This window comes from Passer domesticus, chromosome 2, assembly GCF_036417665.1.
Source record: "Passer domesticus isolate bPasDom1 chromosome 2, bPasDom1.hap1, whole genome shotgun sequence".
Lineage (NCBI taxonomy): Eukaryota > Metazoa > Chordata > Aves > Passeriformes > Passeridae > Passer > Passer domesticus.
The window spans coordinates 81,095,716-81,152,438 of record NC_087475.1 but is presented as its reverse complement, the minus strand read 5'-3'; the positions used below and the strand labels follow the sequence as shown (position 1 = coordinate 81,152,438).

At 38.6% G+C, this 56,723-nt stretch overlaps 1 long non-coding RNA gene across 3 annotated transcripts; it reads left to right on the top strand.

Annotated features, from left to right (window-relative positions):
* The first annotated feature begins 23,219 nt into the window (after nucleotides 1-23,219).
* On the top strand, nucleotides 23,220-46,320 carry LOC135294384 (uncharacterized). 3 transcript variants are annotated; one of them, XR_010356494.1, is made up of 7 exons: nucleotides 23,220-23,311; nucleotides 24,570-24,687; nucleotides 26,074-27,214; nucleotides 28,577-28,772; nucleotides 34,789-34,816; nucleotides 37,446-37,560; nucleotides 43,215-46,320. It is a non-coding gene; the product is annotated as an uncharacterized LOC135294384 (long non-coding RNA). The 3 variants fall into 3 exon arrangements; XR_010356492.1 differs by having other exon boundaries at nucleotides 26,074-27,853; XR_010356493.1 differs by lacking the exon at nucleotides 23,220-23,311 and adding an exon at nucleotides 23,417-23,554 and having other exon boundaries at nucleotides 26,074-27,853.
* The last annotated feature ends 10,403 nt before the right edge of the window (nucleotides 46,321-56,723 follow it).

The window sequence follows — 56,723 nt, the reverse complement described above, 5'->3', positions numbered from 1 at the left end:
TCTCATTGAAACTGTAAAAAAAATGCTAATCCTTCTATCCTCTTTTTCCTGCTGTTTGTTCTCTTTTGCTCTTTTCACTCTCATCCAACAGAAAATTTAGTCCCTGAATCAACAACATACTCCTGCAACCATGAAAATCTTCACTTGTAGCCCATATGAACCCTAAATTATCCTAATTAATTAATTAATTATTTTCTGCAACTATTACAGTGATGGCAATTTAGAATGACAAAAAACTTTGTTGAAGAATTTCTGGGCATAGAAAGCAATTCCAGAAGAAAAGAGAACATTCCTCTGGGAATGTTAAACTATACAAATTGTAAAAATGTTCAGGGTTAACACTGTAAACATTCCTCTCCCTCTTTACCTGATTTGCAGAGATTTAAACACTTAAATATATACAAAAACCTAAGAATTTCAAATCTGCTGAATATCTGTTTTCCCTATGTATATCCAGTGCTAATCCTCTGAAAAAGAGTCTTTTTATGGTAAGTCCTTTAAATCAGGAAGAAGAAATGGAATATATCTCCCCAAACATCTGGAGGCAGATATAGCTGACAATGTAAAGCAATCTAGTAACATGTTGATTAACACCATCAAAAAATTAAATTCCAAATTAACCACTTCCCTTCCCCCTGCCCCTTCTCATAAGAGAGGGACAAAGGTGAGGATTGTGGGTTGAGATAACAGTTTACTGAACGTAGAAAGCTATAGAAAAGGAAACATACTTTTTTTAATCTTAAAAATCAAAAGTATGCAAGAAGACAAGGTGCTTTACAGACAGAAGGCGTTCACCACTTCATCTCAGTTCCGCGAGGTTTCCGGAACAAAGACAAGATGGCAGCTGCAAGATGGTCCCTGCACCCAGGGCCACTGGACTTCCCACAAACAATGACAAGATGGCAGCTGTTCCCACAAACAGCTTTCACCCTCCCCAGGCCCAGGACACTGGAAAACAGTGATGGAAAAATCCCCTGAAGCTCGATCCTCTGTGTTGCACTTCATTGCTGCTTCAGATGCTGGACTCAATTCCCTGCAGCTGCTGCCATCACCGCCTCTTCTGGCTGCTCCACCCTGCTCTGCTCAGGTTCCTTCAACTCAGCTCATTTTGGCTCAGCTCTCTTGGTTCAGCTTGGCTCCTTTTGGCTCGCACTGGACTTGGCAGGGCTCAGGCTTACCTCCACCACTTGGTTCCACGCGGCACTTCCCACACTGGTGCTGCTTTTCAGCAGCACATCTTGGAACCACGGCTCAGAGGAGTGGGCAGGGGACAGGCAGAAGTGACAGAGTATGCAGTCCACAAGGCTTATCCCAACAACCTTCCCAGCCATGGAGAGGGAGGCAAAATGATGTGTGTGCTCCAGGGTGTGCTCACCTTTTCTTCCCCCTGGGATCATGCTGCCAGCAAATGTGTGAGTGGTATAGAGCAGCATCCTGGGCACACTCACATGGCTCTCACTGCTGCTTCATCTCTGCAAACAGGGCACACATGAAGGGTACTCAGCTATCAAACACTTCTGCATGGGGCTGGCAGAAATGACACAGGAGCTAGGAGAGACCTGTGCCCCACTAGACTGACAGTGCAAGGCAAAGAATACATTTGTTCCTCTCAAATGGCAGTAGGGCTGTGGGTGAGTTCGGCCCCAGTTGTCAGATATGAAAACAACACTGATTGTCAATGCTCTTCTGTGTTGTAGTCCACTCCAGAGGACAATTCATCTTGTTCTGTAACAGAGCCAAAAGAGGTGAAAAAAAAGGTGTAAGGAATTTCTTTAGAAAATTGGACCACTAGACTGCATAATTACTGTTCAGCCAACTAATATGCTGACATTAATGCCAATCAGGACTTGATTCAGTTTCCCTAAGAAAAGTGGTTTTTACTGTTTGAATAACACCAAGGAATCTTGCATTGGTCTCAACTTTTTTCTTCAGAAGCACATGATCCTCCTCAGGCCTCATCTTCCATTCACATGCAGCAGTCTGGTATATCTCAGATTCTCACAAATGGCACTGGTGCCTGAGTTTAAGCAATCAAAGCTGGTCATGTTTAGTAGTGTAATGGAAAAACAATGCTCATCATCAGTGTATACAGAATTATTCACCCAAGCACCTGAACTCAGCATGATAAATGGAGACAGAATATATTGCAGAACTTTGAAAGGGTCTCAACCCTGGGACTCCCAGGTGTAATCAGCTCTCACAGATCAGAAAATAATGTATGACATATTGAGTACTATCCAAGGAGTCAGAAATATAAACAGACCCAGAATTCAGAAGTCATGACTTCCAAACTTGTTAAAATATGCGTCATTATTTGACATGGACCAGGTGCACTACCAGTTAAAGATGTATGTGGAGAAGTTTTCTATTGATTTCAGCTATTGGCCTGACTCAAAATGAGCTGTTCCTTCAAATACAAATACTTGTGCTGTACCCTCAAAAGTCCATGAGGCAGCCTGGGAAATATTCAATGTTTGTGATGATTGCTCTGCCTTTTTATTGTTTTCCTCTTGTTTTGGAGATCAATATTAGAGATTTGCTCTTATGAGAGTGAAGAGCCTGTTCTTAGTGATTGAATTATGCCATGATAATCTATCCCCTCGAGCTATTATAAAAACTGACTTAATTTTGTTGTCCTAATGACATTTGAATATGATGCAGCTGTCTGAATCATATTGCTATAAGTACCTTTTGATAGCCAGAAAAAAATAATTCTAATCATTCTTCTATTATTCCAAATACTGTGATGAAAAAGCACCTCTGAAAAAACATACAAAAAATCAAATAAAAAAAATTACACAAAAACTCCAAACCAAAAAAATGGACTAAAATGCACAGAAAATTGAGGCTTCTGAAAACTTTTTTTCTTAAAACAAATTGAATTGCAATATCCTTTCAGCACCAATTTTTTCTTTCTTGAAAAATGTTTTCAATGCAGTGGAAAGGGCTTGTCCAAAAATTCTCTTCTCCTAGTCAAATCCAAATCCAGGTCATTAGAGAGGAAAATCACCAAGAGTGTCTAAGTCATGATGGGAACATGTATTCCCAAATAGATTCCCAAATAATAGAACAAGCCTGGGTACTAAGAGAAACAACTTAAAGAGACTTGTATCCAACTGCTTCTGACTGAAAAATAAGCCAAATTATAAACAGGTTGTACCCACCGTGTACATGCTGAGCTGAGACAAGTTTTCTGGAGATACTTGTACTTGTCCCTGAGGACAGTATCAAGGACATCCTCATGACTAGAATGAAAGTTGAACACACAAAAAACCCAAGCATCCAATCAGATTGCTGTCACAGCTCACACCCCTGAAATGGTTTGTGTCTGTGTTTTTAGCCTTTTCAAAATAAATTGCACATTACAACATACTCCAAGAGGCTGGCTGGCTGTCAGCACGCCACAGAAAGCCCATGTGGACAGGATGAGAGTGGCAGGTGTAATGTACCATCTGCACGACCATCTGGAGATCACCCTTCCTCAGAGTGCAGGAGTAGCACCAGGGCCTCATTCCTGTACCACTGACGTGAAAGGAAATTTTATAGACTCATAGGATCCCAGACCAGTTTGGGTTGGAAGGCACCTTAAAAATCATCTAGTTCCACCCCACCTTCTGTGAGCAGCAACACCTTCCACTAGGTTGTTCAAAGCCCCACCCAACCTGGCCTTGAACACTTCCAGGGGCAGGGCATACTCAGCTTCCCTGGACAACCTGTTCAAATGCCTCACCAGCCTCTGAGTAAAGAATACCTTCCTAATGGCTGATAGAAACATGTTCTATTTCAGTTTAAAGACATTCCTCCTTGTCCTGTCACTACATGCTGTGGGAATGAGGCCTACAGCTATGAGACATGATGTGAGATAGGTGGTAGAGAGATTTCCATTAAATGTGGTGTGCTGCAAGGCTGATAGGTTATGTGTTTTTGTTCCATCCTCATGCAAGACCTACAATCTTCATAATAATCTCTCCCTCTGTAACTTTCAATATCTCTAATTTACATATAAAGTGACTGCAGCAACAGGTTATTTGACTACAGTCCTGCCTCCACTTCTCCCAAAGGTATAAACTGGCATTTGAATTCTTCCATGGTAGAGGATGAGAATACAACCTTTCAGAAAAGTTGACAGGATTGCTTCTCTCTCTTCCCCAAGGAAGGGATGTCTCCTTGGTAAGATTTATGCCCCCAACTCCATCAGAGTGTACCTGAAAATACTCGTGCACAGCACTATACACTCACATTTTCTAGGTCTAGTGTATTTATCACTGGGAATCTCACAAAAATCTGTAGCCTGTTTCTTCAATGAGCACAGTATTTGTCAATCTGTGATCACAAAAGTTCTTAATGAACTCTCTCTTACCTATAGTGGCAAATCTAAATCACACTATTCATAAATCTGGGATCCTGAATGTGACCAGAATTATTGTGTAACCACAATATTGATACATCTGATATCTTACTGAATGTGACCAGACTAATAGTGCCAAACTGGTTATAATCAGGAATTAAACTGAGCTGCACCCTTTTCTCTGTAAGGACAAGCTAGAAAGCAACGGGGTTTACTTTCTGCCAAATTTCTATACTTTTAGTGCAACCTATGCCCTGGTAAAATGCCCCCTTCTAGCTTCCTTGCAACACCCATTAGGCCCTGGAAGGCTGCTAAAAGCTCTCCCCAGGGCCTTTTCTTCTCCAGACTGAGCAGCACAAGCTCTCCCAGCCTTCTCCATAGAACAGGAGCTCCAGCCCTCTGATCACCTTGGTTGCCTTTTTCTAGACTCACACTAATAAGTCCACATAGTTCTTACCTCAGGGGCTGCAGAGCTGAGCATAGCACTTCAGGTGGAGTTCCACCAGAGTGGAGTGGGGGGAGGAGAATCCCTTTCCTTGCCCTGCTGGCCATTCCCCTTTTGATGCAGCCCAGGACACACTTGGTTTTTGGGCTGCAATCACACTTTGCTGAGCCATGTTGAGCTTCTTGTCAACCAACAACTCCAAGTCATCCTCAGGCTGCTCTCAAGCCATTCTCTGCCCACCTGTATTTTTGCTTGGGATTTCTCTGACCCACGTGCAGGACCTTAAACTTGGCCTTGTTGAACTGCATGAGTTTTGTACAGGCCCACCTCTCAAACCTGTCCAGGTCCACCTGGATGACATCCCTTCCCTCCAACATCTCAGCCTGAAAACATGGCTTAATGTCATTGAAAATCTGTCTGAGGGTGCACTTGACCCTGCTGTCTTAGTTGCCAACATGTTAAAAAGCTCCAGTCCCAATACTGACCCCCTAAAGAAAGCCAGTTGTCACTGGTCTCTGCATGGATATTGAGCCTTTCACCACAATTCTGGAGTGTGACCATCCTGCCAATTCATTCTCCATTGCGTTGCCCATCAATCTATGCCATCCTTCTTCAGTTTAGAGAGAAGGATGTCATGAAGGACCGTGCCAAAACTTCAAACACTCTATCAGACTCTCTGTCCATTCCTGCCCCATGAAGATATAATTAATGGAAGCAGAATCAGGCTCCTGATGTAGGCTAGAAAGGAAGATGCTTAGAACTTGGCTAATTTTGTAGTTTTTCCTGCTAGAGGCTATGATGTAGCAGCAAAGAAATAAAAGCTAGCTGACAAAAGTGTTTACCAAGCCTATTAATAAATATGTATCAAAATCAGGCAAGGTGTCTGGAAAGTATACCTGCAATGTAAAGATATATACACAGTAGTCCCTTATTTCCAGAAATCCTTTTTCTGTGAAGGCAGTTTCCAGAATATAATTTTTCATTGGAGTCAAAATAGCCCCAGACTTCTTTGTTTCTATTCTGGTCTATATTTGATGGGCCATAACGAATATGGGATCACAGGAGACAGTGATATTAAAAAGAAGGAGACATTAAAAGAAAATAACTCTGATGCTCAGACAAGAATAGCAGTATTTTAGGAACATGGTTTTATTTCCTGTCTATAATATAGTCCAATTTAGGATTCCTTTCTTCTGTATTCAGATCCTTTTTAAATTTCTCTGTAATACCAATAGAGGAAGAAAATATATTTTAAAAAATCTTGCTTACAAAACCAATAAAACAATAAAAAATCCAAAGGTTCTGATTCCATTTGTTTTTCTATGTCACATGCCTTTTCAATGAAGTCACCTTATGGCAGTAATGCTGCCTTTAATCCACAAATGTGCACAGTGTTCCTGGTTATGCCAGTAGAATCTAGGTGACTTTAAGCATTCAGCAGACAAATCAATAAGTATTTTAATATAACCATGAAAGCAAACTGGATCTAGAGTAACACATTTCCCTAAATACCTTTGCCTTGAAGAAAATTCCCAGAATCTGTCTTTAATCAAGATCCGAAAAACCACCAAAATATATTCCTTTCCTTTATTCTGTGGCTAATGTGGCATCTCACTGGGAATTCCAGAGACTCATTAAAAATTAAAGTGATAGACATGTATAAACCTAAAAATTTGGTTTCAAGTTAAAGCAAACACTTCTACTTCCTCTTTGTTTTCCAAGAGTAGCATTTTCATATTACTGTTCATCCCACCTCTCAGGAGTTGCCTGTCACAGGATGACTTCAGCAGAGGTTCCCTCATTGCACCCACAAGTGATTTCAAAGGAGTAGTAGATAATCAGTTAAGGGCAGGTGCCTTATTTCTAAATAAGCCAAGCTGAGTGACATAATTCTCTAGTTATTAGTAAATTTTTTTTCTAGGGACCTCAGTAATTACTTTCAAGGTTCCTCTTTTTAAAATATATACAGTGAAGTAATTCTTCACCTATCAAATATGTATATGTCAGACAGTAAACACATAATTGATGCAATTTTTCCTCTCCAGGTTGATAGTCAAAACCATCCTCTATTTTCTGAACCACTTAGTTGCAGCAAATAGCTTTCCAGATCTCTTTATACTCACCACAGCTCATCCAGAATTACTTTTGCACATGGGACCAGTCTCACAATTTTAAAGAACATTGAGTATTCTTTTAATAACCTAGAGTATTCTTTTCTCCATTAGTTAGCTGCTCCATTGTTTCACAAAATATTTTAAAACCTGAAACTATGGAAGTTAATTCCCCATGTAAAGACACTTTATTGATCATAAAGACCTTGGCAAATGACAGCTACAAAATCCTTCTTACCTGTGCTAATCTGTATTGCCAAATCTGAATGTTGGCTGCTTTATTCCACATTTTGTTACATAGGCAAAAAAAAGGGGTTTTTTTCTCATTATAACTGCAACTTCATTAAGGAGTTTTATGCCTTGGCCAAAGATCGCTCTTCATCACATTGCTATTTCTAATAGCTATATAAAGAAAGTAAGAGTTCTTTCTTTGTATAGCTATTAGAAGCTATTAGATTCTACTGAAGGTTGCAACACAGGCACATATATGTGTGGCAGAGGCAAAGGATAAAGGACAAATATTTTACTAAAAGACCTAATGTTAAGATGGTGAGCATCCTTAGCTCCCATTAATAATGATATTTATTAATCACTTTATTAATCTGGCCAATTTATACCATGCATCAGTTTCAGCAAAGTGTATTTGCTTAACTTAAGCATTTGGTTAGGTCCCACTGAAAACAGTAGGAGTTAAAAAAGTACTTAAATAATTATTGTAGGAAGACTGGATCGCTCATGGACTTTAATGCTTTATTGTATCAGAACTTTTGACCCCCGCAGAACTCCCAATTTCATTGATCACATATCTGGATCCAACATTAAAACTGTCTGGAAAAATATCCACACAGGGTAACACATCATATTAGTACTTCATCCAGAGGGTAGGTTACACTAATTTTGTTTCAAAGGGTGCCCCTTAGACTGTTTTCAAAAGTTTTATCACAATAGCTTGTGATAGTGACTCCAGGAAATTTAAACCTATAAATTTCCTGTCTGGTTAGATGAAAACCATCCCATATACACACACACACACATACACAACCACACTAATTGGTTTATCCTTATGCAAATGTTGCAATTTGGGATTATGGCTCTGGAAAATTAAGAGCTTAATCAGTGTATCAGAAGGCTAAAGACATCTCTCACCAGTTTTCTCAAAAATGCATTTTGAGGATATTATAATTTTATTACCAGACTGATAAATATACTTTATCCTCTGAGCTCATATGAAACTTTAAGAGGGGGGAAGAGCAGGAGCAGGAGAATGAATATAATTTTTTAAGACACAGGAGGAATCAGGCATTCTGCCATGGCTCCCCTTGAAATAAATTGTATTTGTTCTTTTTCCCACTTTTGGCATTTCCAGGTGCCTGTCTGTTTTTAACATCTTCTTCAGCCTCAATAAATTTTTTGAAACAAGGCTCTGTCATACATTCAGTGAGTCACAGCTGAAAAATAAAAGTAATCCCTCAGTGGGATAAATACACTCGAACTGGAGAACAGGGAAAAAATGTATTGTTTGTTAAAATTGATGGTGATACACTTTAACAGTTTTTTTCCAACCTTGTTTTGTTTTGAAACTGTCAGAGAATGTTCACTGAATGCTTTATAACCAAAACGACTCTTTCCTAAGGCTATACAAACAGTACTTTAAAAAAGAGATACTTTCCTAACACTGATTAAAAGAATTTGTGAACTCAGGGGAATCATTAGTTGAGATCAAGCTCTTAGACCACATTTACACCTTAGAAAGTATAAATTATTTGTTGTGCTGATTGCCTGGGCCACCTCCTGACCAGGACAGACACACAAGGTCAGAGAGAAATGGTGTTATCTGCTTATGGAGATGAATTCAGGGGCCTGGCATGAACACCTATTGTACACACAATTTTGTTTTTCCATTCATGTTAATTCCTTGCAGACCCTCAGAATATCTGAATCAATCTCTCTTCATATGAACTCACATTATTGTATTTTTGTTTGCATTTATTGGACTTTGAGAAGACAGAATGTGAACCGCACAGATAGCCATGACCACTTCATCTCTGAAAACCTGGAGGAGAACTATTTGAACTGAAGTCAATGACATAACAGACTTGAGAATTTGTCTGAGAAGAATGTTGAGGAACTCCTTCATACATGTCAGGTGAGGCTGGACCTTGGCACACAACACAGTCCCTCTGCAAACCCAGGGTGGCATGATTATGTGCTCAGTACTCTGATTAGTTTCAATGGAAAATCTGTTTAAGCAGATGTTTGGCAGCATTATGTGATGGCTTAACCCCAGCTGGCAACAGAGCCCAACAAATCTGCTCACTCACCCCTGCCCATCCCAGTGGAATAGGGGAGAGAACTGAAAGGCTAAAATGAGAAAATTCATTGGATTCAGATAAAAACTATTTAATGGATAAAGCAAAAGTCTCACACACACACACACACACACACACACACACACACACACACAAGCAAAGCAGAATAAAGAATTCTTTCCAGTAGGCAGGCAGGTGTTGAAATGTCTCTAGGACAACAGGGCTTCAGTGACCTGGGAAAAGAAACACTAGCACTCTGAATGTCCCCCCTTCATTCTTCTTCACCCCACTTTATTTACTGAGCATGATGCCGTATGAAAAATGGCATGAAAAATCCCTTGGACCAGTTGGAGTCAGCTGTCCCAGTTGTGTTCCTTCCCAGCTCCTTGTGCACCCCCACTCTCCTTTCTGGGGTGGTGTAAGGAGCAGAAAAGGCCCTGGCTCTGTGCAAGTCCTGCTAAGCAGCATGTAAAGCATCCCTGTGTTATCAATATTGTTTCCAACAAAATTACAAAACACAGACCTGCACCAGCAACTAGAAAGGACGTTGACACTGCCCCAGCCAAAACCCCAGCACAGGTCAACTCTTAATACTGGATTTAATCAGTAGTACTTTATTGTCAAACCAGAGATGGTTTGATGATTTGTATTGCAGAGCTGAGCCTGTGGAAATATGACCCAAGTCTCTCCTTTTTCTCCTACACTTCTACTCTCTCTCGCCATTGCTTGCACATGGTTTTTTCAGCATGCAATCCATAGGCAACAGTAAGCTGCTCTTTTTCATACACACTCTTCTCTTTTATTCACTGTAAATACCAGGTCTTATTTGTTTCATCCCTCAGCGCTCTCCACATATTTAGCTGCTCCAGTACTTTCTAGAGCTGCTCCCCCTGTTGCAACATTGCACCAGTTTACTTTCCATTCTTTTCTTTTCCTAATATAGGAAAAGAGATTTTAAAATACAGCTATTTTAGAAAACAGTAATTTCTCTAGGTTCTCAATATACCACAACAGACCTTTAAGGGATCACTGTCAAAAACACAGGAAATAACACAGTCAGTAACATATACTAGGTGAAAGGACAGAATCTCCCATTGTACACCCTTTGTAGCATTGCCAAGGTAGTTTTGCTGTCTTTAATTTAATAGCAAATTCAATGAATTTGAAAGAAAAAATATTACTATGTCTTTATAGTAATTTATTATAAAAAGGGTAAATTTTCATAACAGTGCTCCCAACAAGGATTGAATACAACAAAATTCAACAAGATAATTAATTTTAAAACTCATATGCTAACAATATTTTGTATCTTTCATTAAAATATCGTAACTTGTTAAGAAACTCCCAGTCACTCCAGATGTCATATTGTCTCTCTCTTCAATTGTGTAGTTATTACTGCACAATAAATCCATTCCAGCTGGAGGTCGTAGTGTAGCTATCTCTCCTTAATGAGGCCAGTTCTGAAAATTCAGCTTCAATGGGTCAGATACATTTATTTACTTTTTGCAGATGCTAAAGTGGTTTTGGCAGAAACCTTTTGCTCAAGTACAGCCAAATTTACATTCCTGGTATTTCTGACCTAAATTCGAGCCAAGCCTGAGAAGATATTTGAATTCTAATCTTGGAAGCAATTCTAAAGATGAGATTCCACAGTGGGTATACACATTTGACTTCAGATGTCTAGATCATTTTATTCTACATGTAAGCTCCAACTACCATCAATATAGACACCTCCACTTGACCAGATAGATCAGTCACTTTCTAGACTCAATTGATTGTATTGACAAGAGATGCAAAACAACTGCTTAAACATATGTTTGTAGTACTATTTAACCCTCCACAGAGACTTACCAACATCTGTACAATGCTGGCAGTTATGACACAAGATCTATGGGGGCCATCTGTCATTGTGGAGTAAAACACAGGGGCCGACTGATACCCTTAGATATTCTGTACCTAGGTACAGACGAGTGAAGATTCCACTAACCATACCCACTGGAGAGTTTAGACAACATCCAAACATATGGAGCATTTAGGTTTAGGTTTCTTAATCTCATGCTGGAAGGCAACTTTCTTGTCTCCAGCTCAGAATGAGATGTCCAGAACTGGTGTTTTGTATTGCTCCGATTGCTACTTGTCATGATACAGAGGTAGGAGTGCTGAGGTTGAGGTCACATTGCCTCAAGGTTTGCATTAGGCATTCAAGCTCACTGTTGCAAAATATTGGAAATACATCCTGATTTCTCCAGATCTTTTTATTCTGGCCTCAGTATTGAATTGCTCAGTGCTGTTATGGTCATAGAAGAGCATAAGAAAAACCCTAGATGGTTTTAGATTTCTCTCCAGCATAGGCAAAAATTAACTTGCAGACTTAAGGATAAAGGCAAAATATTTAATATGCATCTCTTACTGCTTCCTTTCCCTCCTAATCCACTACTGGAATGGTCCTCCAACAATAGGAAGAGGAAGCCCAAGAAGGCACTGGTGTACTGGGTACACAGGTAGCAGAGCTGCAACCATCTTTTATCTCAGCTGGGAGGTCAGTTGGTCTTTCAGCCTTCAGAGGCAATGTCATGTGGAGGTGCCACCAATTTAACTGCTACACATTATCTTCTTCCCTAAGAAAATGATTGAACTATCTACACTAAAATCTGCTATGTCTGACAGATATTGCACTGTGCACAAGTACCCCTACTCACTCTTCTAAATCTTCCTTGCGAATTTCTTTATAGCCCTCTAAAAATGTTGTTTTCTCTCTAAAAAATCTTATTATCTTGGCATATGTTTTGCAAAAATATTAGGTAAGGATGAGGGGGATGGAATCTTTTATCTATTCAAATTCCAACCCTTTTAGTGAAGTATGAATAACTTCTGTCACTGTTTAACCCTTGCCTCTTTACTCAGAAATGTTTTCAAACAACATGAGTTTTTCTGAAGCAGTTTCCCACTTTGAACACAAACTTATTCTTTATCATATTAAACATTTCTGAAATGGTGCTTAATCCTCCAACTCTTATCAAAATTTTCAGCATGTTTTCTACAGACAAATCATACAAGCTTAGGAGCGCCTCAGCATCTGGAGCTAATCTTACAGATATCTGATGTCTGGAGTCTGTCTGAAGCATGGACAAAAAGCTATGTTTCCTGATGGAGGATCCTTTTGACCCTTCTGATTGTCTGGTCTATATCCTTGGTCTTCAGCACAGTACTTTACACACTTTAAACATAACAGGTGCACTACAGCTCCAATAAAACAAACTTGAGGCTCAATCTAAGGGAAAGGAAAAAACTTTAAGGATAGTAAGTGTGGGCATTATGTGTTTTGTCCTGGGAAGTGATTTTAGCACATGTTACACCAATTTAATATTGAGCATGAGCCGCCAAGGAACTGTGAAAATCCCAACTGTATTAAAGGGGAAGTATGATGTACAGAGCAGACATCACTTTGGCCGGTCCAAGGTTTGCATGGAACTGCAGTGTACCAAAATTCAGTGAGTTTCTCTCCCAAGGCGCTGTTTGACAAATACTAAGTTGACATTCTGAAAACTTGCTAGGTTCATAGCATTTTTTGGTCATTATTATTTTTGTTGCAGGTGTACCTAGAAGACTCTGTAAGTTATATCTGTTATCTGTAATATTGTACATCAGAATTAGGCCTTCAGAACAACCCATTCTGCTGCTTCAAGAACTACTCAGTTTTAGTTTAAAGGTTTTTCCCTTTTAAGATAAAAGATTGATTTCAGCATTCACCTCAGTGTTGCCTTCAGCATTCATCTCAGTATTGCCTTGAGAATGGCCTACTGTGACTTTGGAAATCCCAGCCTTTGATTATTTTACTGTATGTTTTTTATTTATAATATACTGATGCAAAGAAATAATGTTTAACAACAACCCTTTGTACTATTGAAATGTGAACACAATGGTACTCACTGACCTGAGGAATTTGAACATCCAGTATAAAAGAAAAGAGAGGAGGTGGATACAAGCACACAGGCAAGGTTGATGACTGACCAGGATTTCTTATTTACCTGTCCAAGTCCTTCCAAATAAAAGGCTTAATCTTTGCTTAATCTTACTTAAATTCATTCTCATATTTTTAAGCTCTGATAAATAAACATGTTGAATATTTCTCCTTTATTATATTTTAGGATTCTGAAAACCTTATCTCTTTCTCCTGTTCTTGTTACAGCCTTTGGTACTCACATGAGTCTGTTTTGTTTCCATTTTTATTATATAACTAATGTTTATGAACAACATAGTTTTTCTCTGAAGGGCCAAAGTCTCCCTCACTACCTTATCCCATTTCATTGGTTTACATAGCAAGGTTTTGGTAGCGCAGGGGTTACAGGAGGGGCTTCTGTGAGAAGCTTCCCACAGCAACAAAGCCAGTTCCAGACAGCTCTGAGATGGACCCACTGCTGAACAAGTCCAAACCTATCAGCAATGTGGTGATGCCTCCAGGACAAAGTATTTAAGAAGGGTGAAAAAAAAACCTGCACAACTGCAGTCAGCCTATATATGTGACAGGAATAGCCCTGCAGACACCAGGATCAGTGCAGAAGGAGGGGGGCAGGAGGTGCTCCAGATGCCAGAGCAGAGATTTCCCTGCAGCCCGCGGTGCAAACCATGGTGAGGCAGCTGTGCCCCTGCAGCCATGGAGAACCACCGGGGAGCAGAGATCCACCTGCAGCTCCTGGAGGATTGCAGCCAGAACAGAAGGTTGGGAAGCAGGCTGTGACCCCACTGAAAGCCCACTCTGGAGCAGGCTTCTGGCATCTGGGGCACCATGGAGAGAGGAGCTCATGCTAGAGCACGTTTGCTGGCAGGACTTTTGAAGCCCTGAGGGACTCATGCTGGAGTAACCCATTCCTGAAGGACAGAAACCTGTGGGAAGGTCTCATCCTGGAGCAGTTCATGAAGAATTGAAGCCCATGAGAAGGATTCAGATTGGAAAAGTTTGTGGAGGACTGTCTATAGTGGGAAGGACCCCACTGGAACTGGGGAAGAGTATGAGGAGCTATCCCTCTATGGAAGGAGCAACAGAGACACGTGATGACCTTGCCACAGCCCTCATTCCCTGTCCCCCTGCACCCTGGAAAATTAACCCAGTAAAGCAAGAGGGGAGGGTGTTTGTGGGGGCAAAGGTGTTTTAAGGTTAGGTTTTATTTGTCATTACCGTATTCTGATTTGAATGGTAATAAATTAATTTTCCCCAAATTGAGTTTGTTTTGCCTGTGATAGTAATTGGCAAGTGATCTCTCCCTGTCCTTCTCTCAACTCACAAACCACTCATTTTATTTTCTCTCCTTTGTCCAGTTGAGAAGAATGATAGAGCAGCTTTGGTGGGCATCTGGCATTCAGCCAGGGCCAACTCACCACATCAGTAAGTCAGAAGTTCTCTCCATGCATTATAAGTTTACCAAAGTTACTTTTTGCTTACATTACTACACTTCCTACTGATTTTTTTTTTTAATCTATGGCTACTTCATGGTCTAGTTGTTTTTTCTTCTTGTAGGATAGTCTGGTGCATAACTGTGTTTATTTTCTGAACAAGCTCCTGCCTTTTAACAGCCGCCATCCATTCATTCCCAGGACTGAACAGTTAAACTGTGCAGCATTGTGTTGCACATAATAAGGGTTACAAGGACTTGAGTGACATGTTTCTGAAAACAAACAAGCAAACAGCCTTCTGAATCACTTATAAGAAACTTCATTATGCACAATACAGAATTGACTTATTTTCTCTTAGAACTGACAAAAAATCACCTCGTGTGAATTTTTTATTTCCTCCAGTTGAAAAAGCAAATAAAGAGACCAGAGGAAACAAACTCCAATCAGCACAAATCCTTTAATTAGGAAACTGGCATCTCTGACTAAAATCCAGACTTATGGAATAATATTCTGCTAAAAGAAAAAAAAAATCATTACAAAGTTCATTTTTAGCTTTCCTCATGTACTTTTTTAGTGTTTGAGGAGAACATGACATTTCTCCAGAGGAGACACATGGCCAAATGGTAGGTAACAACTCCTTAACAGCAGAACCATAGTCTGTGTGCCATGTAGGACTAAGACAAAACCTGTGTGTGGACGTGAGCCAGTCCATGGAGGCAGACATGCAGGACAGGATTCAGTCCTTGTGCCTTTCTTATTTAGCTTCATAAGGACTAGCCATGGCATTTCCAGTTCTCAGAGTTCTGTCCTCTCTCAACAGACAAAAATGCAGTAAATGGCCAAAATCCAAAACAAGATTATTTTAATGATTTTTTCTTGTAATGATCTCTTCCTGATACCTTTGTAATGATTGCTTCATCCATCAAGATAAAAAATCAGTTTGTAAGTAGAAGTATTGAATAAATAAAAATTAGCCAGTTTGCTATTTTCTGCCTCTCTGTAAGTCTAAATTCTGATGGACCCTGGTAACAAAACTGTCTTGAAAGGAACAAGAGGTTCCTTTCACTTCAAAATATTAGCAATAGAAGTCTGTATATTTACTTACTCTTTCATAAAACATCTTAGGGATAAAATACTAGCAGTCCCTTAATCACATTCATAACACAATTTTATCAATGTCCTTTTAGCAAGGGACCCAGAAGAAACCTGATATAAGAGTTAATGTTATGTCCTTTAAAGCATTCAAAATTTACTACACTGTTTGTGTCTCATTAGGTTTCTTTCTCTCTTCCCATTTAAGTAAGTTGTCCATAAACCCATAATGTCGTACTCTCCTAGAGTGCATGCCTGCTGTTATTGTATCAATTCTCTAAAGCTCCTAGTATTTGCATATGCAAATTGCAGCCATGGTGATATTTTTTGTTGATGGACATAATCCTGCTGTTAATATCCACAGAAGTCCTGATATGTATCTGTGGTTTCATCTATTGCCTCCAGTACACCGTGTCTCCAGCCACATTCATTAGATTCAATTAGTGACATTCTGCCCTGTGAGAATCTGACAACAGAAAAAAGGCACAGTAATGCTCAGAAAATTGTCAAAATAAACATATTTTAAAAAGCATTAAATGACTGAACACTTGGTAGACTAAAATCCATCAGTACCCATGTACTTTGCAGATCATTCTATAAAGTTCCATAGAAATACATAAGAATAGATAAATAAATAAAATTCAAGTAAATAAAACATTACAAAATAGAAAAGATGAAAGACATGTGGCAGGGCCTAACAGTGGCTTTTAATCCATTACTCTACTTTAAAACTGGAGTGATGACACTTAAGATTATGTTGGATGGGTTTCAGTTTATCTCTGTATTTCTGTTTATTTTCCGTATTTTTGAAAATACAGTGTTAATATTTTTGCTAAAGTTTGTTTATTTATATTTAGCATTTCTAGATTATTTCTAGATGAATTTTTGTCTTTTCGGAATATTTATCTTTATCTCATCTCTATGCCTTTCAATATTTCCATTCTTCTAATTTTAACTGAATCCACATTTGCTATTGCAACTTCTCTGTCAAAAGTTTTCAGCCTGTGATAGATTTTATACAGTGAACTTTTATCATTATTGATTACTTGGGTTAAAATTCTATTAAGGAATGGTGGAATATTTCTGCCTTTGTCCTGGTTTCTTTCAGACTGTTTTTCTAATTATTAATTTGAATTTTAGTATTGTTTTCTGTCATACTTGGAGTTCCTACAAGTATGATGATGTCTGTGGATTTAATAAGCATTGTCTTGATTTGATTATGTAGTTTATGTAATTAAAATTCATCATGAAGGGAACTGTGCCTCCAGATGGATGAAGAACAAGTGATAAGTTTACCTGGTTATGTGCCACTCTACACTCTTCCCCACAGTAATTTTGATATGTCTTCCCAGTTTTCTTTCAGGAATACAGTGTAAGGCAATATAAAAAGCCTTAGTGAAAATGAAATATATTATTATTATTTCTTTTTTGCCTGTATCACCCATTATTCCTCCATAAAAGAAAATTATATTGATTTGAAAAGATATCTCCTTGGCAAATTCATCAGTACTGCTACTCTTGTTATCTTCCAAGTGCTAACTCTTTGTTTTAGAATTTTACCAGGATTTAAAGTTAAATTGACTTGTCTATAAATTCACACATTATTTTTTCCCCCTGTATGTAGGTAGAAATTGAGTACTCCTTTCCAACCCAGCAATAGTTTTTGTGTCCTCCATAAGTTCTCGAAGACAGCTGATACTGCATGAACTTTGGCCCATAGAGAGGTCGGGATCAGAAGGCTCAGATAAACACAAAACCTGAAAATACCAAAATATGGTCCAAAAAGATGTTTCTGTTCTAGGCTGAACTGCTTCTAAGTTTTCCCATTCTCATAAGTAGGCTTTATAATGAACAGTGAAAAAAACCCCATCCTTTTCTTCAATTTGGTTATACCATTTATAGATAGCTATTCCTTTACACTGAATAAATTTCCAACACTTTCCTTTGAGTCTTCTATTGATAATCCAGTCAATTAATGACTTCTTATTACCTTCAGTTTCTCTTTCTAGCTACAGTTCATTCTGTATTGTCCATGCTAATTGTGTTCCTACCTTGTGCTGATGATCTGTTTGTGTGTGTAGCATTCTCTGCTTGTCTCACCTTTATCTACATTATTTTGAATGAATAAATAAATACATCATAATTTAGCCAAAAGTTTTCAATATTCTTTATAATCTTCACTGAAATACTGTGCAATTGTTTTATAAATTGAAACATTTTTTTAAAGTTTTGTGAGATCTTCCATAGAATTTATGTATATCTATCAAAATCTCCTGGGTTTAGAAGTTCTGGCTAGAGATAGAAAGACAGAGAGAAAGGAAACAAACCATAGGAACCTCACTGGAACTATCTTTGAGGGATCCCTCTGTTTGCACTGAATCCCATTTGCAGATAAGAATACAGTCCTAACCTACCTATCCAGCTGAGTCAAGTCTCTACAGTTCCAGGGATTCCTGCTGCTGTACTAACCACTTTGGAGCTGTGGCTCCCCAAAGCATTTGGCATCAACAAATGAAAACAGCTACAGCCTGCTGAAAACAGCATGTTCGGTTTTGCATTCAGTGTGTAAACTGTAAGCTGGTTTCAACCATATTTTGTTACCCTTTGAAATGTTTCCTCAATAGTAGGTTGCGCCATCTGTTGCACTGTTTCCCTGCATGTTTTGCTTGTTAAACTGCTCCCCCAGCAGCACACGAAAGAGGAAGAACAGCGGTGATGCCTTTCAGGAAGATGTCCCTGTCCTCTGCCTACCTCCTCCCACCACAGTATTGCAGTGCACACAACAGATGCTTCCCTAGTCATGCCTCATGTTTATTTATTTTAGGACCTAAGCCAAAGTCCACCATAAAACCTATGAGACTTAAAAATTTAGCAAACTGAAATCTATAGGTATGTTTTATTTGATAAGGGCACAGGACCACACATGCCAAAGCAAAATATTAAGATGAATCTTCTCAAGATTCACCAGGGAGTGTGAGCTCTGCCACAGTTAATCCAGGAGACTTTTAAACACGGAAGAAACATTGATTAGAAGTCAATAAACTTGATTTTTATTGTTTGCCTAATAGCAAAAAATACTTAAATGGTCCTAGTATGGAACGCTGTCTCCTGGTTAAGTGTTGGCATATTATCATGACAGGAAGAATACTATGTCTTAGTTCATGTAATGAAGCAGGGCTATCCTACAGTTGCCTTTCATTCTTAGTATCTAAGCAGCAGGAAAAATTTAACAGCTTTTCTTTTTTCCTTCTTTCCGGGTGTGTTTATTAAACCTGAGCAAACAACATACGACTTTACATTAAATATTCTCCGAAACATGTTGACAAAGCCTTGCACCGTTCTATATAATCCCAAATTATTCTCTTCATGAACTGGATGAATGATGGGAGGAAGGGGAAACCCAGTGAATAATGCATACAAATAAGACTACAGAATGCTCTGAGTAAATTATGCAACCCAAATGTATTCAGCCAGTTCTGCTCTGAATAACATGACATAGTTTTCTCATGACTTTAAGTCACCTCAGCAACAGGCACCAATGAGGAACTAAGCTCAGTGAATGGGAAATGTTTTTCAGGATGAAAATCTGTCTCGAGAAATCAGAGCCTCTGTCCCAACTCATATCAAGGAACTTCACCCTGCAGGAATACAATACCTGTATATCCCTTACTGAGAAATGAACCCTTTTCTTGTTCCAGCTTCTGCTCAAGGGTCATACACATCACATGTAGCCATAGGATAGGTGTGGTACATTTGTATGATTCTCTAATTTGTCCCTACAGCTGCTATTTTAGAAAAATATTGACAGAGCTGTGCTTTTTCTTGAATTCCTATACAAAAGATTGTCATATAGACAAACAAGTATTTTCCTACTACCAAGTCTTGATAGCAAACCAATTTTAAAAATTCAGAAAGGTCACCACAGATGAGCTTGATGACAACATCTAAAATATTTCTTATGAAACAGAACAAGCATCTGATAGATGAAGAAGAGATGGCCCTACATAACTAGCCACTCCAGGCTTTCTTTGTAACAAAAAGGGAAAATGAGGCACCTCTAGAGTGAAATTAGGCTCATTCTGGGTAGGAATTTGAAACAAATTAGATGAATCATACTCTTAAATTCCTGTTACTATCCATTGACTGTAAATGGAAGCTAAGATGACTTGTCTCTGTTGCAGAGGCTAAACATGTATACTTAACCTGGAGTGAGTTCAATCCCACCCACAAGCCTGGCTGCGCAGAGAGGCAGGTGCAGGTTCCATAACAGAGCTGTGTCACACAGTGTGGGAGCACACCAGCTGGTACTAATGATCCCTGAGCCTCCCTGGGAAATCTGTCCCAATATTTCTGTGTCCAATGCAGTGAACCAGACACCAAAAGAAGATCTGGCCTCTCAGAGTTTATTTCCTCCTCTACAATCTTTTCCAGGTGGCTGAGCCCTGATCAAATATTTATAGAATTAAATATTTCTCTTCTCTGTGGGAGGGAAACAGTAAAAGAACAGATCCTAATTTGTTTTTGCAGAGGGCTGGAAATAACAACAAACAGGTCATTAAAACTAATCCTCTTTTTCATAGTTTTTTAATGTTTTTATTTTTTCATTCCTTGCAGATGCAAATAAACTTTCCAAGGACAAATCTGAGCCCGTAAGTTTCTTTCTCATAAGAATATTAACAGGTGAGTAAAGCTATTTCAGGAAATCTGCACAGCGTCTTCTACCAGAAATGCTTTTTTTATCCATAGAATTTTGTAGCTCCCCGGTGTCCTCATAAGTGAGCATGTCCTCACACACTAAGATCTGCACAAACTGAGACACAATAAACAGGCCCCCATTTCAAAATGTTGATGTTCTAAGGCAAGAGACAAAACCTGACAACTTCTCTTCAGAAAGTGGGGCTATTTGAGATCCATTTCTGCAAAAACACATTGTAGTTACAGGTATTTTAATCAGTGAAACTGTATTAGGAGATATTGGCAGATACAGGAACTCATTTTACTTACAGCACTAACACTTTTCAGGCACATTTTTGTTCTATGTCAAAGGAGTTAACCAAAAGTAATTTTTGGACAGAGTTACAGTGGGCAATTGTATGTTGCCACCCTGTTTTGGAGAAGAACAGAATGCATGGTGCAGAAGTGGACTGTACCACATCAGTATCAAAAAGCTGACCTAGGTATATTTTCTTTACTAGAAATGACTTAGTCTTATATATGCTTTTCCTCAATGCATTGAGTAACTGAAATACAGAGATTTTTTATTTTTTTACCTTTTTTTTTTTTTAAGAGGGGAAGAGCCTTGGCCATGGTTAGCTTAGGAATTTTTTTTCTTTTTAAGAGACTGCCTGTATTAAAAAAACACTCAAAAATCCCCAGCTTTCAAACTGACAAGGAAATGAGACACAGATATGTTGAAGCCTGTTTTGCCAACTGCAGTCCCTCCTGTTACATGCCACTTCCTCAGCAATGCAGCTTTCCTCAAGATGCAGCACTACAGATCCTCAAGATACAGCACTACAAATCTTCGTCACTACAACATTGGTCAAAAAAATCCTCTGAGGAATATTTTGATTCTCAGAAACCTGCAATTCACCTTTTTTTCAGTTTTTTAGCAGTTCAGTATGAGGAAAAGGTGATTTAATAATCTTTAGGATATGGTTGGCTTTTTCTTCTTACTTGTTTGGGGGTTTTTTCACCACAGACTGCCATGAAATTTGACATAAATCTAAAAAGCCTGCTCCTAGCAACATATGAGGACAAAGGGCTATATTGTGACTATCTTCCCTAGTAGTCCCAATTTAGTCATCCTTACTGTCATATTGTCTAGGTGATGGAGCAATTCAGTTCACTGCCACCCACCACTGCCAGACACTTTAAACAATTTCTGTGAAAAGTTGTTATAACAATATGTAAATTAGATAGAAAACAGTGCTGTTTTCTCATAACATCTAGAGTATGTTGTATATTTTCTAGGTCTCTAACTGGAAGTTTGGGAGTTGAGGAAAGTGGAGAATATTGAAAGTATTCTGTAATCTTCACAGGAAAATGAAATAAAAAGAAAGCTAAAGTGTGATTTGAGTAGACAGGACCTAACACTTATGTATCCATTCTTTCTACACAACCTGCTGAATTAAGAGAAATTAATTTATTATTTTAAATTTCTTTTAAGCAACAAACAATAAATAACTGGAGAACTAGTATTAGCAGAACTTTCATTATCAATGATTTAATTAGTAGCTTATTCTAATGCTATTAAACAACAACAAAACCACCAAACCAGAGTATTGTAAGTCAGAATGTAGACAAGAAAATGATCCTGCACATTTTTACAGTTGTGCAGAATGCCATTAGAAGTCTTTTTCCACCATGTCTTTTTATGTCCCCAGAGGTTCAGGTAAAGGATGTCTGCTTAGCTGGAAGATACTTATATTGGTGCTGGGAGAGTAGAGAAAAAAGACAGAAAAAAGAAAATTAAGTGTTGGATTCATCTCATAGAACATCATAGTTCTACAGTGGTGAGTCCATCTAAACTAGTTGTCCTCTGGTAATAGAAAGTGGAAAGGAGCAGACACTTGTAGGTACCATGTAAAATTTGGGTCTGATTTTCAAGCATGTCATGTCACATGACCCCCACTGACCAACACAACTGAACCAATACAATCTGAACAAAATTACAACAGGGACTTGTGCTAAGCAGTGACTTGTCAGGATATTTGCTGCCATCTGGTAATAGCACAGTTTAAATCATAAGAAAAGAAGAATGAGGTGCCATGGTGTTCAGAGGAAGCCTTGTAATGCTTTTACTATACAGAAACCAACATCTCAGGAACCACCACACAGCATGGAGGATGGGAGTAATCAAAACTAATCCATGTGTTCGCAAATGCAGATCTTAGGTTCTCAGGGGATTTTCAGAGGAAAAATACTTAATGAAATTGAAGGACTATTATTCCAGTTCTTAATGTTTTAAAATCATATGCTTGAAAAACACATACAAATCAACAAACATTGGCAGGTGCCATGTGTGATTTATGTTTAGATTTCACACTGTGCTTTAACTGTCACCTAATGAAGTAATGTATCTGTTAAAAGCTCATTGATTTTATTTACTTTTCTGACAAGTGAGAATTCAGTGCTCTTTGCCACCCAGTAGGACACTATTTGCAGATAATCTTTTGTGGAATCTCATTTATTTTGATTTATGATAGTTCTGCAATCATTGCACTTATGTTGATAGTAGCAAGAAGAGATCAGTCACCTGAAAAAGTACAAACTTCTGCTAAAACTGAGACAACATTCATTCCATCCAAGGAATTCTGTTTCAAATTGAGTCATCTTCCCAAGACAATCCACAAAAATGTCCTAAAGATCTTGAGCTAAGTAAAGCCAACAAATATCAGGGCGTAAGAACTATAGCAGCTTCTATTTTATGTTCCTAATACAACCTGAGAGTATTAAAAATGTAATTTAATTTAATTAATAATCGGAGCATTTGTGTTGCACTGTAATTGTTAGGAGGCAGCTGGCTGCTTCCTAGGGGATAGAGGCTGGAAGCTGAGTGGGGTAACTATGGTGGAGGAAGTGCCCAGCCATCCCAAGGATCATCAGGGGCCAAGTGAGCCAAGGGGAGAATTACTCTGGGGTCAGCCCTGGTAGGTGCCAGAGGCTGTGCAGCACTGGGGAGGAGGGCAGTGAAAGATTAGAATCTGCTCCAGGAAGGGACTCCAGTGTCAGACACAGCCCTCAGGTGGCCTGGCAAGGGCACCAGGACAGGAATACTGGCCCATGGCAGGGCAGAGCAGGGCTGTGGAATCAAGGTCCTATGGTGTCACCAGGACAGGGAATTCTGTTCCTGAAGGTCTGAAATGGGGCCCTGGGCCATGGAAAGGAGGGGAAGCCCTGGGCCAGGCAGGGCCATTAGAGCCAGGCAGGCCCTCAAGGCCCTGGCAATATCTGAGTACCGCAATGCTATTTTTATTTATGAAAGATTGGTCAAGTCAAATGTGTCAAGTATAGATTCTATACATTTGGGAATTGCTAAAGAAAGATTTCTTTTCTGGCAGATGTCTGAGTAATACATTTCTCCTCGACAGTACTGATTATATATTATCCAGGACATAGGATATTCCAAACCTGTCGAGATTTAAAGGCTAATGTTTTCAAACTGGGGAATGAGAAGGGAAGTTCATCTAGAGCAATGCCATTTATAAAATTGAGTTTTGGATGTTAAATTCCCAGGTTAAATATAAAATAGATTACCTTTATTTTTTCCCCACTCTCAGCCTTAAGCTGACAAATTCAGAAATTTCAAAGTCTGAATTGGCACAGTTTTCTTAAAGTATTTCTAAATAATTGTCAGTGACACCTCTTTTCTGCAAGTTTTCTTCTCTTTCTGTACCCAATCTGGCACCATGCATGCCATGCAAGCAGCCAATGTACAGATATATAGGGAAGAGCAGAATGTAAAAGTGGCTTTGTGGGACACAAGATTGTTACTGTTCCTCAGTGCATTTAGACTCAACTGCAGCCATGGGTGAAGGTCAGAGGAACTGATCTGTAAAACCTGGGCAAACAGTACTGCTGTGTTTAATCAGAATAAATCTTTGTGCAGATGTTCACCCTCTATGTAGCTATGGGGGAAGAGGATGGTGTTGTTAGAGCCTGTAGCATTAATATCATAGACTCAAGGAGCACAGAATGCTATTTCAGAATGGTTTCCTCTTAGACAGCAAAGATGATCCTTTACCCATAAGTTTGAATATTTAGTAGCATACAGAGGAAGTCAGTTTTGCTGGTTTGAAACCTGCAGAAGATGCTAGAGATTCTTGCTTTCAGATCACCACTGCAGAGGGGCTTTGATTCATGTTTTGCAGGTCTCCACTGAGTGTGGGATTAGAGCACAGCTGTGATGTGCTTCTGAACTCAAACTGTTGAACACCTGAACATAGAATTGTTCTTCACACCCAGCCCTCACTCTTGCATGAAACACAGGTATTTGTGTTCACACTAACCTATTTATGTCTGTCTCACACAGCCCCTCACCAGATTTGAATGTGCACGGACATTCCACATAGAAGGAGATTCCCCTTTGAAATAAATCGAATGACAAATTAACTCTGCCTGAGGAACCCCTTGCCACACTGAAGATTGCTGAAGCCCCACCTCTTCAGGAACCAAAGACTCTTTCTTGTCCTTCACCTGATGTGATGATAATTATATACCTGTCATCCTAGCTACTTCTTTTAGCATGCAACGTTCACATTTCCCTCAACAACCTACCACTTAGTTCTCTTCCACTTTTTAAATAGTGCTGACTGGTAGTTTTTAATTAAGCCTTGACAGTTGAAATTTGCATTCCAAAAGCCAAATGAAGGTGCTGGCATTGGATTCTCTAATATTTTGGAATGGGTTTGGATTGTCTGTTATTTTATCATGCAGAGCATTCTACTTGCACACAACCCTGCATGCATGCATACATGCTTACCCAGACCTTCCAGGTTCTACAGACACTGTGTGCAAGGTTTAAGGCTACTTCCCTGAGAGCATTCTAAATTTGCATTTCATGCTTTAATGCTTAGTTAATGGAGTATAAAAAAGCATGCTGAGTGATTTCTGTAGTTCTAAGAGGAACATTGTTCTTGTCTGGGATGTTACTCATTTTTACATGCCAGCTCACAAAATTGCTGTGAGTAGATGGACAAATAGCTAAGAGAAGTTTTATCAGTTTCAAGATTTAGGGGAGAAATGACCCAGGAAAAGACCTAAAGAATGGATCACTACAACATTAAAAGAGCTAGAGTATACTTTTCATTTTTCTGTAAGAGGCTCTCAGTCTCACTAGAAGTTCTTGACTTGACATGCATTTAGTTAAACAAACTTTCCCTTCGTATCCATTGACTTCAATAGATTTTGTGCTTGACAGTGGTATAAGTCAAGTCATTTCTGATTAGGTTCTACAAGCTAAAGCTTTAAATCCGCTCCAATTAATGCTTCTTTTGATGAAATGAGGCATATGTTGTGCTTCAAGCTAAGCCTCCAGCTTTTTAAGGATTTCCCATACACTTCCACTGATGATTAGTCACTGCAGGTATCTGTAGAACCAAATACCTTTTGCTGCCTTTATGACCAGTAATAGCAGAAAATTGCAATTATGATAGAATAACAAGGATGGAGCTTACAAAGTCACCTCTTCTGTCTTAGCATGAACTGTAAAGTTAAAAAGCATATACCTGATCAAATTTCTGGGCTGAGAGATACTTTGAGAAAATGTCAATAACAAGTTCATAGATTGTATTTCTGAAATTTCTTTTTTTTTTTTTTAATTTTATGACCTGTGGACTCACCTTTATTTTCATTTATTATTTCTTATTGGTCCAGTATGACATCTGACAACAGCAACAAGAGTATGACTGTGAGATGACAGCTGAGGTCATGCATCCAAACCAAAAAGTGACTGCTGGCCACCTGTAAAAGAAATATCACAGACAACTCAGAAAAAAATCTGCACACTTTATATCAGAAATCTTATTTATATTTTTTATTTTCATAGTATCTTTGGATCAAAATCCAGTATAATTTCTACTGGACTGCTTTCACAGCACTAAACAGTGTTGATTGGATCTTTTCATTTGAAAAATCAAAAGAACAGTAGTCCAGTTTATGTCTGGTTCCTGCAAGATTATTTCATCACAGCAAAAATTATGTAAACAAAAACATTTTTAAAGACAGTTTTTAATTTAGATGTTGCTATCAGGCACAAGAGCTACAGCCAATTTTGAAGACTCTGGTGACTCTGGTGATGCAAGTCATCCCCTTGAAGCGCGTGGAGGACCATGCTGCACACTATACTCATGCTGCAGCCCATGGAAGGTGCCACTCTGGAGCAGAGGCACGGGTCCTGAAGCAAGATGCAGCCCATGAGAATTTCATATTGGAACAGGCTCCTGGTAGGAACTGCTGTCTGTGGAGAGAAGCCCATGCCTGAGCAGGTTTTCTGGCAAGACGCGACCCCATGGAGCACCCACATGGGAACAGTCTGTTTCTGAAGGACTGTGCCCAGTGGAAATGATCCATGCTGGACCAGTTCATGGAGGACTGTGTCTCATGGGAAGGACCCCCTCATGGGGCAGAGAAGGAGTGTGAGGAGGAAGGAGGAGAGATGAAGTGCTATGAATGGAACTAAACCTCCATTCTCTTTGCACTGCTTGAAGAGGAGCAGATAGAAGATTCAGGAGTGAAATTAAGCCTGGGAGGAAGAAGGCTGGGGGGAGATGTTTATAGTGTTTTTTATTTCTCATTATCCAAGTCTATTATTAATTGCCAATCAAAAGATTTCATTTCCATGAACTCAGTTTCACTTATGCTGGTAATTGTTGAGCAACTCTCCTGTCTTTATCTCAACCAATAAACTTTTCATCATATTTCTTGCCCTCATGCAGCTGAGCACAGTGGTTCAGAGAGAATTTAAAATTATTCTTCTGACCTAATAATTTTGAGATTTGTCTTTGAGAAAGATTAGGTAAATATTCTGCAATCCAAATATCCTTCACTGTTTATAATTCATTTTGTCTTCATTAGGACACACAGCATGAAGGAGAAACAGTAAACATGAAGGTGTCCTAGAGACCGGACTGCCTTGGGTGCCATTACAATCCCATTACCTCGTGCTGAGTGAACACTCAGAACAGATGACTGAGTTATAATAATGTGTCCAGCTTAGTCACAGTTCATCCAAAGACAAGTTTGACTGTAACTTGGAAACCTAGAAGTCAGATTTAAATCACAGATAACCTTTGGAAAAGATGGCCTTCCTAATTCACAAGAGTGAAAAACCTTCCTTCCAAAGCAGAAGTAAAATTTGAAATGAAAGAAGGGGATATAAAACCAAGTGTTTAATATGCAGGCAGCACAGACGGTGCAGAAGGCTGCCGTGAGCCAAGATGAATTAGCCTCTCCTAGCTTATAAAAAAAAAACTAAAAAGAAATGGCACCTTTCAAACAAATCCTTCTGTGTAACAGAACCGGCCTTTGCAATGAAAATGGTGCCAAAAGCTTTCTCTTGGAGAAGCCTAGAGTTCATCAGGCCTTAAACAACAATTATTTTTGGATTATCTTATTCACTCTGTTCCTGGGTATTAGCAGAACCACTGACAACAAGGTAAGCACAGCAAGATGATCTTTCTGACAGGGCACCCATGCTCCAACCATTCAGCAAAATGAGTAAGGGCTAAACACCATACCAGGAAGAAGCCTGGTTTGACTTTAAGGGAGAAGACCAGACCAGATCTTGCCTGGTCTTCTCCCCTAAGCTTTTGATAGTCAGACACACCCATTTCCTCCAGATGAACAGGTAGGACTTGACTGCTAGCTGTAACATCCCATCTGGATAATCTTTTAGTTCTTTTAGTTCTTCTGAAGACCCAACACATATAAAGTAGGCATTGTGAGATTAGGGTCTCTTCAATAAAATATCTTGGTTGGAGAAAGAAAGGGCCTTTAAAAGCTAAGTTGTAACTAAGATATTTCTCATCAGTCTTTTTTACACTTTATGAGACTCCTCTGGGTTCATCTACGTTTGGGTTAATGCATGAGACTCACTCCTGTATATAACCCCTTCTATTCTTCTACTCTTTCCCTTCATGTTAAATATATCATTGCCCATCTTGGCTGCTGAGTCTAGGGGTCATAAAGAACAAGATGGGAACTATATTTGATGGAAAGAGCATCAAGATTCCTCTTTGCAAATAACCAGAACTGTCAGATGGAACTGAACTGTCAGTGGGAATTGTTGCCTAGGATTTAAGAAGATGAAAGAGATGTTGTATCTTCTCTAAAGATATTTCTCTTTTTTAATAATACATATCTGCCTTTCTGAGTCAAGAGCGAAGTGCTGAGAGTCGTGGGTGCTGCCACCATTTGGAGTCATTGGTACAATCAGCACCTCACAACTATGACTGGAGCGAGCTTCTGAAGACTTACTGAGAACTTTTGATGGAAGTAAAACCTCTGAAAAACTTTATTGCTGCTGACAGCTGATAGGAAAGGACTAAAGAAGACTTTTGAGGACAACTGAGCTGGTAAGGTTTTGATCCCTCAGGGCCTTAAACCCCTAGACACTGAAAAGTAAAGATCATAAGGAGCTGTGTGGGGAATAAAAAAGTAAAGTATTTTGGATGAGATTAGTAAAACCAGAGAGGCTTAAATGTATTTGCCTGGAGAGGAGGATACTAAGTGGAGGGTGGATATTAAGATCATAGGGACTATACTGTTTCTTCTCTTTACAATGTTACATATCAGAAAGACAAATAGACATATGATTAAATGAAAGGGCAGTCCATGTGGAAGAAGCAGAGAAAATAAGAACTATATGCAGCCTACAGCATCCTTCTAGAATTTACTCCCACATTAAATCTTAGAGTCACCTCTATGCTCAGATTTTTTAAGTGAGATGTTACTACATAATAATGATATGCAGTCTCAAGCAATTTAATATAATAAAATAGAAAACAAAAGGTCATATTTCAAGGCATAAACAAATCAGCCATGATGGTCAGTAAAGGAGTGTTGTATTATTCCTGTTGTATTATTCCATAATATCTTAGATATTTTAAAAGACCTTTCTTCTTTTAAAGCCAAAAGTTCACCATTTTCAGAATCGTGATATGGGTCTCGACAGACCAATGGCTTAACCTGGCATGACAGCTTTTAGGAACCGGTGCCTGATCTCTGTGAATGTAAGAAAAGCACACAGCAGGAAGACTTTAACCTGCCTTCCCCCTATAAAACCTGCAGTATGGTGGAGAAAAACAGAAATAGGTACAAGTGGGTGTAACTTCACTGAAGTCTGTTTCCAGGTGCTGAGGATCTAACCTGTTATATTTCAAATACCATCGTGGGTTTTTATTCCCCATGTATTCTTTACCTGTCGAACATGCATAATGGTGGGATAATTTATTTTGTAAATGTGACAATCAATGTCTTCTCCACACTTTGTAGAGGATTAAAAGCAGGAGCTGGAGGCACCAGCATCTCTGTCAGATTTCCCAACAAATCAGTCAGAGATGGCAGCATTCTCTATTGACATAGCTCGGCTTTTAGATTCATCCTCCACATGCAATATTGAAAATGCATGTAGCATCCTCAGCAGGTGTCATGTCACTGTTCAGCTCCAGTTATATTTAAAGCTCCTTATTTATCTGGGAAAGGTGAAAACAATAACTAAAAATAAAGCCCTATACAAAACTCATCTTATGAACTTCTAGTAAATTGGAAAACTTTTGGCAAACAAAATTAACAAAAAAATGCTTTCCTCATCAGTAAAGTTGCTTCTGAGAGTTCTAGAGATAGCCTAAGTACTAACACTGTTAAAAAGAAGATAATTAACTTAATGGAAGAGCTTGACTTCTCAGAGTTATCTGATGAAAACTATTGTAGTCTTTCATGAAAATATTATATGTGTATTGGTCTAGGACTGAAATTCTGGGTACTTGGACAAAGATTAATTGAAAATACAGACATTTAAGTTTCATAGGGAAAAATAAATATTTAATGAAAAATATTTTGAAACTTGTGTAAAAGTAAAACCCCCATTCACTTAGTTTTACCATTGCTTATTTTTGCTTAAGGTAACCACTAGCATGTTTCTTTCACAGCTTTTTCTCCATTCTCTCTTCTTTGATGTTTTTTCTTTGAAGGGTAAGAGAGTGTTTAAAAAAAAATTTCCTCCTCATATTTTAAGAACTTTATATTGGTTTTGTTGTATTTTTGTTTTCAATATGAAATTAAGGAAATGCAAAATTCTTTGTTATGGTTTATAGGACTAAAAAATGAAAATGAATATGTAATTAATTTTTATAAATGAAAATAATTTTAAAAATGAAAAAAAGTCTTTTTCATTTAATTTCATTTGTGGTTTTGGTATAGAAGAAATATTTTGATAAAGATTTGCATGTCAGTTCTCCACAACACTTTCTAAGAAACATACCATCTTTCCCAGAAGCCTGAGTATCTGAAAATTAAGGATAATTCCAATCCTTAGTTGCTTTGAGCAAGACACAATAAGCATACTCCCTAAATCACAATGTAGGAGCAGTCATCTTGGAATCAAAAGGAGATGTGGATGAGCATACAATCAATTTACCAATGTATTGATTTCACTGGCTATTCTGAAGAGAAACATCAATAATGGATGAGGTTTCATTCATCCTTAGAGTGAATCTATTAGCAGTATCGACAGGTATAACTCAGGGTCAGGCAGGCAAGGTCTGCCATCCTGCAGTTGAGGCAAACAACTGCAATGTCTGTTTGAAAACGGTTTGTGAGAGAACAAGGTAATCAGCCAGAAATAAAATTGGCTCACACGGGGAAACCACAGTCTCTTGTTCACTTCTGCTGACCTAGGGAAGGAAACTGATTTCACCCATGAGTGACTCTTCCACTGTTTTCTCATAGATTGAAAGAACACTGCTTCTAATCCTCAGTGGAAGGGGAGATCTTCTTAAATGCATTAACTGTGGATAGTAGCCTTTGGCTGATTCCCAGAACATTCATTTTGCTCTCCTGCAGGATGGTCACAACGGCACCTCATCTAAACCTTTATATTCTCTGGCAGAAATTCCCAGACAGGCATGGGAAGGGCTGCCAGGAGAATCTCTAATTCATTGCCAGTTTAAACATTGACTTTATGAGTTCCCTGATGCTTTCTCATCACCCACAAACAAGTTAAAACTGAAATAAATTGAAGAAGTGAAAGCAAGGTGTAATGTCCCAATCTACAACAGTTCATTGCTAACTTTTAAAATGTTTCTAAAGAGACCCACAATTATCAGCACCATTTTACGTATTGAGAAACTGAGGAATGAAGATGTGATTTGCACAAATTCAGCTCATACAGAAAGCTGACATTTCCTGAGTCCTAGCCCACTTATGCTGAAATTACTTTATAAAATCCCAGAAATATTAGGAGTCCCAAACTGTGAATGAATAATGGGAGAGGATAAAAAATAGGATAAGTATAGTAGCATTAAGGAAACTTCCTAATATATAAGAAAGGCAATTTATCAGAAAGGGAAAGTGAAGATGCTTTCTCACCCACTAAGTTATTAGGTCCATCTCAGTATACTGGAGCCATTGGCTACTTGCTGTACTTGACAGTAAATCAGACAAGCTCCACTGATTTATAGTATAAACAAAGCTATACACCCAGTAGTGATCTCCAGTCACATGCAGCCCCCTCCTGACATGGACAGCCAGCTGTGGAGACACCATGGAGGGAGAGGGAGGGACAGTGTCTGAATGTTTAGGTTTTGATCCACCCCGCCAGACGATCACCTGCAGTGACAAGCAAGAGTCCAAATCACCCAGAAAACACCAGAAAAGAATTAGTGGGAATGAGCACTAGCTTAGTCCAGTCATTGTGTTCTCTAATCTGGACCATAAAGCAAATTTTTCTCCACCATGAAGCAAATTTTAGGGTGTTTTTTCTACCTCCCATTGCTGTCCATGTACTCAGCTGGTGATATTGAGTGCCTTTTGAAAACAGAAACAGGGAGACATAAGCAATACATAAACAGGCTGATGCTCAGAAGCGCTGATTCTTTCTTAGAGTAAGTCCAAGCTAATAAACCATTCTGGATGATAGGACTTGCTCACCCAACACCTACTATTTCTCTTGCATGTTTCACTGCAAATTCAGTGTTACCACTCTCAAACACATAGGTAACTGGGCTGAAAATGGCACTGGTGTCCTGATGGACACCATGCTAAGCATGAATCAGGAGCATGCCTTGATAGATGTGACAGGTCCTGACATGATGGACTGTATTACTATGAGGGTGGCCAGTGATGATTTTTCTTTTGCCATACTACATCCAGAATACTCCACTCAGTTTTCAGCTTTTCAGTCAAAAAAAAAAAAAGTTTGCAAACTGGAGGTAGTTCAGGGGGAGACACTGAGATGGTGAGAACTGAAGTGCATGTCCTGTGCAGAGAGGCTCGGGGAGATGGGCTAGGTCAGCCTGGACCTGAGAAGGCTTTGGGGGAACCTACTGTTTGGAAAAGCTTGGCCAAAAAATCCTATCCTTGGAGGATTTCAGGACCTGACTGGACAAGGTTCTAAGCAACCTGCTCTGCATTGATTGAAGATGTTTGACTAAAATGCATCCTAAAATCTCTTCTAACTTGATGAAATGGTACTATTCCATAAAACAAAATTATGCTCTAACAGGTGAAGCTCTATGTGTATGATGGCTGGACTCAGTGGTCAGCTCTGCCACAGCTTTCTTGTGCAGACAAGTAATATAACCAAAGATCCTGAATCACATTTGAACATCTAACTCTTCTTACTTTCCCCCTTCCCAAAGCGATCAGGTAAGCATGTAAAAGTTACAAACCTATGTATGTTTTTGGAACTATTTGTTCCATTCTGTAGAGTTCTAAATTTTAAATGGCAAACTACTCCAGGATATCATTGCGCTGGTAAATTGATTGATACTTTTACTACAGTGATGGAAAAAGTCAAAGGATCTTGATAATAACAGTAAAGATCAGTAAGCTGATCCTGTGTGTGCTATGCATCAGGGTTGCTGATAAATTAATAAATCATGCAGCCTGTAATTAAAAAGTTAAAAAAAGCCCTAGACCTTCAATGTGTCCAAATCATAGGTCATAGACTATCAAGCAAATAAAACAACCACTATATTTTTGATATTTTGGGTCAATATTCACTCAGCTCTGTTTCAAGGTGAAGAAGGATTAGCAACTTTTGCTTGTTATCAGGAAGGCCTGACAAAACTGTTTTCATGGGAAAAAAAAAGAAATCCCTGAATTACAGTTAAGACAGATAAGCCTTGAAACATGAGAAGTTGAGACATCAAACCTGTTTGTTTGACAGAGAGAAAAACAGGTGATAAAGCAAGGAAGTTAAGATCTAAATATAAGATATGCCCAGAATTTTGAACTGTAGGTTGAACCCAAATTCCTAGTACTGCAGCATTTGCTGTATTTATTTCTGAGTATTTCTTTAGTTATCTAGCCTGGCTCTGCATTGTGCACCTCTCGTTTCACCACCAAGAGCCAAACCCTGGCATCTTGGGACAGAGAAGAGAGAAGAGAGTACAGAAAACATCATCTTTTCTGCAACCCCTCAAAATTTCCCAGTGCTCTTCCCTGTCATCTTGTCTGGTTTGAAATTTTGTGGGAAAACTTGGTGTGTTTTCCCATTGCCAAGGGAACCTGATGTCTAAGTTGTTTGTACCTAACACAATGGACTCCCCCTGAATATTTGTAGATCTTAGAAGGGATCCAATTTTTTTACAGCAGAAAATTGTTTCAGATAAAATAATCCTGAGCATGAGTCACATAGCTGGTGCCTGACATTTATGTTTTGGGGGGTTTTTTTAAACAAATTGTACAACTGCAGTTCCAATAGGGAAATGACAGATTAATAGTCTTGGCAAAATGACAAGCCTTTGCAACAATTACAGACAGGACAGAAGTTGCTAAAAGACCAAGAAAGGTTTCCAGTATAGCCTCTTCTTTTTAGTTCGGGCAAGGTTGCCTTCATTTATTCCTTAGGATTCCTTTACACAGATTAAGTTTTTCACCATATTTATATAATTTTCCTAACTGGATATTTCCTACCATACAAGGAAAGTATCTTTGTTTTAATTTCTATCCTTGCTTCTCAGTAATGCCTTTCCTGCAGTGTTAAGTCCTTCCCTGGCTACTCACCAATGCTAGAGTGATCACTTCCATACATGGAAAAACTTTAACTACAGAAGTCAGTAGCACATTCTCATTTTCTACCTTTTCTGCATACCTTCAGATAAACCAGAACTTGTTTTTCCTATGCCTAGAGTTAAAGGTTTAACCATCATCATCGATTCTTAACAGCAAAATTTAAGTGGTAGGTACTTCTGAAAGGGAGACCAGATGTTTTTGAAAACATCTGTGAAGAATCAGCATTTGTCTATGAATTCTGCATGCACAACAATTTATTCCATAAAGCTATCTCAGCTGAATTTCCTAGAAGAGTAGCCTGTAAAATAGATGAACTCATATATCTTCTTAGGTGTGATGTCTTTTTTTTGGCAGGAGAAGCAGACTCTTCTCTAACAGCAAGGTAAGATACTGCTTGAACTCAAGTCTGGCTATTTTTCATTCTGATCCTGGTTACAGTAGTAAAAACCTTCATGGTATTTTTAAAGAGCCATGATAAAGTAAAAGAGACCATATTTTTACTTAGATCAGCCTGTGCAGTCTTAATTATGTTTAATTTTAACTTTTAATTTATTGGGTTTTCTTAAATATAAACAACAATATATAAAACTAGAAGAGTTAAGAAAGAGAAGAAAAGAAAATCAAACTATGGGAGCATGTGGCTGTCATTTGGTCTGGAAGATATCTGAGGTTTTTTTCACTGTAAGTAACTTCAAATGTTAAAAATGGGTTATTTTCCATTCCATGTGGAAAAGTGAAAAACATAATTGCAGGACCTTCAACAGAGCTTTAGATAGCAAGACTCACACTGCAGACCATATCACTCCAAATGAAAAGCTGCCATCTCTCTGTGCTTTACAACTTCAGAGCCAAGCTGAATATCAAGCGGCACGGGCAACCATGTCTAGAATTAAACTTCTTTCACACTTTGCATCATGAAACTTTGTGTTTTTACTGCCAAGTTTTAACACTAAAGGCTTAAATTTTCATGCTGAAATTTTGCCATAGGTTAAATAATTTTGAATTTTTAACTAAAATAGGCAAGCTACATCCAAGTGCAAAGTATATTTTTCCTATAATCAAAAGAATAAAAAAGTGCATTTATCCTGTGACCATTGGACACACTTCTAGAACTTTGACTTAATGTATCAAGAACCTGAAATTTTGCAGGAAAGGGAAGGAAAACCCCAATGTCAGAAACATACCTATGGTTTATTCTAGTTAAAATGAAAAGCAAGAAACTAACAAGTAAATTGTTCTAGGTTTCTGCCTCCAAAAGAATTCCAGACTAGGTTTTGGTTCAGTTTGGCAGATACATTCTCCACAGACTGTAACTCCCCTGACCAGGTTCCCACTGCTTCCAGCTTCTTCCTGCCACTAGGTTTTCCATACACCAGGCATGGCCCTGCTTTGGGAGCTGAACAAGAAATTTTCAAGCAGCCATTTTTCTCCTCAGGCAGCATGCATTTTAATGGGTGTTTTCTAAGGGAAGTTAGGAAACTGTGTATATATATGCAATATAAGAACTAAAAGTGTTAGGAAACTTAAAAGTAAAGAGGTTGTAGAATTAATACAGGTTTTGCAATCATTGTTCAACACCAATATGTAAATGCATCGTGGTAAGAGGGATTATTCAGTCATGGTTTTCTGGGATATAATTCATGTCACTTCATGTTAACTGCCTCAAATATAGATTACAAGGGGAAATATACTTCTTTAATGAACAGGAAGAGATTAGCACCAACATGGGCAACTTATCCTGTACCACAATAAACATTGAAAGTATTCATTTGAGTAAATAGAGAAATTAGACACTTCTGAAGAGCATTTAGTCTAAGCAAGAGGTCTAGTCCTTTTTCCTGATGGAACTGAAATCATGTTACTCAATAAATCATAATATGTTCTAATGCCAAGGGATATCCCAGAATAAAATGTTGCTCTTCATCCTGTAGAATTTGGCATACCTACATGACCCTGGTGAACTCAGAAAAAGAGAAAGGAAGACAACTTTTGGAGGCTTATAAGCTTCCACCTTTCTCCCCAGAGAAGATCTTTTTCACAAGATCACAGAATGGTTAAGGCTGGAAGGGACCACTGGAGGTAGTCTAGTCCTACCTCCCTGCTCAAGCAGGGTCTTCTAGAGCAGGTGGCTCAGATTTGTGTCCAGATGGCTTTTGAATGTCTCTAGGCCAGGAGACTCCACAGTCTCACTGGGCAGCCTGTTCCAGTGCTCAGTGACCCACACAGAAAAGTTCTTCCTCATGTTCAGGTAGAACTTCCTGTGTTCCAGTTTGCCCATTGTTTCTTGTCCTACTGCTCAGCACCACTGAGAAGAGCCTGTATCCACTCTCTTGGCACTCCCTTAGATAATTATATACCAATGAATATGCTTCTATATCACATATGTAAGAACCCCTCTCAATTTTTAGTCCCGGCTAAACAGCCCTACTGCTTTGGCCTTTCCACAACAGAGATTTTCCAGTCCTTTAATCCTCTATGAAGGCCACTTTTCATCTCAGTGGGCAGCTGAAATTAGACATTTCAGAATAAATAGGGAGAATCTTTATAAATATAGTAACTTATAGAATTAAATAAAGTGAGGTAAATTACCTTTTGAGACCTTACGTCAGTTCAGGGCCTAACCCTATATATGGAGAGGATTTAGGCATACTGTAAGCTACCTCCAGCTGTTACTAGTTAGGCCTACTGACTTCCTGATCATGGGATGTTAAGCACACTGATTTCCTCATAAGACAAGGAATTTATTAATTTTTACATCTCTGTTCTTCAACTCTTCTTCCCTTACTTTTCATGGAGATGTGATAAGTGGAAATTCTTTCTGAAAGATTTTTTAGAATTTCATTAAAATCCCTTAGTGCTGTTGAGGTAGTAATGCCTCAAGCTCTGCTGGAACATGCAGGAAATGCTAATCTAGATACAAATGTCTGCATATCTCAAAAGAAAATCATCTTAAAGCTCCAGTACCAAATACCTGCAAACAAATGTGATTTATTTTGAAACCTTAATCCTAGCATACAGAACGGAAATATCTAGTGAAGGAGTGCAGAGTCTGGAGAGTCTGAGATGTCTGTACCAGCCAGCTGGTGGAGGATGGAAAATAAAATACACTGAGCCTGAACTTGACAGGTAAGTTAAAATACTCTTCTATTTTTCTTATGGCCTATGAAAATCCCAAATCCCTTTTCTGGAACCTTTATCTTGTAGAGCTTTTCACAACTACAACTACAGTCAAAATTCTTTTCTCTGGGATAAATAAAATTGAGCAGACAAAAGGACCATTTCAAAGTCTGTTTTTGTATGTGTGCTGGCTGAAATAAAGAGATCAGGTCAAATATTTCCTGTGTCTAAGAAGTTTAAGATATTGATATGCCACCTTACTTAGTGCAACCATCTCTACTTCTCACACTAAGTTGCAGGAAGACTTTTCATCTTCTGTCTCTATTGCATGAAAGAAAAGCATATGTTCATTTGTTTAAATATATGGATTTCACAAGTTATAGTTATGCATTTCTGGCAGTTCTGCAAAGAGGCTTACCATTTCTCTACATTTTATTCTCTGTGCTTTTCTACTCTGAAGAAAATAAATATTTAAAAAAAGCTTTTCTTTAAGAATAAAAGAATTTTTAAAGTTCTCTGTTACTTCATAAACAAATGCCAATGTTCTTTAATCATTCCATGGAATCTAAACAGTCATTTATTTTGGCACTGTGTTAAGTGCAAATAAACCCATATTTAAATAGTGTTGCTTTTCTTTCCCACAAAGAAAGACACAAAATTTCACAAAAAATCTTGTCCGGAGATAAAATGTTGTCATAGTCTATATCCATACTAATAAATTAAATAGGAACTGTGCATAAATTCAAGCATTTTCACATGAGTATTACCAAATAATCCAAGTTAAAAAATAAATTCTTTGCACAGTGTTTGTCCAAGATGTCTTTCCCAAATAATTATAGAATCACAGAATGGCTTGGGTTGAAAGGGATCTTGAAGATATTTTAATTCCATTCTCCCTGCCATGGGCAGGGACACCATCACCAGACTATATTGCTCAAAGCCCTATCCAGCCTGGCCTTGAACACTTCCAGGGATGGGGCATTCACAGCGTCTCAGGAAAGCCTGTGCCAGTGTCTCATCACATACAGAGTAAGGAATCTTCCTAAAAGCTAATCTAAACCTCTCCCATTTTAGTTAAAGACTAAAATACCCCCTTGTCCTATCACAAGACCCCCTTGTCTGTATGTTTAAAATGTCAGTCTCTCTTCTTTTATACCCCCTTTAAGTACTGGATAGACACAATGAGACCTCACCAAAGCCTTCTCCTCTCCAGGCTGAAAAACCCGAACTCTAACTTTCCTCCAAGGAGAGGTCTCTCTAATCATCACATCCCTTCTCTGGACTCATTCCAACAGGTCCATGTCATTTTTTTTTTGCTGAGGACCACAGAAATGGTAGCAGTACTGAAGGTGGAGGTCTCGTGAAGGCAGAGTAGAGGGGAAGAATCACCTCCCTCAACCTGCTGGACTCACCTCTTTAGAGCTAACTCTTTTCTGGCCTCTCTCCAATACACCTTGCTATCATCCAGTCTAGCAATACCAAAGGTATAACACCTATTTTGAATCTCAGCAAGCTCTTTTTTCTAAGTCTGGCAATTAGGAGATAGCATAGAGATACTGGATGTAATCCTAAATATACTGCATACTCAGTGGATGTCAAAAAGCCATGGGAGTGATGCTGTGAGAAGTGCCTGGTTACTTGTCAGTTTCAGGGTAAAAATGCCATTTTCAACAACAGGAACTGGACAATAAGTCAGTGTCTTGTTCTGGGATTCCCTGCGCCATTGAAAATTTATAGACCATGCCCTGGGTTTAATGTCATTCAATCAGCAGACCTTCCTGCACGGATTAACTGTGGTCAGAGTGCACTCTCCAGAGCTTTGACATCCTGCATATCCCAACACACCCGAGAACTGGTATTCCAACAAGCACAGTGGAGCAGGCAGGTTGTCCTTTGGAGGGCTGGAGCCAGTACAGTGACCAGGAGCCAGGGCTTGCCAAGCTTGGATGTAGACTGGAAACTGCTTTTTCATTGCAGCAGGGTCTTTGGACCAGGTTTGTGACAGCAGCAAAGAGCCCCTCATCTTAACTCTTTCAAATTTTTTTATTTTTTTATTTAAGAAACTACATGCACCTCACTGCTGTGAGCATAATCTAATTGCAACTTTGTTTGCTTTAAGGGGAAAATTCAACAAAGGAAAATTTTATTCCATACATATGGAACGCTGAGAGAATAATGTATTAATAGGGAGGGAGTTTTAGTACTCCATAGCTTTAGCAACATGACATAAAAAGAGCTGAATCTCAAAAGGAGCTGAGAAATATTCTTAAGGGAAAATGTTTTTTCACAGACCCCTGTCTGTCTTGGCATAAAACCAGTATGTTCTAATTACTGAAAGTAATTAGAAGTACAGGGACATTGCAATGTCAGGGCTGAAAGGGGCTAAAGAAACTCCAGTGGAAAGTGCACCAGATTTCTTCCAGGTGCTGCAAAGCATAAGTGCTCCGTTTGGTTTCCAGATTTAATTCATGATTCTGCTTTTCGTTTAACTCTGAATTTGTGAAAAAAAACCAAAACAATGTCTGCTCATCTCTGACAGCCAAAAATATCCCATGGGTCAAACACTCCAAGACAATATATTTGTTTCTCTGATGGATCTATTAATCAGTTTTTCATACATCTTGGTCTATTTTTTCCCTTCTGTTTTTCCTATTTTTTTAATTCTCCCTCAAACTGCCCTTAGAAATTCGATCATAAAATTCATATAAAATTTTAATGATGCCTGACAATGTGCTGAGAATTGCCACAAGGCACAGGCAAAGGGGCAGTGCCCTTTCAGAATGAAAGCAGGGAGCAGAAGTGCTTCAGTAGTAACATTTTCAGAACTAGCTGTGACTTTTTAAAGTATTCCACATGTTAAATGCTCTTTATAGAAATGAAATAAATACCTCTAAAGAATTGGCCCATAAAAAGGGTCCATGTTAAGGAGAGGAGATACGGAAGTCATGTGTTTTCACCACATTTAGCCATTTTGTTCTCCTGCCACACTTTTCACTTGAGCTCCCCACTGAAAACGTAACATTGAGAACCACTGAAATGAACCCAGAATTTTTTCTGTGCCACCCAATTACAGAACACCTGTGCTAAAACATTCTGCTGATTCACTGTGATCATTCAGAAACCTCAAGAGCCCTCAATATGTCTCTTTCCTCATCTGTAGTGAGGTGGTGATGGTGAGCAAGTGGCTTCACTATGAAACATGAAAGATTGCTTCTTCAGATCCTCCTAAAAGGGCTTTTATTCTATTTCATTTTCATGGCAGCGTTTGCCAAGAACACCTGGGATACTCCACTTGTCTCTCATATATAATTTATTCTTGCGTCAATTTTTTAACACCCTGGAAAGAGGACAAGGGCTGCTACTGGCATAATCATACGTCATAGTTCCAAGTCAGTCTGAATGTCGATGGTGCTCCCACACCAGAATAAATCCATCTTTTTCCCAGTGCAGATTCCCAAAGTAACTTCCTCTGGATTTGCACTTTTACTCTGGAGTTCTGAGCTGCCATGTAGGAGGACTAATGTCTTATTTCAGCTAGCTGATCTGTAAAAGTCTGTTTTCAAACTGAGAATGTGAACTTCAAACTGAATTGTGGAGTTCACTTATGCCTCACAACCCACGTCCTAAAGCAAATAGATATAAATAGTATATAATTCATGATGGAAAGAGCATGGCCTCTGCATAGAATAGTGGTTTTCAATATTTTTTCCTCTTCTTTGAGAAACCTTCATCATTTTGCAAATAGCAAATTTGTGTTTACTGCCAATTGTCTTCAACTACTTTTTAAATATCTCCATTGCAATTACTACAGACTGCCCCCAAATAAGAAATTGAAAACCACCATTTCATCTTCAAAATAATTTCTTCAAACCTTTTTTTCTTCACTCCAGAAGGAAACATGGGTTTGTAACAAGAAATAATCCCTGCAAAACAAGATTCAGCTTTGAAGTGCACATGTTCCCAGGATTGTGGACAATCAGATTTTCAATACCACAATAGACAGAGGCTCTACAACTTTTCTGTGCAGCTTGTTCCAGAATTTAACTACCCCCATAGTAAAAATGTCTTTTCCTGTTGTTCAGATGGAATGCCCTATGCTTAAATTTGTGCCCCTGGACTCTGGTCTCATTAGCAGTCAGTGTGGAAAATAGTCTGGATTCCTCTTCATTTTGCTTCCATCAGATATTTTAACACATTTCTAAGGTTTCCCTGAGCTTTCTATTCTTCAGATCTAGAAGGCTGTTGTCTTTTTCACCAGGAGGGTAGCTTACAGGTTCATGGTCAGCTTGCTGTCTACCAGCATGCCAAGGTTCTTCTCTGTAGCACATCCTCCCAGCCAGTCAACCCATTACTCCAGCCATCCAGATCCTTTTGAATTGCAGCACACCCTTCTGGTGTATTAGCCAGAAACTAATGTTGGAGTTAAATTTTTGGCATTGGACACATGTCCCATATTTTCCAGGAGCAAAGGCGTTTACAGGTCTGATCAGTCTACAAGTACAAATGGCATGAATTCTATAATCACACCACAAGCCAAAGTAGTATCTGCTATTAGGTCTTTTCATTGTCCTTCTCTTTATTTATTTGTTGATCTATCTATCTATCTATCTATCTATCTATCTATCTATCTATCCATCTATCTAATAATTTGTTTATTATCCCCTGCCTTTATGTATTTATTTTTGTCTGAGATCTGACACTTTGCCTGTAATAGGCCATCCCACCACATTAAAGGAATTACTTTTTTCATGCTCTATTTGCATTGCTATACCACGCCCAGTGTGGTGGAATCTCATGTCCCTGACCTGTGTGTGGATAAATTAATTCTGAAGCTGGGGTTTTTTTTAAGAAGCAATGAACTGAAAACAAAAGACCCACGAGTTTTTGGAGACAGACAGTAGAAACCAAATTCTGCCTTATGCCCTCAGGAAAACAAGAATCAGAATCTCACAGCATGTTTTTAAAAGACAATTATTGCAGTAAGATACCTTTTTTTTTACTTTAGCCAAAACCAATTCTTTGCTGATAAATCAAGTTAGGAGGTGATGATCAGACTACTGTTAACAGAAAATGACACCCCAGGAATCACACCATGTGCCTGAGAGCATTGTACAAGCACTTCTGGAACTCTGGCAGGCTTAGTGTCATGACCACTTACCTGAGCAGCCTGTTCAGTGCCCAACCACCCTCTGGGTGAAGAACCTTTTCCTAATATCCAACTTTAATATCTAACCCCAACTGTGTCAGAGGAGGCTCTTTCATTTGTGGGATGAATAACTATGTGGAGATATCTGTATCTCCTTTGGGTATAGCAATAAGATGTACAGCCAGCTCAGACCAGACACCTACATTTTAGAAAACTAAATTTTAGAAAGCTAAAGTGAGATTAACATGATCTAGAGAGATGGCAACATAGTCTTATGGGTATGGGTTTTTTCCCCAATAGATCTTCAAGAAAAGAAATCCTGGTCAGTATTTGAGTGGGTGGCTTTTGGGGATCACAGGAGCTGCTTCAAACAGAATTAATGGTAAAAACACTCTTCATGAATCATCACTGAAAGGCCTTGCCAAATTGTTAGATGATAGATATCCTGTTTAAGATGAACAATGAAACACACCCAATGAGGCACTGTTTGCTTAACATTGCTCCTCTATTGTTAGAGGATGCTACACTTCAAGGGTAGGCTTCTTCAGAGTATATCCTGCAGTAAAAATCTGTGATCCAAGAGAAGACAGAAAACAGTAGACTCAACTTTGTTTATTACTAGAGCAAGAAATGCTTTCTTGGGAAGCCATCTCACAGATCTACTGATCTCTGGAGTCTGTATCACTGAAGAGTTCAAATGATCACATTTGTAAGATATTTATTTCCTACCCAGCTCCTTCAGAAACAGAGCTGCTGTTGGACACATGCCCATCACAGGCTCCAGTGACATCTGCATCAATTAGTAGTGCTTTTACAAGCATTAACTCCAGCATGAACTTTGAAATTTTAGAAATCTGTTGTGCCTATAGAGTAAAAAAAAGACCGACTTTCTCCAACATATTGTCTGCTCATCTTGGTCCTTAAAATCCCATTGCCTCTTTTCTCACTCAGGAAAGAGAGTGTCTGGGAAATGAGAGGAATATCATTAAGAAAAAAGATAACTTTTGGTCTTTAATTTCTCTTTTCTTCATCCTTGAACTGATTAACAATGAAGAATGGGGTTTGCAAGATTTTTTCCAGTTTCTATGGCTCAAAGAAATCCTCCCAGGAGTGTCTCTCAGTCATTAATGCCTGAAATTCCCCCTTGTATAAAATTGCATAAAATTAATATAGGCTGTAGTTCTTTCCAAAATGTGTTCATCCAATATTTAAGCTTTCAAAGTGATTATAAGGTTGGATAAGGTTCTTCTTCAGCTTCTGGCTCTGAAAACTAGTAATGCTGCTGTATAATTTGGAAAAGAAAATCAGATGTTCCGATATATAAACCCCAGGCACATGTCTGTCTTTGAATAATATATCAAGGATCTCAGAATAAAATCTCTTAATAATTTAACCATCAACCCAGAGTCTTTCATTGTTGATATCTACAAAAAAAGAGATAAGGTCAAGATGAATGTTCAGATACAGCATTGTACCCACTGATGTTAAAACCACATCTAGGATATAAACAATATTTAGTGAGACCTCTATCTGAGATCTTTACTGATGCCAGTTTAACACAGTGGAATATGGTTATTGGGAATTAAAAACAGCATAGGTCACTGAGCAAACCACTGATCTGGAAACAGGAAAATCTGGGCTGTATTCCCAGGCCTGTCACCAGCCTATTGCTCAGCCATCACCAATTAATATTTTCCTTCTTGCCCCTTACACAATTTCTCTGTTTAGCTGGTAGGATAGAATCAAAGACGACTTCTGTACTTATGGGCAAAGATTGCTCCCTCAGCCAATGCTACTCAGACTAATGTAAAATGAACATGAGGTCCTGGAGAAAGGGGACAGGCAATGGCATTGATCAGTGGAATTCAGGATCCTTCTTCATCTCCATCTCCTGCGCTGGGCCTACTGCTGACAGCATGGTTGTTCAGCTTCAGGAGAGGAGTTAGAAAAGTTTATCTCCTAACTCCTATCCTAACCTGCTACCAGATTCACTCCATGCACAGCTGCCTCACTGCAAGGCTATTACACAGCTCTGTGTAGTAGCAATTTACCAGCCACTTAGAAAACATGACTTCAGCTACCTCATACCAAACCTATGACTTATTTTCCTGAGCCAAGGAACATTTTCAGGCTCTGAAATTCAATTACAGTAGCAACATGAACATAATTTTATATTTTGCCTAAAGGAAATGTCTTAACCTAGAAATCTAATTTCATGTATTTTCTTTTGGGTATTTCCTATTGGGGTCATATATAGTTAAATAATCCAATATGCTTGTTTTGGTGGTTCCCTTCCACTGTCCTTGATAACTGTAAGCCTTATGAAGAGACAGGTAGTAAATAAATCAGATGTATGGAACAATCTCACCAACAGTTTTAACGGCACCTTTAAGACAGCAGTGAACTGGATTACGATGTAAGAACAAGAAGCAACATGAAGTCATACATGTGGGCACAGTTTTTGAAAACACCAACTCCAAGAAGCCAGAAAAGGCAAGGGAATCAGATGACCCACATATATTCACAGAAGAGGAGAATTTGTTTCTGTGCAGGCTTTCATTGTTCTGCTTTATTGACTGTTGCCATTTTTTTTTTTATGTTTCTGTATTTTTAGATTTATATTTACATTTACATTTAAATGTGTATTCTTATCTGTCTAAATTTTCCTTTTTTAAAAAACTCAGGAGCTTATTCAACACTAAAGCAAAATGTTTAATTTCAGATTCAAGTTTTTTTAAATGAAAGTGGGTCTGAAGCAGAACATTTCATCTTGAATCAAAGTGATTTTGCATTCTCAGAATGGCTTTTGCTGCTTTTTACATCTGAAGCTGCTAAAACAGACAACTGAGAAAAATATTCTACATTGACAAAGCTTCATCTTTTCTTCATGAAAAATGCATTCAATTAAAAGATACTGTCTAGTTTTATTAGGATTTCACACATCTATCAAGGTCTGTCCACAGATATCTAAGAAAAATTGATTCCCACTGCTCAACTGTACATCTGGAATTTGTGTTTACTGTGGACACAGCAAAAAACACTCAAGAATTTCTCTTCAAAGGGCACAGAGGCCCTTCTGTATCCTCAGACATATTAAATTGTTTCTCAGATGGTGCATAACTACATTTCAACCATGTTCAAAATAAGTTTTCTTCATTTAACAAGGGGTCTATCTTGTCACATTTGACAGGATCTCAACTTTGTGTTTCAAGAACAAAGCAAAAGAATCAACTGCTCCCTATTCCAACACAGAAACCACTGACTGTTTAGGTCTCCCTGCTGTTTCCTACTATTCTCCAGGTGACTTCAACTAAGCTCAGCAAGCCCTGAGAGAAGCATTGCAAAGCCTGGTAGTAAATTACAGATATTTTCCAGGAGTGAGTGATTCCAAAATATGCAAAGAGTTAGAGGAATCTTTTCAATGGATGTCAGTAGCATCACCTATTTTTCTCATATCAGTGAGCAGTTTGTTTGCTTTGTAATGGCCTGGTTTTCTAGCTTTCCTGTGTTCATTAAAATCAGTGATTATAGGTAGGTTCTGGGAATGGAATAATTGATCGGTATGTGAAAAAGAGACTGTAATCCCAAAGTCCATCAAATAATAATTCCATTTAAAAAAACTTCTAGTGCTGTAACTGTTGAGAGAGTTCCACATCTCACTGTTGAGAGATGTCCACTATTGAGAGATGTAACTGTTGAGAGATATGTTTGTATTTGAATAAATCTATCTGGAAGTGACACAAAAAGAGTGCTTGATGGGGAGTAAATGTGTTAGACAAACTCTCCCACAACTACACATATTAGTACTTTTGGAAACCAGAAGGATTAATCCACAGATGGTAAATTGTCTGACATATATGCAAGCTGACAAGGTTTTTCAACCTTCAATTATTGTACTAAATAACATTTTATTTAATGTGCAATTTCTTCCCCTGAACTTTGCTTTATATTATTATCTGTTAGAGGACTGTTGTCAGCTTCAGTGCTAAGGTACTTTTGAGACTGAAAAATGCCATTTACAGCTACTGGTTGAAGGAGAGAAGATAAAATTAGAATCTGAGATGACTTCACTTGTTCAGGTGAAATCCTAAATCGGCCCTGGAGGCAGTTACTCTGGAACAAAATCGACCAACAGAAAATGTTACTGAGCTGCTCTTCGATCACATTTTCACCACAGTCAGTACTGTAAACACCAAGCACACAGATGGCAGAGCATCAGCAGCAGCTGCGAACACTGCCTGCGAGCTATTGGAAACACTCCTTTTCTCATTCCTCCCTCCATCCTGGTGTAACTCTGCTGCCTCAAAGCTGGCACAGGCAGCAGGAGGGCCTGCAGGAGGGGAAACAAGTTCACAGCACAATGCCTAGGGAGCTTCAGTTTCAAAACACAGGGTGAGAGAAGGCTTGCTGCATTCTAAAGTCCAGGTCAAAACAGGATATTATTTCATTCTTTTACTTGTGAAGAAGATAGTTCTTTGGGGGAAGGCAGACGGGATAAACACTTTGCAAGACACAGCTGCAGTGAACTATAAGACAGCGAATTCCCAGGGGCACTGGAGACACATCCACTGGGGAACCTCAGAGAACTAAAGACAGCCTTGGGAGACAGGAGCTGCTAAAAGCTTCTGTAAACGTGAACCATAACCTTTTATCTGTCGTGAGGCTCTTCTGTTGTTCACATAGTAAGAGTCTTGCTGCTGTGTGTGTTGTTCCCCTTAGGAATGATCAGAATTGTTGCCCATCTATTTTAATTTGGAGTCACTTTGACATCAAAATTGACAAAGTACCCTTCAAAAGCCAGTGTTATCACTTGCTGTCTGCAATTTTCTTTTCTCTCATCCTAAATGGAAAAAACAGCATTGGATCCTTGTCCTGAAGCTTTACAAAAAACAGCACTGCTGGTACCACAACAGCATTTTCTTGGTTAGCTAAAAGACTTCACAGTACAGCATACAAGAAGTAACAGGACCTAATCTTACTTAGTATAGAAGGTGCAAATAATATCAGGCAAACATTTATGCGTCCAATCAAAATTAGCCCAGAAACAGCAGTCTGTTAATCTGTTTGCCAGTAAATTTATTTCCTTTGAATGGGAAATAAATTGCTATAAGGGTAAAGGTGTCTTACTTTTGCCATTTATTGGTAAATCTTTCATTTCCACAACAGAATAGTTTGACTGTTAAAGATAAATCAAGTTTGCAGCAGATGCAGTGATATATATATTGTGTGCATTGGCAGCCAAAGCTGCCTCTTTGGACAGATAAATGCACCTGAGCACAAGCAGGAATGCTAAAGTTCATTTAAGGACCCAGCAAAATCCACAAAAAAAAATAGGCCCCCAATAAATTCTCTTTCACAGCACCATACTGGCTGCTCTGAGAGAAAGAACCAGAAGAACATCAAGGTACTTTCCACACAGTTTTTTTACTTTCCACACCTTGGCAATGTGTTGAAATGACACCGGGGTGACACCTATCACCAAGTTTGTGTTCCATAGTTGGCTGCCATTGATTGGCCTGAACTAATCAGCCACTGAACTCTAAGCGTAAAAATTAACTTGGCCTCTGCACAAAAATAAGTAATAAGATTGTCATACGTTCAGATGAGAGCTCTCCTATGGCATAATCAAAAAGGAAAGGGTAAGATTAATTTTGATGCAACCCTTCACAGAGTTGTCTGCTGTCACCTCTTGTCATTCGTTTCTAGAACTGTCCCTTCCAGCATCTTTATGAATTGTCTGTGCTTAGGGTACTTTGCTTCCTTTAAAAGTCAGCATTTGGCTTTACTGAGGTCTTTTCACACATGAAGGGAAAGAGATGGAGCAAAGTAAGTTTCTCTCCAGTACTAAGCAAAATCTGTTATCTTTGATCATTTGGGTTTGGGGGGGATTTTATTTGTTTGCTCATTTGTTTGTTTGTTTCCATGAGACTATTCTTCTCAACCATATAGCCATAAATGAAGTAGCCATACAGATAGGACAACACACTGCACTTCTGAGACCAAAATAAGCAGTTAAAGGGAAATTATCTCAGCCTGGAGAGGCTTTGTTGATGGAGGGGAAAGCACACATTTCAGTATCTAGCTGTTATATGGCTTTGGTTTTTTGAGGTTTTTTTGTTGGGTTTTTTGTTTTGGTTTTTTTTGGGTTTTTTTGTTTGTTTGTTTTTGTTTTTTGGGGTGGGTTTTTTGTGGGTTTTGTTTGTTTGTTTGTTTGTTGGTTTTGGTTTTTTTTTTTTTGCAAAACGATCTTCAACATGCTATGGCTTGACTTATCTTTACTGCAGTATGCTAGCAAAAAAACTTACCGCATTCAGCAAGAGTGAAGCTTATGCTGATGCAAACCTTTCAGATCCACTCATTAATCTAGCATCTGGAAGCCTGTTAATCAGAGCCACGAGGTTTCTTTAATACTCCCAGTGGTTTACAGTCCTCAGCAAGACTTTCTATTTTGTGAAACGATTAGTTACTGTGTTACACAGAGGGGGGAAAAAAGCTGAAATTTGTTACTGATTGTGCTCTCAGCAGTCACCCAGTTATAAAGCAATGCACCTGGAAATCCTTTCTCTGAAGCGTAGCACAATGAAGGCACTAAGTTGCCTATTACAGCTCCCTTCAGTCCCAACTTGTGTTTAATTTTTAAGGATATTGAACAGGTCATTTGAGACACTGTTAGCAGTAACTTTAAAAATCTTCAGAGTTTTCATCTTGAATGCCAGCAGGCTTATTTGAGCCTGAGAAAGTAGTGAGATCACTTACAGTCTCCTGAGAGTGGAAAAACCCCATGCATTTATGTTCATTCTGCCAAAGCTGCCTTTTGTATCAACCTTTGTTATGATTTAAATACAAGGCTAATCAAACCCAAAAGAGAAGACCAAAAGCCCTTTCTGGATATTACTGTACAATGATATATAAGGCAGTTAGTTGAAAGAAGCAATGAAGGCTGGTTTTTCTGGAGCCAATCTGAAACTAGGATTTGCAGGCTAATATAAACAAGACAGAGAAATTTAGTGCTATGGAAAGGAACTTTACCCTGAAGACAGTTCCCAGATGCACTTTAGCTCTGTCATTTTTTTTCATTTCACTTAGCAGGGATTCATTCCTGTCCTGATCCAGTGATTTCAGGAATACCTGCAGACACCTTTTTGTCCTAGGACAGAAGTCATCTCAAAAACCACCAGCATTTCTTTACCTTTCCGTCTGATTTTAAAGATATATTTTAGGTGATGGAGAAATCATACTCCTAACTCTAGTAAATTAGTACCACAAGAATGGCTTATTCTGAGAAAAACCCAGCACTGACAAGGGAAACAAAAAATAAAAAGTAATCATGGAACACACTCTTGTAAATCTTTCCTAGATAAAAAAAAAAATTGTCTTGGGCCCAATACACAGCCATGCCAAAGCAATGTAATTATCACCTGAGACAGGTGCTTGCTTTCCCCAAAGGTATTGTCACAAGTTTTGCATTGAGTCTTTTTATCTGCTGGCAATTCAGGCCCTTTAAGCAAGAAACATTATTCTGAAAACAACTGAAAAAATTCTGATCTCACTCCTTTGCATCATGACTCTGTACTTTCTGTCCCCTGGCTGCTTGTGCCTGGACCTCAGAGAAAATCCTTTGCTATACAGCACTGACACTTGGCAAATATTTTGGACACAAAGTCAAAGAAAAATATAGTTCTTAAGAAGTAAAAAAACCCGACTGATTAAAAATATTTTTATGAAAAACTAAGACATTTTGGATGCAGAAAAGTATTTTTCATTAGATGACCCAATGTTGCCCTTACTCTAGCACTCTTCTCTTTGAGCAGAAAATCCCTAAAATTCTTTTTCATCAGAAATCATGAAAATCACTTGTCATCTAGTGAATTTTATGTGTAGATATCAGGATTTTATCTGTGGTTTAACAGTTTTTAGGGAATGCACCAGAATATTTTTTTTTAAAATGTACTGTACTATGGTTAAGTGTGTAGTGCTCTATACTGTCTCAAATTCACTTCTAAATATGAAATTAAGCTGGAAAAGAAGTACAGAGTGGCACTCAATCTAATTGGAAAAAGGAAGGTGCATCAAGAAAGTCTCTGTGTGGGGAAAAAAATAAGAAAAAAGAAAATAAAAAAAGGGAAAATACACAACAAGTAATTTCTAATCTTTATATCACACAACTACAGAATTGCTAGGGTTCAAAAGGGACCTCTGCAGATCTTCCAGTCCAACCAACCTGTCAAGGCAGGGTCACCTGCAGCAGCTGACACAGGAATGACTCCAGGTGGGTTTGGATCCTCTACAGAGAGCCTCCTTGGGCAGCCTGTTCCAGTTCTCTGCCTTCCTCAGCATAAAGTTCTTCCTCAGGCTGAGGTAGAACTTCTTCTGTTTTAGTTTATGGCTATTGCTCCTTGTCCTGCTGCTGGACACTACCAAAAAGAGACTGGCACTGTCCTCTTGGCACCTGACTTTGAGATATTTCTATGTATTTATGAGACCCCCCCCCCCCATCTTCTCTTCTCTAGATTAAACATGATCAGCAGGTATTATTGAGTTATTTATCTTTCTCTTTAAAAAATGAAATATGGCCATTTATCCTATTAAAGATTGACTATAAATCACAGGTACTTAGTCTTCCAGGGAACATTTCAACTCCTTTCCATTAACTGTAGTAAATGTGTTGGAGGATTTTTTTAAGAAGTAAAATGCTACTAAAGGCCTCATAGTGATTGACAGAAAAAGTGTAGTCTTTTTACCTGTCCTGGGACTTTTGTAACACTGGCATGGACATGTGAACCAGTCAACTCAAACTATCTCCTGTTAAAGTAACTGGAAACAAGTAGACCCAGTCAGACACATGTGACTTGTTTTGGGCCAAAATTAATCACACCCTATAATTTTCAGTTGCTCAGAGCTCAGTATGAAGGAAGCCAAGAAAACTAGCTTCAATGTACATGTCTACATGTCAAATGAACCTCTGTAAATTTGTCCAGTGAGATCAGCAAATTACTTCAAAATCTGTGCTGAGATTAATGAAGACAGGTAATATTTCTACTGTTGTGTAGGGAATGTATGAAGGGAATATTACATTATATGATCAAAAATTCCAGGAAGGTTCCTGGGTTTTATTAAAATCTAGAGGACAATGATCCATTTTGCACCAGTCTCTTCCTCCACTTGCTCCATATACATTGTGACCCAAACCCATTTAATGTAATCCCAGGCACAGAGTTTCCTGCATCATTTATCTCCCTGTGGTGTTGTTCTTTCTTTGTTATAATATATTATGGACAAATGGTGGTTAGAGAGGCCTTCACAGCTAAGCAGAAACACATACAGAGATTGGAGTGGGTCTTGAACATAACTAACAACAGAGCAGGACTGTCATCTCCATATCTGACAATTTAGAATGTGGAATTCAGGTCCTGATCTGAACACATGCCAGGGGCAAAAGATTTGACAAGCCCCACATAGGATATAGGGGAAAATACAAAGAAGGGACATTTCCCTGCCATTTCAGATGTCTTCTTTTGAGACAGTTCAATCAAGAAATGGTACCTCATTTAGAGGAAGCACACATGTGCCTTTGGAGGCAAAATCTGCTGAGTCACAGAGAAATAACACGACTTTCTACAAACTTCCTCTAGCTACTTACCCAGTGCAGCCTATGGAATAAGATTCTGGCTGTAATCCCCCCTCTCCATGTGTGTGTGTGAATGTTGAAGTCCCAGGTAGTCCCAGGTCTTGTAGTTTTGTATCCTGTAGTTTATAGCTTACAACCCCATTCTGCAGCACCTCTTCAGTAGTGTAATCAAAAGGAATTCTCTGCAGTTATATCACACACAACCAAAACATGAAGTCAATTCTATGCCCCACTTCAGTTTTTCCCACAGAGTTTTAGTAGAAAAGCACCTGGCCTAGTTCTATTGTAGTAGACAAGTCTTATTTTTGGGAAGTATGTTTGCTGCAGTTTCTAAATAGATTCTAACCTATATTCTTGAGTGTACTGAGCCATCAATGTATTCAACTTCTGGTATTAGTACTCTACAGTCATAGCAGATGTTTAGAAAATTGTGTTCATAGAGTTGGATCTGTTACATCTGCTTCTTCTGAGACATGATGCCTTTCTAGCTCATTGCACTCTCTTTAAATTAAAAATAAGCCTAAAAATCTGAGCTTGTCCTTGATATTAATCAGGAAAAAAAGAGAGAAAAAAAGAAAGAAAATTATAATTAGATGTACTTATAGGAACGGTTTTGGTCAACCAGAGGAAAAACAGAGTTTCTTGGGTTCTCTGAACAACCATTGTTCATCTCTGTCAGTTCACTAAAACCACCATCTAAATAAAGAAAAAATAAATGGAGCTTGGAATTAACAGCATCAAACAACAATTATGATAGGAAGCAGGGTAGCCAAGCCAGCATCAGCAGCCAGCAGCCATAAGCTGCCTTGTCTTCAGCCTCTGCTATGGCTTTGAACTCTGTAGAAAGGACAATAGGACAACTGTTCTCACTCCTCCCTCCAAAGCACTTACTTTGATATCACTTGAAAACTATGATATTTAAAAAATTATTTATAGCTGTTATTGCTGCTTCCTATCCTGCAATCAACTTCCACATGCAGATGTTTGCAGCTGCCCAGTTTTCTATTTTCAGACAAGTTTGCCCCAAAGACAAAGGAAACCAAGGATCTTGTTTGTCTTAACTTGGGTTTGTTCTGTTCAAATGGGATGTACTATAAGCTGTTCTTGTGCAGATGAAAGTATACCAGAGGTCAGCCATAACTCTCTGATCATGTGGAAACCACATATCAGGGAAACTTCTCCCTGTCCCAGATTGTCCCAGAATTTTGCTGGTAACTTGGTAAACCATTTCCAAACTGCTCACTCTGAATCTTCAAGCTATGCCCTCTTGGCTTTAATTTATTCCACGTAATGTGGGGCACCTACAATGCTGACATTCCAGCTTGCCCTTTGAAGGTACCCAGCTCTCACTGTTGGCTGTGGTCCAAGGCACTTTTTAAGTAAGTAAGTGTGTTTATATACTGGAGGAAAAAAGAGGGTGTTATCACTGATGTGCAGGTAAAAGCAAACAAGATGGGAATTAGACTAGAAATATTCAACATCACAGCCAAAATATATACAAGTGTGTATCAAGAAATATTTAATGGAGGATTTTTGGTTCCGGAAATATGAGGCTGTTGCAGATTCATTCCATCTAGATTTTAAATGTTAGGTATCTGTTATAAAACATTTATGTATACTTGGTCTACATTATTGGAGAATCAGAGGCTGCTTTATGGAACAATTCTTTCTACTATCAAAGAATCCTTCCTTAAAATGAGATGGATAGGTTTCTGGAGCTCACTTTACCCATTTTTTCCTCTCTCTTGTCTACAGAGGAAGCCACTGAAAGATGCTCAGTTTCCCATATATATATTTCCTCTCATTTCAGCAACCCTAGAGTACATAAGATGTCCATAAGGAACTGGAAGTTATGGCATGGAACTTGCAAGTTCTTCTAACAGTCGAGAGTGACAAGGTGAAATATCTTAAATTACCTCTAATCACAGAAAACACTTTTCATGTGGGCAGCAGACGCCACCCTAGATGAATGATTAGCTCGGGCTAGACTTTAGGTGGCTAAATTTGGGTGAAGTTAATCCTGACACAATTTAGGTGTCTTGGACTAGATTTGGTTGCTCACAGAATGCAATGTCTTTTGAGATGTTTTAGAGTTATGCTGTCTGGATACCGGCTGCCCCTCCAGCACAGAGGTCTTATGTAGGTCCTGCATTATATCTGCCAGCCAACATATCCAATTGCACCAGATACCTCCATGTTGGCAATTAACCCAATGTCAATGTCTGCATTGTCTCAGTTCTGTGGAGTCAATTTTCTATTATCCAGGCCTACAAAATTTGGCTCTGTTTCAAGGAGAAGCAGTCAGGCATAAAATCTAGACAAAATCTAAGGACAGACCTTTTAAATTCACTTAGGATCTTCTATATCCAAGTGTGTCACTGTGCTGACATCGATGAGATGCCACTGGACTTGGACAGAAAATAATTTCAGATACCTTGCAAAAGAAAAGCCCCATTTCAAAAATGAAGACAAGAACACAGGTGTGAGACCTGACTATCTATTTCCTAGATGGAAATTTAGTAGATAAGGAAGACACTTGACAAATTAGTACATTAATATTTTGCCTTTGGTAATAAAGGGAAAGAAGTATGTGACTGTCATGAGATAAAGATGAGTGGCTTTTTTAAAAAGAATAATTATTAGGGAAAAGAGGAATGAACTGTGGTACAAAGATATATTCCTATAACTATTAACTTCCAACTTTGTTTTCCTTATTTACCAGGGTTCAAATGATTTTTTTTCTGAATTTTTAACAGCATTAGAGACATCTAGTGGCTTAAAAGCATAAAAGAAGGACATATTCTGACAGGTCTTACTCCACCCTGAAATACATGGGAAAAAAAACGGGACAGTCACTCAGGCTGAGGCAAAGGAAACCATTTTTCCTTTTGCATCTCCCAAAGTATGGAGATGGGAAAAGGGGATAGAGGTGAATGAATGATGGTGCAAGTTGCATGTGGGCATGGAAAGGAGAAAGCACTGAGAGATACTGGTATGTTATCTTGGAGTATAAAGTCAAGTGAGCCATGTGGAATGTAAGCATAAATATCACTCAGTTCCTGAATCTCATGCAAAATAAAAAGTTGGTTCTGTTGGTTTTTTTTACAGCCCTTACAATCACCAATATAGAACATGACTGGAAGTTTATCCCAGGTCATCAGCTGTTGCATGGAAATCAAAGTAATTTCTTGAAAAGCCAAGTAGAAAAATTTCTGCCTACTGTTGAGACAATCACCCTTAGTTAAAAAATGAAAAAATCATAACAGGCTGGAATTCAACACTTGGCTGGAAAAAATAGGACAGTTTGATATCTGCTGCAATTCTGTTGAAATCGAGGAGTTATACAGCAGATCAAACTGGTGCAGTGTATTCCAATAATAACACAAAGTTTCTTGCTTAAAACAACAATAGAAACTAAAAACCCACAACATCATATTGTTTAAGTGTTGATTTCCACTATGAGTAGTTAAAAGTTTCTCCCCAAAATTGTCTTCCATTCCAGCACACTTGCAAAACCTGATTACTAAGGGAAACTAGGGTTCACAGACATGTAGTGCACACCTACATGTTATCCCTAAAAGGACAAGGGACATTGAGATATACACAGTGTAGAAGAAATCTAAAGACTCCTCAGGCAGTTTTGCTATTTAAAGCATCAGTGTGTATGTAGATTGTATAGAAAGTCATATAGCTCATAATTATTGGCACACATTTCTGTACATTTTCCTTTAGGCAGTTACACCAATCGATTTTGGAATGAGATAGAATATCTTTTCTCTTATATTGTGTATGAGTTGCACAAACATGTATCTATGGATCATGACAGAAGGTGGATATGTTTTTCTGACTTGCAACACTTTGTTGCTTGGTGTAGAGACTAGGTACATATTTTCCTTGATACTTCACCCTGAAGTATTTGCCACCCTTTGGGAAGAAAAGACAAAGGCAATTTTCCAAAGAGTACCTGAGGATCCTGAGACAGAAGAAACCTCTGGGTTTCTGTATAAGGCATGAAGGACACACAAGATCCAGGCATAAGGGAGACTGCAGTAGCCACAGAAAATGGGAAGCTACTGAAAATAGCCCTGTCAAGATGTGGAGGAGACAAAAGCAAGAGACTTTTCATGGGTCATCCTCATAGTTTGTTCCAAAATAAAACTTAACATTGAGGATTCCAAGCCCCCCATGAGATGTCCTTGGTGTGCTCTGTTTCAGTGTACAATGAGGGTGGATGCAATTTCTGAGTATTCATAGAATCATAGAATCACGGGATGGTCTGGGTTGGGAGGGACCTTAAAGATCATCTAGTTCCAACCTCTCTGCCACAAGCAGGGATGCCACTGACTAGATCAGGATGTATGTCTGGTATTGTACACAAAACAACCCAGTGTTTGTGCC